Source organism: Trifolium pratense, linkage group LG7, assembly GCF_020283565.1.
Source record: "Trifolium pratense cultivar HEN17-A07 linkage group LG7, ARS_RC_1.1, whole genome shotgun sequence".
NCBI classification, from domain to species: Eukaryota; Viridiplantae; Streptophyta; class Magnoliopsida; order Fabales; family Fabaceae; genus Trifolium; species Trifolium pratense.
Window position 1 is genome coordinate 3,812,551 of NC_060065.1, and position 70,843 is coordinate 3,883,393.

A 70,843-nucleotide genomic window follows, 5' to 3' on the forward strand; every position below is an offset into this window, starting at 1 on the left:
GGGTCTTTTCAACACTAGATCGCCTTCTTGAAAACTTCTTTGTCTGACTCTAGTGTTATAACGCCTAGCGGCTCTTTGCTTTATGGCGAATTCTCTGAAATGTGCTCTCTCCCTTCTTTCCTCGATCATGTCTAGATTCTCTTCCAAAGCTCTATTGTTCTCTTCTTGCGTTATGGTTTCTCTGCGCCAACTGGGAGGATTTATCTCCACCGGGATCATTGCGTATGAACCATAAACCATTGTAAATGGCGCTTCTCCTGTTGATGATTGGGGGGTAGTGTGATACGACCAAAGAATGGGCGAGATGTGGGCTACCCATGCCTCACCTTTGCTAGCTAGCCTCCTTTTCAATCCCCTTAATATAACCTTATTCGCTGATTCTGCCTGTCCATTAGCTTGTGGGTGTTCCACCGATATGAAGGTATTTTTTATTCCCTTGCTTCGACAGAACTCCACGACTCTTTCACTGGCGAACTGAGTGCCGTTATCGGATACAATATATTTGGGCAAACCGAACCTGCAAATGATTTTCTTCCAATAAAAAATTTTGACCTGTTCCGCCGAGATACTAGATACTGGTTCTGCTTCTATCCACTTTGTGAAATAATCCACGGCGACGATGATCCATCGCGCTTGTTTATACCCAACCGGAAATGGACCAACAATATCCACCCCCCACATGAAAAAAGGCCATGGGGATAATACTGACTTCAATGGCTCCCCTGGTACGTGATGCAAATTGGCATGTCTTTGGCATTTATCGCAGTTTCTCACATACATGGCGGTATCATCATGTATATCCGGCCAGTAAAAACCTGCTCTTAATATTTTTCCTGCTAAAGCCCTTGAACCGATATGGCTGCCACACGAACCCTCATGTACTTCAGACATAATGTGTTTTGCTTCTTCATTACTAACGCATAGAAGGAGGGGGGATGCAAATCCCCTTTTGTATAGCCTATCTGATGGAACCGACTCATCTAAAGATCCTTTGCATGAGATAGGAGGTCCTATGACTAGGTCCAAGACTATGAGGATGAATCAAGCCTTACAAAGTCTAGTCATCAAGATCAAAGAAAAAGAAGATCGATATCCTTCGGAGGCTGAACCAACTTGGCTCAATTTCTTACAATTGGATGAAGATGCTTGAGCCCAACTTGAAGCCCAATTCACATCTTGAGAAGCATCATTGGACTATTTTGTGTCTAATAATATTGGACTAAATAAATAAACAATTAAGTCCAATTTTCTTTATTTTTATGGCAATTTTCATTTTTGGTATTAAGAAGGTTTTTAGATGACCTTTAGCTTCCTTCTAGCCTTTCTAAATGCTTCCTAGTGGTGCACTAAGTCATTATAGTGGCTAGTAGGAATTTATAAGCAAGTTAGTGGGAATTTTCTAAGGTCTATAATGAATGAATGATAGTGGACAATAAATCCTACTATGTAAGGATATGCTATAAATAGGACTATCATGTACTTCTCAAAGGACAACTTGAAGTTTAATATAATTTGAGAGTTTTCTTGTGAGAACTTTTCCTTTGTTCTTGAGATAAGAACTTTATAGTGTTGGTTCTACCGGCAGGTCGCGGTTAGGGTCGCACTTTATTTGATAACTTTGGTTCTACCGGCAGGTCGCGGTTAGGGTCAAGTTCCTCTATATCTTGATAACTTTGGTTCTACCGGCAGGTCGCGGTTAGGGTCAAGTTCCTCTTTTACCTGTTTTCAAGACGATCCTAAGCGGTCGCTTATCAGTTGGCATCAGAGCTTCGGCTCTTGAAATCAGGTCTCGTTTATCATTTTTTTGACTTGTTAAAAAAATAAAAATAAATCCGCTGCTGTTTATCATCTTGTGTCAAATTCTATTCTGTCAAAAAAAAAATATAAATAAATAATGTTGTTCTTACTATTCCTATATTATTGAGTCATCTTTTGTTCTATTTCTTTGAGTCAAACTTTATTTTACTAAATTGTATTTTGCCTCAAATACCAAGTTACCCACTCTTTTTGTTCCAAAAAAAAAATTGTGCAAAAAAAAAAAAAAAAAAGAAAACGGAATTAAAAAAAAAAGATATATACATATATATATTCCGTGAAAAAAAAAAAAAAAGAATCAAAAAGAAAAAAAAAAAAAAAAAAATTGAAAATTGGAGAGGAAGAGAAAAGGGTTTACGGCAAAACACAATTGGAAACAAGGTATTGATCTAATTTCTTGGTTATTCACAACCTTTGCTTTACCTTATCTTCCAAAGTCCCTGTTTTCTTGTTCTTTTCTTGATCAATCTATTTCATTTGTTTTATTCTCCATTGATTTGAACTTTTCTTCTCATCGTTGCTTGTTGGTTCAAGTACTTAAAATTATCAATTTAAAGTTATCGATTCCTGGCTGTTTCTTGTTGTGTTGAATCATCACAAAGGTTTTTTTCTCAAGAGCTCATAAGGAAAAGTTGAGTGGTAAAAGGCAAGAGTGGTGAGATTATCAGAGGGAAAAAGCCAAAACATAGAGTGAAACACGAGTGATTTTTTTTTTTTTTTTTTTCCGAGTGTAAACACGTGAGAGAGTGTTGTGTGAGGATTTATCATTATCTTTTTGCAATTCCTTCTAACCCATATCTTGCAGCAATTTAATCATGAGTGGAGTAGGAGAAGACAATGGATTTGATCTTAATTCGTTTGTGACGACTGTCACCCAACAACTCCAAGCTTTAAACGCGAGAATGGATGGCTTTCAACCCCCGAGTCGAACTAGCAGTCGAAGGCATCCAAGTTCGGAGGAAGAGGAGTATTCTGATAGAAGAAGTAATGAAAGGAGGCGAAGAGTTGATTCAAGAAGAAATAGTCATGTGGGAAGCGTTAAGATGACGATTCCTTCATTCAAAGGTAAAAACGATCCTGAACTATATCTAGAGTGGGAGAGAAAGATTGAACATGTGTTTGATTGTCATGATTATTCTGAGGAGAAAAAAATTAAGCTAGCTGTTGTTGAATTCACCGATTATGCTAGCATTTGGTGGGATCAACTTGTGACTAGTAGGAGGAGAAATGGGGAGAGGCAAATCAATACATGGAATGAGATGAAAAGTGTCATGAGGAAAAGGTTTGTACCAAGTCACTATCATAGAGATTTGTATAGAAAATTACAAACTTTAACACAAGGGTCCATGAGTGTTGAGGATTATTACAAGGAGATGGAAATAGCCATGATAAAAGCCAATATTGAAGAAGATCGTGAGGCAACTATGGCTAGGTTCATTGCGGGGTTAAAGAAAGAAATAGCTGATGTGGTGGAATTACAATACTATGTGGAGATGGAAGATTTGTTGCACAAAGCTATTCAAGTGGAAAGACAATTGAAAACTAAGAATACTTCCAAGTTTTCTTCTAGTTCTTCATGGAAATCAAATTCTCAAAATAACAAATTCGTCTTAAAGCCAAAAGAAGACGCAAGGGCCAAAAACTCATCTGCTGCACTTAAAGGTAAATTGGAAACAAGTTCATCTTCTAGGACTCGAGATATGAATTGTTACAGGTGTAAAGGAATTGGTCACTATGCTGCTGATGGTCCAAACAAAAGAGCCATGACATTGTTGGATAATGGAGATATAAAGAGTGAGGGCTCCGATGATGATGGAATGCCTTCCTTAGAGGATTGTAGTGATGTTGATGTTGCTGAACCTGTGAGTGGAGAAGTGCTTGTCACGAGGCGTGCTCTTAATATACAGCCAAAGGTAGGAGGTGATGAAGAGCAGCGTGAGCATATTTTTCATACGAGATGTCACATAAATGACAAGGTATGTAGTTTAATCATTGACAGTGGAAGTTGTACCAATGTAGCAAGCACTTTGTTGGTTGAGAAATTGAGTTTGCCCACTTTGAAACATCCGAATCCATATAGACTTCAGTGGTTGAATGATTGTGGAGACATAAAGGTGACTAAGCAAGTGATGATTTCTTTTTCCATTGGTAAATACAAGGATGAAGTTCTTTGTGATGTTGCACCTATGCATGCTGGACATTTACTTCTTGGGCGTCCATGGCAATTTGATAGGAAAGTTAACCATGATGGGTACAAGAATAGATACACCCTTGTTATGAATAATCGCATTATTGTTTTAACACCACTTCAACCTGCTGAGGCCTATGCTGATCAAATCAGAATTTCAAGAGAGTGTAAGTTGAGAGAAGAACAATTGAGCATTCAAGAAAAAGAAAAGAAAAGTGAGAGTGAAAAAAAAAGTGAAAGTGAAAAAAAGAAAAGTGAGAGCGAAAAAAAAAGTGAGAGTGAAAAAAAGAAAATTGAGAGTGAAAAAAAGAAAAATGAGGGTGAAAAAAAAATTGAGAGTGGAAAAAAGGAAGAAAATAAAAAAAAAGTGAGTGCCTTTGCCAAGAAAAGAGATGTTCAGAGTGCTTTGATATCTAGAGAGCAGCTACTTGTACTCACGTACAAGGATGTTTATTTTACTAATGATCTTAACCCTTCTTTGCCTTGTGAAGTTGTTTCATTGTTACAGGAGTTTGATGATATTTTCCCAAAAGACGTACCTGACGGGTTACCTCCATTAAGAGGTATCGAGCATCAAATTGATTTCATTCCCGGCGCTTCACTTCCAAATAGGCCAGCCTATAGATCCAGTCCTGAAGAAGCAAAGGAAATCCAAAGACAAGTTGATGAGTTCTTACAAAAGGGATTTGTGAAGGAGAGTCTCAGTCCATGTTCAGTTCCTGTGATCTTGGTTCCAAAGAAAGATGGGACATGGAGAATGTGTACTGATTGTCGAGCCATAAACAAAATTACGGTAAAGTATAGATATCCTATCCCTAGATTGGATGATATGCTTGATGAGTTGTATGGTTCATGTTTGTTTTCTAAAATAGATTTGAAAAGTGGATATTACCAAATCCGCATGAAAGAAGGTGATGAGTGGAAAACAGCGTTTAAAACTAAATATGGTTTATACGAGTGGTTAGTGATGCCATTCGGCTTAACTAATGCACCCAGCACCTTCATGAGGTTAATGAACCATGTTCTTCGTTCTTTCATTGGGAAATTTGTTGTAGTGTATTTTGATGACATTTTGATTTATAGCAAAACCTTGAGTGAACATGTTGATCATTTGCAAGCTGTTCTTAAGGTTTTGAGAGAAAATAAATTGTATGCAAATCTTAAAAAGTGTTCATTTTGTCTTGAATCTGTTGTGTTTTTGGGTTTTGTTATAAGCTCTAAGGGAGTAAGTGTGGATGAGGAGAAGGTAAAGGCAATTAGGGAATGGCCTGTTCCTAAGAATGCCGGTGAGGTAAGGAGTTTTCATGGTTTAGCAGGTTTTTATAGAAGGTTTGTAAAGGACTTTAGTTCTATTGCTGCACCTTTGACTGAATTGGTCAAAAAGAATGTTGTGTTCAAGTGGTCTGATGTGCATGAAAAAGCTTTTAATTTATTGAAAGATAGGTTGACTAATGCTCCTTTACTTTGTTTACCTAATTTTGATAAAGCATTTGAAATACAATGTGATGCTTCTGGTGTTGGAATAGGGGCTGTTTTAATGCAGGATTCTAAACCAATTGCATTCTTTAGTGAAAAGCTTAATGGAGCAGCATTGAATTATTCCACTTATGACAAAGAATTGTATGCTTTAGTGAGAGCTTTGCAAATTTGGCAACACTACTTATGGACAAGGGAATTCGTCATACACACTGACCATCAAAGCTTGAAGTTTCTAAAATCTCAAGGTAAGCTCCAAAAGAGACATGCCAAGTGGTTGGAATTCATTGAGATGTTTCCTTATGTGATCAAGTACAAGGATGGTAAGGAAAATGTAGTGGCTGATGCTTTGTCCAGAAGGTATGCACTACTTACTTCTTTGCAAACAAAGTTACTTGGTTTTGAATTTGTAAAGGACTTGTACTCTAATGATTCTGACTTTGGAAATATATGTGAGTCTTGTTCTAAACATGCATTTGGAGACTATTACATGCATGATGGTTACTTGTTTAAGAAAAATAAATTGTGTGTGCCTGTCTGTTCTTTGCGTGAAATGCTTGTTAGGGAAAGTCATGGAGGGGGGTTAATGGGACATTTTGGTGTTAAAAAGACTTTAGAAATTTTGCAGGAGCATTTTTATTGGCCTAAAATGATGCAAGATGTGCAATCTGTTTGTGTTAAGTGTGTTCCATGTAAGCAAGCTAAGTCTAAAATCATGCCTCATGGTTTGTATACACCTTTGCATGTGCCTAGCCAACCTTGGACTGATGTTTCAATGGATTTTGTGTTGGGTCTACCTCGTTCTCAAGGTGGGAAGGATAGTATATTCGTTGTTGTTGATAGGTTTAGTAAAATGGCACATTTCATTGCATGTTCTAAAACCAATGATGCAACACATATTGCTGATCTCTTCTTTAAAGAAGTAGTGCGCTTGCATGGGTTGCCAAAAACCATAGTAAGTGATAGAGATGTGAAGTTCCTAAGTCATTTTTGGAGAACCTTGTGGAATAAGCTAGGAACAAAACTCTTGTTTTCTACGGTTGCACATCCTCAAACGGATGGACAAACCGAAGTGGTAAATAGAACACTTACTGCCTTGTTGCGTTCTATCATTCAAAAGAATTTGAAAAATTGGGAGAATTGTTTGCCACATGTTGAGTTTGCTTATAATAGAACATTCCATTCTACTACTTCTTTTTCTCCTTTTGAAATTGTATATGGTTTTAATCCTATGACGCCTTTGGATATTTTACCTTTGCCTACTAACGAGTTTGTTAATTTGGATGGTAAGAAGAAGGCCGATTTTGTTAGGGAGTTACATGCTCAGGTTCGAGCCAACATTGAGAAAAAGAATGAACAATATGCAAGACAAGCAAATAAGGGGCGTGTGAAAGTTACTTTTGAACCTGGAGATTGGGTTTGGGTTCATATGAGGAAGGAACGGTTTCCAAATCAAAGAAAATCCAAATTGCAGCCAAGAGGAGATGGACCTTTCCAAGTTGTTGAAAAGATCAATGATAATGCCTACAAACTGGATCTGCCAAGTGAATATGAAAATATAAGTGCCACCTTTAATGTAGCTGACTTATCTTTGTTTGATGTAGGTAACGGATCAGATTCGAGGACGAATCCTTTTGAAGAGGGAGAGAATGATGGAACCGACTCATCTAAAGATCCTTTGCATGAGATAGGAGGTCCTATGACTAGGTCCAAGACTATGAGGATGAATCAAGCCTTACAAAGTCTAGTCATCAAGATCAAAGAAAAAGAAGATCGATATCCTTCGGAGGCTGAACCAACTTGGCTCAATTTCTTACAATTGGATGAAGATGCTTGAGCCCAACTTGAAGCCCAATTCACATCTTGAGAAGCATCATTGGACTATTTTGTGTCTAATAATATTGGACTAAATAAATAAACAATTAAGTCCAATTTTCTTTATTTTTATGGCAATTTTCGTTTTTGGTATTAAGAAGGTTTTTAGATGACCTTTAGCTTCCTTCTAGCCTTTCTAAATGCTTCCTAGTGGTGCACTAAGTCATTATAGTGGCTAGTAGGAATTTATAAGCAAGTTAGTGGGAATTTTCTAAGGTCTATAATGAATGAATGATAGTGGACAATAAATCCTACTATGTAAGGATATGCTATAAATAGGACTATCATGTACTTCTCAAAGGACAACTTGAAGTTTAATATAATTTGAGAGTTTTCTTGTGAGAACTTTTCCTTTGTTCTTGAGATAAGAACTTTATAGTGTTGGTTCTACCGGCAGGTCGCGGTTAGGGTCGCACTTTATTTGATAACTTTGGTTCTACCGGCAGGTCGCGGTTAGGGTCAAGTTCCTCTATATCTTGATAACTTTGGTTCTACCGGCAGGTCGCGGTTAGGGTCAAGTTCCTCTTTTACCTGTTTTCAAGACGATCCTAAGCGGTCGCTTATCACTATCTCCTACCATAGAATACCATGCCGCCATCTTTTTCAATTTGAACGCCTTTTCCTTTTCTTTTGGGAGTTCATCCTTTTGGAGGTATCGGATAATGGGCGATCTCCAATCTTCCTCCTCTATCACCATCATCAAATCTTCTCCGCCAATGCTGGGAGTTTTGATCGTTTCTTGGATAACGGTTCTATGGCTCCCCGGTTTTTTTGTGCTCGCCAGTTTTGATAGTAGATCTGCTCTCATGTTTTGTTCGCGAGGAACATAAACTAATTCGAACGAGTCAAAGTGTTTAGCTAGACTTTGCACTCCCTCCACGTATTTGATTAACTGTGGCTCTTTCGTTTGAAACTTTCCTGACACTTGGTTGGTTACCAGTTGGGAATCACTCATGGCTTTCAACTCCTTCACTTCCATGTCTTTTGCTAACTTCATTCCCGCTATCAAGGCTTCGTATTCAGCTTGGTTGTTGCTGGCTTTGAAGGCGAAACGTAATGATTGTTCTATCATAACGCCGTCTGGTCCTTCCAACACTACTCCGGCTCCACTTCCCCGTACGTTGGAGGCTCCGTCTACTGAGAGGGTCCAAGGCGCAGCTTTCTCAGTTGTTGGCGGGGTAGACATTTCTAATACAAAGTCGGCCAGTCTTTGCGATTTGATGGCCCCTCTGGGTGAGAAAGTGATATCAAATTCTGACAATTCGACGGACCATGCTACCATCCTTCCTGCTAGGTCTGGCTTTCTGAGGACGTTCTTGATAGGGTAATCTGTTCTAACAACTATCTTGTGGCTTTGAAAGTATTGTCTTAATTTTCTAGCTGTGACAACCACCGCAAGAGATAACCTCTCTATCCTCTGATATCTTGTTTCTGCTCCTCTAAGGGTTCTGCTTACAAAATATATAGGCTTTTCTTCGCCCTCTACTTCCTGAACTAGAGCTGAACTTAAGGCTCTATCTGAAACTGCAAGATAAAGGTAAAGGGTATTACCTGGTAATGGGCGCGTCAAGATGGGCGGCGATGCTAAGAATTCCTTTAGTTGTCTGAAGGCTTCTTCACATTCGGGCGTCCAGGAGAATCTTTCATTTTTCCTAAGAGATGCGAAGAAGTGGAAACCTTTTTCGCCCGCGCATGATAAGAATTTGGATAATGCCGCTATTCTGCCTGTCAATGTTTGGACCTCTTTCACGGATGTAGGGCTTCTCATGTCTATGATGGCTTGACATTTTTCTGGATTGGCTTCTATTCCTCTGCTGGTGAGCATGAAACCTAGGAATTTTCCTGCTTGCACCCCGAAGGAACATTTCGCTGGGTTTAACCTCATGTTATACTTTCTTACTGATCCCAGGATGTCCAAAAGATCTTCGTCATGGCGATTTTCTTCGGAAGTTTTTACTACCATGTCGTCAATGTACACCTCTAGGTTCTTTCCTATTTGCTCAGAGAAGACCCTGTCCATCAACCTTTGGTATGTTGCTCCCGCATTCTTCAACCCAAAAGGCATGACGTTGTAAAAATAATTGCAGGTATTTGACATAAAGGTTGTATGGCAGGCGTCGGTAGGGTTCATCTTTATTTGATTATACCCGGAGTAGGCGTCCATGAAGCTCAACATCTTGCACCCTGAAGCGCCATCAATCAACCTGTCTATGTTAGGCAAAGGATATGGGTCTTTAGGACATGCCTTCTTTAGATCCGTGAAATCCACGCACATTCTCCACTTTCCGTTGGCTTTTTTTACCATGACGACATTTGCCAACCACGAGGGGTATTTTATTTCTTCAATGAATCCAGCCTCCTTTAGTTTCTCTACTTCCTCCGCTATTGCAGCTCGCCTTTCCTCCCCAACCTTTCTTTTTCTTTGGGAGACTGGTTTTGTGCTGGGCGATATTGACAGTTTATGTGTTATTACCCCTTCATCTATCCCTGGCATGTCTGAGGGTTTCCACGCAAATAGATCAGCGTTATCTTTCAGGATTTTGATGATTCTTCTTCTCTCCTGGTCGGGTAACGCCGTTCCTAGACTGGTTGTCTGGTGCGGGTGATCGCCGATTTGGACTTGCTCCAGGTCTTCTATAGGGCTCACCCTTCTATCTTGAAATTCTTCCCTTGGATCCATGTCTGAATTTTCAATGATGTTTATGCCACCCGGGACTGTGGCTTGTCTTCTTTCGGATACTCTACTTGCAATGGAGGTTCTATGTCTTATCTTTAGGCTGGACTCGTAACATTTTTTGGCGAGTATCTGATCGCCTCTAACTGTTCCTACTTCTCCGTTATCGAGAGGGTATTTAATTGCTAGGTATAGGGTGGACATGGCCGCCCCTAAGGTGTTGAAAGCAGGTCTTCCTATGATAATGTTGTAGGAGGTGAACGGAGTTTTGACTACCAAATATCGCACTTTGATGGTCTTGGCGTTACTCCCCTCTCCGAAGGTAGTGAGTAATGAGGCGTAGCCCATTACGTCTACCTGTTCTCCGGAAAACCCAACTAGAGCTCCCGCGTATGGCTGCAATTACTCCTCCGCTAATTGCATGGCCTTGAAAGCTTCCCAATACATAATATCTGCTGAACTTCCTGAGTCAATCAGTACTCTCTTTACATCGCAGTTCAGGATCTGGACTTGTATTACTAAAGGGTCATCGTCATGGGGCGCTACCTCCAGGCCATCCCTTGCAGTGAATGCCAAATCCGGAACGTCGAGTGGTTGGGGTTGTCTCACGAGATATATCTTTGAGATGGCTCGACGCACATATCTTTTCCTTGCTGAGCTTGACTCACCTCCTCCTGAGAATCCCCCCGCTATTGTATTCACAGAGATCCTCTCCTTTGGAGGCTCTTTACTTGGCCCCGGAGTATCTCGTGGCTCTTGTCTGGGGATTTTTGGCACGACGACCCGGCCTTGCGCTGCATCGTCAATGAACCTCCGGAGGTGTCCGCTTTTAATCAGTTCTTCGATCAAATCTCTTAGGCGGAAGCACTTTTCCGTAGAATGACCTCTGCACCTGTGGTAGGCGCACCAGGCGTTGTCGTTGAGCCCCAAGGGGATATTGTTGGCTCTTTTTGGGGGGAGGTTTGCCAAACCACTGGCCAGAATTTCGTTTAACACGTACACTTTTGAAGCAATTAATGGCGTAAACTCTTCATCGGCAGGGTGATTCCTGAACTCTTTCCTTGGCGGTTGTTGGTAGGGCTTACCAGGGTGCCTTTGCCATGTGTTTCCTTGATGACTTCCCGTTTTTGGTCGCGGGTGTTCTGGCGCTCTAGTAGCATGGCCCACATATTCCCTCTCCTTGGCGTCTCTTTGCCTTTTCTCGGCGTTACTTTCTTCGCCCTTTATGTAACACTCCGCTCTCTTGTTTACCTCCTGCATTGATGAGGCTGGTTTTTGGGCTAAGGATTCGTTGAAATGTCCTGCTTTTAGCCCATTGTGGAAGGCCGCCACGAACATCTCCTGGTTTGGATTTGAGACTTTAATGGTGGCCTCGCTAAATCTGGCTAGAAAACTGCGCAACGATTCGCCGTGGTTTTGGCGAATGGAGAAAAGGCTAGTTGATGTGACTTTCACGTGTTTCGATCCGGCGAACTGGTGAATGAATTTTTTATGAAAATCAGCATAACTTTCTATTGAATTCCTTGGAAGGTTCATGTACCAACGTAAGGCTACATCCTTGAAGGTACCGGCTAGTAATTTACATTTCAGATGCTCCGGAGCATTGATTATGGCAGTTTGTGTTCCAATTGCCATCAGATGCTCTCGAGGGTCAGTTTTTCCGTCAAAGGTAGGAAGGTGAGGAACCTTAATTGCTTCCAAGACTTGGGTGTCCCATAAGTGTTGTGCCAGAGGCTGTACGTCCATGACGCTCTCTCCTTCCTCCTCCTCTGAAATCATTTTCGCTTTTTCTTTCTCATGTGTTCTTTCGGCTTCGATGGCCGCAATCTGGGTTTGTAAGCGCCGTATTTCTACGACAGCGGCTTGCAAGGTGTTAACGCTAGAATTATCGTTATTTCCGTGTTCTCCAGCCATGTGGAAATGTTTGACTTTTCGTCTAGTTTGTGTGTGGTAGGCTGGGATCAAATGATTTTACCGCAGCCCCACGGTGGGCGCCAAAATGTTCTGGTCAAAAAACAAAGGGGGTTGTATTATTGATTAAATGGTGTGATTACACTTGGTTCAATCCCAACAACCCTGGGAGTTTTATAAGTCAGATGATGATCCTTTGACAAATGAAAGTATGAAGTTATTTATAGACCGCTTAGTCTTCTTCTCCAAGCTAAGATTCCTTAAAATCCGGTCTTTAACGTCTTCTTCGGTGATGCAGCGTAAAAATAGGGATGGTAACCTTGGTCTCCAAGCTATGGCGGTTGAGGGAAGTTGGTTTCTTCTTTCTCAAGTCAGTCTGTTAACGCAGGGAAGGAGAAGATATTTATAATAATACAGAGTCCAACCTTCGGGCGTTGTCACATGATTGTTGATCACGCCTTGGCCATGTGTCGCCTAGTGGGTGTTTAGGGCTTGCTGGATTTGGGCCTATCATCCTTCTTATATTAATTGGGCTTGCTGGATATGTTTCTAAGCCCATTGCCCGGTCCAATAATCTAATTTTACAAAAACTGTTTTCTGTTTATTAGTTTTTAAAACTAAAAAAGCAAAATGTAACATCCCAAACTGCTTTAAGGATGACCGACTGACCCCACAAACCAACACGAGTCTTTTCAACGTGCTTTGTCCTTACTCGCACACTTTCCGGGAAACTTCCCAAAAGGTCACCCATCCAAAGACTACTCAAAGTTAAGCACGCTTAACTGTGGAGTTCTTATCGAATGAGCTACCGAAAAGAAGATGCATCTTGTTGGTATAGGTAGTACCCATCAATCCTTATAAGCCTTCCTTCCACCATGCAATCTGAAACCTGCACAACCTCAAGATCCCTCTCATTCCGATGTGATTCGTTTTTGCCTATAAGCTGCCAGGAGCCGCTAATTGTCATGTCTCATGCACCAACAACCACTCTCCGCCCTCGTCAGACCCAGGCGTTACATGCCCACCAGCTCCCGCTTGGTTCGTCCCCGAACCACATCGTACTAGGAGAGGTCTGCTCTAATACCATTTGTAACATCCCAAACTGCTTTCAGGATGACCGACTGACCCCACAAACCAACACGAGTCTTTTCAACCTCACTCGCACACTTTCCGGGAAACTTCCCAAAAGGTCACCCATCCAAAGACTACTCCAAGTTAAGCACGCTTAACTGTGGAGTTCTTATCGAATGAGCTACCGAAAAGAAGATGCATCTTGTTGGTATAGGTAGTACCCATCAATCCTTATAAGTCTTCCTTCCACCATGCAATCTGAAACCTGCACAGCTTCAGTATCCCTCTCATTCCGATGTGATTCGTTTTTGCCTAGAAGCTGCCAGGAGCCGCTAATTATCATGCCTCATGCACCGACAACCACTCTCCGCCCTCGTCAGACCCAGGCGTTACACAAAATAGGTTCAAGAAGTTTTGTTTTTCTCTTCTTAAAAATAGTTTTCTAAAACATTTTTATAAAACACATTTTTAAAACTAAAAGCTAAGATTGTTTCAAACAGACCCTTTAACTTAGTTTTTTTATGATAAACTTAGTTACTTAATTTTAGGTAAAAATTTAATTCTTTATTTTTTTTACGTCATGTCTGGTTATTTATCTATGTTTATATATGATTTTTCAAAATTTTCTTTTACTGCATAAAATATATTTATAATTGAAGAAAAAATCTATAAATAATTTAAAACTTAAAATTTATATTCAATATAAAAAAATGAGTAAAATATTACTAAGAAGAATTTAAAAACAGTAAAGTGGAAGAAGATAAAAAAATTAGAGTCATACTAAACAATGTCCAGAGCATTTGTTAAGCATACAAAAAAGAAAGATAATATTTTTTTTAGCAGAAAAATAAAAAAGATTAAATAATGAAACACTGTCCGCTAACATCAATACTAACTTTAAATCCAAGATTCTGAAGCATATACATATCAGCAAAAACTTGAAGTGCAAGACAGAAGAAAATCTCCGAGTCTTGTGATATCCGAAATCTTTAACATTCAAACGAAACCGGTAAATCTGAAGGTGCTCTCTCTTACTTTGTTGCTTGTGGGCATGTTGAAATTTCTCATGATAGTCAAAATCTTTGATCTGTTGGCGTGATAAACATCATCAATAACCTTAACATAATCTATTTTCATGTTCCTTTTCTTTGAAACCACCATTTGTTCTTAAATCACAAATTTTTGTCCTTTTGGTGTTGAGCATACATTGTTAATTGTGATGGTGGAGACATGATCAACAATCTTGTCGAGCTCAATTTGATCAATAAGATTGAGAAATTTGAAGGTACTCTCTCTTATTTTGGTATTGGTGGACATGTTGAAATTTCTCCTGATAACTGAAATCGTTGACCGTTGGTGTTATAAACATCATCATCAATAACCTTAACAAAATTCATGTCCATGTTCATGTTCCTTTTCTTTGAAACCGCCCTTTGTTTCTTTGGTGCAGGTGGACATGTTGAGATTAAAAGAAAGATAATATTAATGTTAAAAAAATAATTTTTTTTTGTCAGAAAAAAATATATTATATTTTTAAAGTATTGAATTCATAAGTTTCAAGAAAAAAATTTATAATATGCTTAGCATTAAAAAAAATAAAAATAAAAATTTAAAGACATATAATTAATGAATACATTTTGCCAATAAATTAAGAGTCTAAAATATAATTTTACCAGTAAAAAAATAAAAAAGATATTCTTCGCGTAAGCAAATAGTGTAACACTGAAACAACAAAAACCCTAATCTGCAACTGCGGCAGAACCCATAACCTATCTTCTCTTCAATCTCGTCGCAGACAACAATGGCGGATCACGATGAACAACGTCTTCAACCTCAAGACCTAGGTTACGACCCCAACTTCGTCCCCGATTCAGTCAAATCCTTCGTTGTTCATCTTTACCGTCAAATCAGAGAGAAAAATGTATACGAGATCCACCAGTTATACGAAGCTTCCTTCCAAACCCTATCGGAGCGTCATTTCAAGGACACTCCATGGCCTTCCGTCGATGCCGTCGCTCAATACGTCGATAACGACCATGTGTTCTGTCTTCTTTACCGTGAGATGTGGTTTCGCCATCTCTATGCTCGTCTCACTCCTACTCTTCGTCAGAGAATTGATTCGTGGGATAATTACTGTAGTCTCTTTCAAGTTGTTCTTCATGGTGTTGTTAATATGCAGCTTCCGAATCAGTGGCTTTGGGATATGGTTGATGAATTTGTTTATCAGTTTCAAAGCTTTTGTCAGTATCGTGCTAAAATGAAGAACAAAACTGAACAAGAAATTGCTCTCTTGAGACAATTTGATCAGGTTTATAACTGATTCATTTTTTCTATTGGGTTTGGTTGTGTTTAATTTAATTGTAATTCGTTGTGTAAGGTTGAATTTAAGTTTAATCTGTGGTTTTTTATGTATTTTATTAAACTCGGGATTTGTTTGGATTGACTTATTTGAACTTATCTATTAGCATAAGCACTTGTGAGACTGTTTGGAAGAGCTTACAACTTATGACATGTACTTGGTTGTTTTTAGCTTATATGAAACCGGTCTTTATTTTATCTTTTGTAGTAGATATAGCTTATACATAATTACTTATATGATACATGCTTATAGCTTAATGAAGCTGTTTATCCCAAAGGGTCTTGATTATGTTATGTTTTTTTGTTGTCTCAGGCTTGGAATGTTTTTGGTGTCCTGAACTTCTTGCAAGCTCTTGTTGAGAAGTCAGCTATTATTCAGATACTTGAGCAAGAGAAGGAAGGGCTTGAGCAATTCACTGCTAATGATGGCTATGATTACAATGGTGGTAGTAATGTCTTGAAGGTTTTGGGATATTTCAGTATGGTTGGTTTGCTGAGGGTTCATTGTCTCTTGGGTGATTATGATACTGGTCTTAAGTGCTTGCAACCTATTGATATTAGTCAGCCAGGTGTTTTCAACATTGTTATTGGATGCCACATTACCACCATTTATCACTATGGTTTTGCCAATCTTATGCTCCGCAGGTCATGACTTCCACTACTTAGTTGCTTACTTGTTTTGTGTATATGATGACATGTAGGTCTTAAATTAATAGCTTCATAATGTTAGTGATTCACACGTCTTTACCAATTTAAAGAAATTTACCAACTAAACACTTATTTATCATGTGGCAGCTTTGCTCTGTATGCATCGCTTGAATGATCTTCTCTATTTTAGTACTGTTAGTGTATATGTACAGGCAGAAAAGCTATTGGTAGTGTTCAATGTGGGCTATTTTGTCTTATATAGAATTCAATCTTGCAAAATGCAAGCATGGAATGAGATTTCTATCTTTGTTCTTTTTGGGGTTTTTAGGTTATGAATTACGATTGAGGTTTTAAGATTCATTAGAAATGGGCAAACTCAAGTAACTGAGTCATTTTAAGTTGTAGCATCTCAATTGTAGAATTATGTTTCACAAGATGGCGTTTTTGATGGGTGCTTTCTTTATATTTTTACATTGCCTCTGAAATGTAGCATTTTCTACAGATATGTGGAAGCAATTCGTGAATTCAACAAAATTCTCTTGTACATCTTTAAGACAAAGGTGTACCATCAGAAATCTCCACAGTATGAGCAGATATTGAAGAAGAATGAACAAATGTATGCGTTGCTGGCAATTTGCCTCTCACTCTGCCCCCAAAGCAAGCTCGTTGATGAAACTGTGAACTCTCAGTTGCGAGAGAAGTATGGTGAAAAGATGAGCAGAATGCAACGATATGATGATGAGGCTTTTGCTATGTATGATGAGCTCTTCTCATATGCATGCCCCAAGTTTATCACCCCTTCAGCGCCCAGTTTTGAGGAGCCTCTAGTAAATTACAACCAGGTATACCTTAGACTCTATCTGGGTTCTTGACCAACGACAACGAGCATTTTGAGCGAGTGCATATACCCAAAAAAAGTCAAATTCAAAGTTAACTTCAATTAACTTCAAATTTGAATTTCACAGTCCTTGCTTTCTCTTTATCTTTATTATTCAACTCCTGAATAAAGAGAAAGAGAAAATGATTAATTAACCTATAATCATTTGAGCAGTTAGTGAAAGTGAACTGTGTCAACGACTCATGTTTGCTACCTAAATCTTTATGGTGTTCTACATTTTATTACACATTTTTTCCATAGTTAAATCCTCATTTATTTGTTGAAACATTTATTGATATTCATGATCACTCTCTATTGACTCCACACGTCTTCTATATTGGTGACCTTGTTTGAGGCTTAAAAATTTTAATGATCTGAAGAGTCCCTCAAACCATCACCAATAGTTTGTTTAGATGTTCTTTTGTTACCTTCCATTTCTCCTTTTACTATATGTATTGCTAAAAGTTATTTGTTTCCCCAGGATGCCTATAGACTTCAATTGAAACTGTTCCTTTATGAAGCAAAGCAACAACAGTTGTTATCAGGTCTCAGGACCTTCTTGAAAGTATATTCAACAATCTCCCTTGCAAAACTTGCAAGTTACATGGAAGTAGATGAACCGACCTTAAGGTTGCAAGACTTCCAATTAATCTAGCATTTCGTTGGATCAATAGTTTTTCTTTTTTGCCTATAAACTATATATTTGGACACTAGTTTATTGATGCTTGTCCATTTCGATGCTTGGCAGGACTATCTTATTGACATACAAGCACAAGACCCATGCTGTTGATAGTGCTGGAAAAGTTATATCCAATGCTGATGTGAATTTCTTTATTGATGATGTAAGCTTGCTTACTATTTCCCTTTGTCTAATCTTTTTCTCTCTGAATTTTTTAAGAGTTTCTGTGCCATACTACACAAGTGTTCTTTTAAGTTGAACTTTAATTGCATTCCCTTGCTCTCAAATTCTTTGTTAAATTGATGGTCAAGAACCTCTGAGCTCAGGCACTAAAGACTGAGCCAGATTGGATCTGATTGTGCGATTATCTCTTGGTTGGTCCTATCTTGTGTTACAATTGACTTTTGTATCACTTTAAATGTATGTTTAAAAAATACGATATCGTAAAAGAATAAATGTTGGTGGTAAGTAAACTCCCAACTTTGTCAATAATTCATATTAATTTTCCTAGATTGAAGGCACAAATTAGGCTTTAGGAACTGAACTGTATAGCATGATTTATCTTGAATGATGTTTGAACGATGTTTCCATTTACTGCAGGACACAATTCATGTTGTGGAGTCCAAACCTCCCAAACGGTATGGGGATTACTTCATCCGTCAAGTTGCTCTGGTATGCCTGCGTCTCCAATGCTGTCTATGTTTTTCAGGTCTGTCGAGAATAATAATTATTTCTTATATAACCATTTTGTTCTTACATGTTTACAGCTTCAAGGGGTGATCAACGAGCTGGACACTATAAAGCTGGAGTGAGTTGATGCACTTCATACCTTTTGTCGGTTCCCCTTTTTTAATTCGCTTCGCAGGCAGAATTTTGTTAATTTTTGTTGGAGGTGGAAGGATGTAGTTAGCTTCCTACATTTTGTGTAATACTAAATACTAATTTTTCTCAAAGCTGTTTTATTTAGAGAAATAACCTACCCATTTATGTTTTCAAACGAGGGCATAAAGCTTCAGTGTTTCGACTAGTATTTTTTGTTGACGAAATCCTATGCTTCTCTTGGTCTGTTGCTTGTTTCTCTGTTCTTGATTTGTTGCTGAACCCACTGATTTCTGTTCCCATAATAGAATTTACCAGTGAGCAAGTTAATCTGCCTCTTGTGTTTTTTTTAAACTGTAATTAGCCTCTTTATTTGTACAACTCCATTCAAATATTTGAGAACGAAATCAACGTCTTTCTGCGATTTTACCTATTAGTATTAGTAATTGACACTAGTAGTCTAGTACTAGTATCTGCATCACCTTTAATACGTTTTGGTGGTTTTGCTTATTTTTTTTTAAAAATTAATACGTTTCATTTTAACGATAATTAATCAATAGTTTATAAGATTAATTTGATAAAATTGTTATTGGTTTTCTTTTATTTGTAACTATTTTCTGTGAAACCATCAAATATGGGATGAGGAATGATGTATTCGTATTTGTTCTAATAAAAAAGTGTGTATCTAAAAAATAAAAAAGTGTATATTTTTTGGGTACATGTGTGTAGATTTATTTTAATATATGAGAAAAACTGTGAGACTCAATTTGAGAAATATAATTTGGGACAATTTTGTTCCTCACTTTAAAATTTAAATAGGTGAGAACTGTCCAAGGTAGAGATTAAGTTGTTTAGTTTATTTTTGTTGGAGTTTATTTTTTAAGAAATTAAATTTGAGACTTATAATTTTTTTAGATACTATTATGATAATACCTCACTCTAAAATAAAATAAAAAAAGTTATCAGCAGTAAATCAATTTTTTTAGTTGAATAGTAACAATTAGGAATAAAATTGGCATTAGTGGAGACAATATTTTTGTAGGGGGTTGCTAATTTACTCCAACTTAAAAACATGTGGGCATGTGGGAGTAAGTTAGCAGCCCTACTCCCACTATATTTTGAACAAAAAACTCACTTATCATTACTTAAACCAACTTTTAAGTAAAAGGGTAGTTTTGTAAGTTTCATTTAATTAATTTAAAAAATAAAAATCTCACTAATTATTTTCTAGTTTTACCCAAAATTCATCAATGTTGTTTCTACTTTCTACTCCTACTCTTTTATTGTTGTCCGAAAATCTCACTAATAAGTTTGTGATTGTCCTAGCTTCACTGTAAAAAAATAAATTATTACAGTACAAGTAATAATTTTATGAACATGACGTCAATTTTTTTACTGGCCATTGTAGAACTTATTTTTTTCGAGAGAACTGGTAACAAAATTTTCATTATAACAACTAGCTAGTAGAACATTATTAAACTAAATGTCAATTATAAGTACAAAAAAGACACACAAAAGCATTGACGTAAAACTAATAAGATGTTTCTTGACTACAAAACAAAATTTAAAAAAATAGAAAATGAAAAAAGAAAAAGCAATTCGACAAAATATTGGCTAATTTTGTTTATTCATCAAAATATTTTTTGTTTTGATAAATATTTACTTCCATCTAAAAACATGTTTTTAATGTTTATAGAAAAAGCACATGTTTCCTTATTCATAAAGCAATTTTACATAACTAACCTTATAACTTAAATTGGTTTCTAAAGATAGAAGTGGATTTTTAGTAAATGTATAGTGGGAGTAGGATTGCTTACTTACTCTCACATGTTTTTAAGTGGGAGTATATTAGCAATCCCTTTTGTAGGACAATGAAATATGTTATTTATTTATTATTTTTTTTATAGGTAAATGTTATTTGTTAGTACATCATTAGAGCTAAAGGGAAGAGATAAATGTTAGTAGTAAAGGGTCCAACGTTGGACCTCTTTCTTAACTCCTTCAACGTTCCAACATTTTACTACTGGACTACACCGTTGGGGTGAGATTTCAATTAATGGTTCCGATTCTTATACTCCTCCTTAAACATGACTGCGTCTGCTCTGCATATGTGCAACCACGTACAATCAATTGTTTATCACTAGCTATTTAATCATGACCATTAATTAATATTAAATTCAATGGTCAAGATTTAGAGTAACTATTTTTTTGACAATCAGATTTTCTAAAATTATTTAGTTGAAAATATAAATATTACATGTACAAAATATATATATATATATATATATATATATATATATATATATATATATATATATATATATATATATATATATATATATATATATATATATATATATATATTATTCGACAATCTCACTCAAATTCTTTAGACTTTTCATTCTCAATTACTCCTACTTCTACAATACAAACTTCTTTTGCCGTCACATTTGTACACAGTTAAGTTATTTTCTTTTCACCACAACCTAGCAACCTACCATCGTTATCGTTAATATATACATAATAATACATACACAACTTTTTAATTGATTGGCTAACAATTGTTTAGAGTAATTTTTTTTTTTCAACAATTGATTGGCTATTGTGCTATTTGTTCATATATGTATTACTCAATAGCTCAACGTGAATTCTTTTTTCTTACGTCTTTTTTTACTCCTTGGTCCTTTTTTTTTTTTTTTGACATTAAGAAATTTTCATATTACTCCTTGGTCCTTTTTATTGTTTATTGATTGACTATTTTCTTGATTCATTTACTTTATGTTTGTTGTTGTTGTGTAAATTGTATATGTCTTTGATTTTCATCACCGGTATCCGGTCCACAAAATGCTTAATATAATTCGGGGATCGGTTCTATCTTACGTAGTTACGGCCCTTCCGACCACCTAAATTGGATATGTCATAATGTAGAACTGATTTATGAAGACTAATCTTAGTCTATAAATTTTCTCAAACATTGATTACAGGTCCGGGTCCGTTTGGTTGAGCGAGCGAAAAGAAAGAAGAATTTTTTTATTTTTTTTTTCGCTCAACCAAACGAATCCGAATTCAAGTTATTAAACTCAAAGAGTATTGTGCATGATGCAAATTTTCCATCGACATTCTAGTAAAGTTGAAGAGAGTAGAAAGAAAGAACCTCACCCCAAGGCAAAAATGCGATAAGATATAACTAGGACTAGCCGACTAAAATAGTAGTCCATGCTTCCTGACACGTGACGGCAGGAAAGGGTCTCAATCAACCACAATCACAACCAAACAAATTGAATAGTCATATATAAATAGTACTCGTTTCCAACAGCATAAAGTTCATACATTATATTTTTCTACATTTTAAGTACTACTACTTTATAAATTTAATTTAATTTAACCAAAAACAAAACCAAGGAAATACATATATACAGCATGCGCCCACCGATTATTCTCGAATCTACCACCACCTTTTCATCATCTTCTTCTTCTTCTTCTTCTTCTTCATATTCTTCTTGTGATCGCAGGTTAAACACACTCGCAAGACACCTTATCGACGTTAACGATCAAAATCAAATGGCTTCTCAGAATATTTCTCCTTCTCCAACCGCTTCTTCCAATTCCGTCTTCGCTCATCTCACTCGTGCTCCTGAAGATCCTATCCTAGGGGTAACTAACTATTCACTATTCAGATCACTAGCTATTTGTTTTATATTCCATTTTCAGATCGCAGCAATTTATTTATGCTTTTTCATTTTCTCCGCTATTTCGATTTCATTAGGATCGTGATCATAACCGCACAACTTTAATTAGACAAATCATGCGCAATTTATTACTATTTCATTTCAATTAGTTTTTTTATTTATTTTATATTATGCAAATTTATCTGTTCTTGTTTTAATTTGATTGCATTTAGGCATGTATTTCAAAGTGGCACGGTTCTGATGCTGATGGATTGATATGTTACGTATTAGAATTGTTTTCTTGTGTTGTGACTTGTGATGAAGATTAAGCAATTTTGATAGTGACTTGATTTTAATTTTATATCAAAACTCTCTTGTGTGTTTGAAAAATAGGTAACTGTTGCTTACAACAAAGATCCAAGCCCAATTAAGCTCAACTTGGGTGTTGGTGCTTACCGAACTGAGGTTAGGTTCCTATTTCTCTGTTTGCACTAATACTATACTACGTTATACACAATTACATAATCTATTTACAATATATGAAGTACCAACACAGATACGACACGGCGACTAATACATAGTACTAATTTGAAAAGAAAAAAAAGTAATTGAATGTAAATCACATGTATCAGTGTCGGTGCTACGAAGAAAACAAAAAAGTAATCACATGTAAATCACATGTCAAATTTAACAACCATTCTATCTGAAATGCTGATGCTACGAAGTGTCGGTGCTATATAGTACATAATCATATTTTACATAATTTGGCACTGAAAATGTAATTGAACGAACGATGAGTTGATGGACAGTGAAAGCCATTAATTAAAGTTTCAAGACAAGCTTTGAAATTATACATATTCGTTGTGACTTGTGAGTTTTACTAATACTATAGCATGTGCTACTTACCAGGAAGGTAAACCCCTTGTGTTGGATGTAGTGAGGCGAGTTGAACAACAACTGTTGAACGACGTGTTAGTACCTGACTCACTACTTTATTTTTGTTCATTTCTAAGGAGAAATTTTTATTCAATTTTTATACGAAGTTCTGTTCTGCATTGTTTTTAGGTCACGCAACAAGGAATATATTCCAATTGTTGGGCTCGCTGATTTTAACAAATTGAGTGCTAAGCTTATTTTTGGTGCTGACAGGTTAATAATTCAAACCCGATGTTATTATATCAAGTTTTCTTCTTTATATATTCTTACCAGTCAGTTCCTAACTGTTCTTTTGCTAACTTTTTTGAATATAGCCCTGCAATTCAAGAGAACAGGGTTACCACTGTTCAAGGCTTATCTGGTACTGGTTCACTAAGAGTTGGAGGAGAATTTTTGGCTAAACACTACCACCAAGTAAAGCACCCCGTCCTAATATTTTTTTTCTCCCATCTATATTTTTGGCTTATATTGTTGTATATCGATGGGCTTACCTTGTTTGGTTGCCTTGATCTTGTCAGAGGATTATATACTTGCCACAACCTACTTGGGGAAATCATCCAAAGATTTTCACCTTGGCAGGTTTAACTGTCAAAACATATCGCTACTATGCTCCAGCAACACGAGGGCTTGACTTTGAAGGTTAGAATTCTATCAACCTGTAAAAAGTTTATTCCTTACTTTTCAATTTGTATTAATCTTCACGCATGTCAAAATATGCATCATGAACTCATGATCAATATTCAATAACATAATTTGATTTCATTTTATGTTATTTCCCCCCTCCTTGTTCCTTACAGGACTTCTAGAGGATCTTGGTTCTGCCCCATCTGGATCTGTTGTTTTGCTGCATGCATGCGCACATAACCCTACTGGTGTTGATCCAACACTTGAACAATGGGAGCAGATTAGGCAGCTGATAAGATCAAAATCTTTGTTACCCTTCTTTGACAGTGCTTATCAGGCAAGAATATTTGCATTCAGCCAACATCTGCTTTTTGCTTGCTACAATTGTGTGGACATAATCTACAAATATTTACTTCAAATTCACAAATCCAACCACTTGAAATCTCTCCGAGTCCTGAAGCTTCCCATTTATTGGCATAATCCATAGTGGATATATGTCCACACAATTTTAGATTTCTACCATGTCTCAAATTCCCATTCTTTTATAAAAACTCTATTAAGCTATATCTATTTTTCTTCAGGGTTTTGCCAGTGGAAGTCTGGATGCAGATGCACAGCCTATTCGTTTGTTTGTTGCTGATGGTGGTGAATTGCTGGCAGCCCAGAGTTATGCAAAGAACATGGGTCTTTATGGTGAACGTGTTGGTGCCTTGAGCATTGTAAGCATTTTAAAACATTAAATAGAGACAATTTTATGGGTTTCATCAGAAGTGATTAGTGAGCCGTGCTTGTATTTCATCCTATGCCATATGTTTTTTTCCATGATTAAGAATTTCAATATTACTATCTTTTTAGCGCAGATGACGTGATCCATAAATTTATATTTTTTATATAAAAAGATTCGCCAAAAGTTACTTCTTTTGTGAGTTTCCCTGATATTTTTTTTTCTACAATAAATTCCCCCAGGTCAGCAAGTCAGCTGATGTTGCAAGCTTGGTTGAGAGCCAACTGAAACTTGTGATTAGGCCCATGTACTCAAGTCCTCCCATTCATGGTGCATCCATTGTGGCTGCCATTCTCAAGGATAGGTAGTGTCAGCCAACATTCTGCTGCTTTCCTTAGGACGTGGAAATATGGATTTGTTGTTGGCTATCATTTTGTTCTTTTCGACTGCTTTTCTCTTACCGGTTCTGCTCCTCTTTCAGGGATTTGTTCAATGACTGGACTATTGAGTTGAAGGCAATGGCTGATCGCATTATCAGTATGCGCCAACAACTTTTCGATGCTTTACGTGCTAGAGGTTGGCCTCTACATAATATCTTTTACAATTTCTTTGGCTTGTCCTTGAGGATGGCTCTTTATCATTGTTGTTGACTAGTATGCAAGAAGTTATTGTTTCTTTGCTCATTATTCCTTATCTTAGCCTATCTTCTCCTGCTCGAGTCTTTCAAGGATTTTGTATCCACGAACATTTATTGTAGTTGTACTTATTTCTCCTTTAATTGAACAGGTACACCAGGTGATTGGAGTCACATTATCAAGCAGATTGGAATGTTTACTTTCACAGGATTGAATTCTGAGCAAGTTTCTTTCATGACTAAAGAGTATCATATATACTTGACATCTGATGGGTAAGACCATTTTATCTCTGACTTATTCCATGAGCTCAGACGAGTGTGTGAACAAGGCACTTGTTTACAGTGCCCGTTGTCCAATTTCTTTTTGCTGTAAACTAAAACTTAAATTTCAAAGTGCAACATTCTGGTGGTACATCTTAGAATCCATTTTTCTAAAAAATCAAGTCATCATACATATATGTTTGTGTTTTCTGCATTCTGGTTGTATGTTTATTAAGAATTTGTTTTTTATTACTAAGACTGGTTTTCGAAATCCAAGATAAATACTTGTAAAGGAACTCTTGAGCCAGACATATTTGAAAGTGTGTACTGTTTGCTGGTATAGGATTATTTACTTTTTAGTTTGAATTACATTACATTATTTTGTTTTTGACCTGTGATTGTGTAACATCTTTCTTAAGGACTGTGAGATGATGCTTTCTCAATAACTATTTGTTTCTGATTTCTGTTGTTGTTGTTGTCAATCTCTGCCTACAGCATGGATTAATATTTCGGATAACCCTTGTGTGTAATCAATCATTTATGCCTGAATTCCATATGACTCAACATGCACTGTTTATTGTGCAGGAGGATTAGCATGGCTGGTTTGAGCACCAAAACAGTCTCTCATCTGGCGGATGCAATACACGCAGCTGTAACCCGAGTTGCCTAAATTTTACCGATTGTTTTGGACTCGTTCCCTGTTGGTGGATATTTTTGTGGAATAATTGTGTCATCACAATGAAACCGTTATTTATATTTTAGACAATTACATCAGATGTTTTCAACTTAATTTAAAGTTTTAAATAAGTCTTTTACTATTATCTTTTACGTGTTATAGTACTCTTTATTTTCATTTTTATTTTGAGCAGCAAAATGTAGTGTATTATATGAACAAAGTTGAAAAAGAATACAAGTACTATCCCATACACAATGGAGGAAGTACAAGTAGTACTCAAAACCAAAACGTATTCCCAACCCAAAGTTAAATACAATCACTTAAAAATACAATATATTGGATCCACAAGCCATTAATAAAATAAGCATGAAGTTCCATAATTTCTCTTCATAATCCACTCCCAAGACCTTTTAATTCCTTCTACCGATTCCTCTATCGTTTTATGACTACTAGAAAATATAAGATCATTTTTGCTAACCAAATTGACCACATTACCGAATGCCATACCAAAACCACACCTTTCTTGGCTTTTCGATTACCATGTCCAGCAATGAAATTTTGCAACAAAGATGTCAAATCCCTGGTCGAGATTCCGAACCACAAAAATACTTTGCACCAAACAGGATAAATGACAATGCATGAATAGATGTATCTCTGTCTTTGAATGCTCAAAACATAATGAGCATGGTGGTTCTGGTTCCGCTGCTATACAGAACACTATTCTACGTGATAAATTCATCCTTGTTGGCATGGCAATCAAAGATGAAGCAATTGTAAAGAAAGGATAATCACTTCGGACGGAGCATAGCTTTCCCATATAACACCAAATATTTTTGTTGCAACCCGATCCAGAGAACAGGGAGACACAAAATCACTTAAGAACACATACAAAATTCATAGGAAAATTAACTGTTTTAGCTTTTAGCTCCTGAAAAAGTGTCTCTCTCCCAACACAGAGTTAATCAACTTCTCCATACCAACCAAGCTTATATATCTATTCTTCTACGAGTTCAACCTTTTCTTCAATGTGTCTATCACCGGTTTCCAAGTTTGTTGTTGTCTTGCCCCAATCAGTAACCCAATGTATATAAAAGGTAAATTGCCCCACCTTGCAATGTAGAAACCTAAAAATAAAAATATCAAAAATTCGCCGTTGCCGGGGATCGAACCCAGGTCACCCGCGTGACAGGCGGGAATACTTACCACTATACTACAACAACCCAATTGATTATATTACTCTTTATGTTTGATGTGAGAATTACACCAACTTTTTGACAAATCCAAAAGGTACCCCCCATTGGAAACAAATACAATTGAGTACCAAATCGATAGTTTCTTGAATAAACATTGGTACTTATATATTATTGAGGAATCCATTTATAATGATGTAGAGTTATTGTGAGATCCATTTAATTTTTTTTAAGAGGTATGGGATTAGAGAAATTGAGTGCCTATTAAGTACTTTTATTGAACAATTATAATAAATCTTGGTGAAACCTCTTAGGTTTCATCCATAATGATTTTTAGTTTAACGATATTTTGAAATTTTCAAAAATTAAATCTTGTTTAAGTTTTGTGATCTGAGGTTTACAAATACAAATTAAAAAAATATTCATCACTCCTGTATATAAATATTCAATTACATCATATCATCATATATATAAATAGAAGACAAAATAATGTGCATGTGTTCTTACTTTAGAACAAAATGATATTTTCCACTCACCATTTCTTTGTTTCCTTTCTCACTTCAATCTGGCACCAAACGAGAGAGCATCTCGTTTGCTGTCTTTCCTCTTTAAGTTTTCTTTTCTACATTACCAAACAGACCCTTTCTACATTCCCAACAGACCCAGAGAATTTTTTTGTTGTTACAGTTACAAATTCAAGTCTTGTCACTTATAAGCTAAACAACAAAGTAATAGTAATCTAAGAAATAAAAGGCAATTTATATGTATAAATAAATTATACTTAAACAGCAATACAGCTGAGGCATTAGCCATAACAAGCAGCTATCTATCTACAGCCCTTCAACAAATACGAAGAAGGACTTGAAATGCTTATAGCTGAGGATTTTCCCTTGTCATCCTTGTCTGAAGTTTCACATTCGCTGAAGTCAAGCATGCGTCGCTCGACCTGTGGAAACAAAACAAATAAATCTCTTAATGCTATTAGCTATGTAATAGACAAAAATTTAGGGGGAAAAAAAGGAGTAAACTATTCTCAATCTAACTAGTTAGGCCTTGACTTATCACTTTTTTTCCTATTTAAAAATAACCGAGGGACTAACTTGATGGATTAGAAACCATATCATATTTCTATATTGAAATTTTGTAAAAAAAAAAAAAAAAAAGGAAAAGAAGCCTTGATAAGTCCAGTTTTACCAAAACATTTGAAGTTGACGGATAATGGTTCGCATGTTGATTATGAGGATCGTTATTTCCCTGGTCGCTTCCAGATGGATCTTTTGTTAATGCCATAGGAGGTTCATTTTCCAAGACTTCTAGAGCATTGGCATATTGAGCTGCAGTGTGTTCTTCAATCTGTTTCAACCATCCGAGTGCATCATAGCTTTTATCGCCCGGGCTAAAGAAACATCCATAGTCCTGTAAACATGCCCATTTTTTAAAATGAGAAGAAAAATTCTAATGCTTCAGAGCAACAGTAATCAACTCAACATAATATACAGTACCTCAATTGTAATTTCAGTATCAATCCTGGGGCTGGACATAAAAGTGCTGATGAACAAGGGGGATTTCCATGCTGAAGGTGATTCAAAGCTTTTCCTAAAAGGTGTTCCGCCAAAACTGAAAACAAACAAGAAGTTACTCAAAAAATGTACATAACAATTAAAGAATATAATCAACTTAAAGAATATTACATGCAATTTGTTTCAAAACTATCATCGTTTCCAGTTTGATCGTCCATATTCTCTCCTGGGCCTGATGATGAACAGATGGATTGTACACAAGTAACAGAAACTGAGAGTCTTTCGTGCTCCTTTAATCGAACACAAGGAGAATTAAGTCTTGAGACTGGTTTTTTATGACTTCTCGCACTTAAGCTTAGAACTATGTCGGATTTCAAACCAATTTGATTGGGAGAATACAGCGAGGGATCGTTCATATCACGTTCAACCAAAACTCTAGAAGGCTGTTGCACCTGACCAATAAAAATAATAAGTTAATACTTACAAATTCTGGACTGCAACCAATTACGAGAGAATAATAACATTTTGGAGGTCCGTGAGAAGTTAGCATGCATCTACAACTATAATAGTCTTAGAGACTAACTTGACACCATCTTGCAAAGGCAAGGACCATGGTGGTTTACTCGAATAGTAAAGGTAGTGCTTACAATTTCAGCAGCAGTATCAATATCATTCTTCATCTTAGAATCGGCATCAAGAGGAGGCTGCTCAATCTTCTCCTGAGAGTTACGTTTCTCCCCCACCTTAAAAGCTGGTCCACAATTTTCTTTATCATCTTCAATACCTTGAGTCTCACTGTCATCAAACATGACATCCAAACGGGAAAAGTTTGTGATCAAAGTTGATGTCATGTCAATCTCATGCTTTTTCTCCATTCTTCTATCTGACAGTGGAGTTAAAAGGTCTCTGTTTCGTTTCTTTTTCTTCATTATGGATGGTGTACTAGTGAAAGTTTTAGCGGCACTTGATAACAAAGCATTTGGACTATCAATGCGAGAAGGTGAGTCCCACAATCTTAAAGGAGTAAGACAGTTCATAGAAGACATCATAAACTGGCGGATACCCAATGGACTAAACTCTTGCTGCATATCCCCGGATTGTACAAGATCACAGCTCAGGAAAGGTATATCCAAGCTTGGAAAACGAGGTGGTTCATAACATAAAGTTCCTCCCGTTTCCTCCTGTTGGAGATGCACATTTGGCTTTTCATCAGTTGGATAGCAAGTTTGCATAGTATCTGACCCACAGCCAGAACTATTTCCAGGGACCAATTTTAAGTTATCATCTTTTACAACATCTTCTATCCTATTATTATCATTGGCATAAACCAAGCCATCATGTTCTCTCGAGACATACTTTTGATCCTCAGAGCCTACCAACTGATTGGCTTCAGCAGTATACATCATCCTATCACCAGATGGTAAAGATGACTGACAAAGAGATGAAGTGCGTCCAGACAAGTCAACGTTATTTACTCCTCCAGAGGAAAAGCATTCATCACTCATTGCCTCTGAAAATAGGAATCTGCAACAATCATCATCAGTTATCGACATATTTTGTTCTCCTTTAGCATCATTGTCCATAGATGAAGACTGATATTCATATGGAACAATTATCATGTTATGACTTTCACTACGAGCTAAAGTATCATTTTGGAACTGTGATGGTTCCTGCCCAATGTCATGCGAGGAAATATTGGGCAAAGCATGTAAATTAAATTGGCAATCCACGTTTGCAGAGGAGCTTCCAGGTTCGTTTGAATATTTCTGCTCAAATGATTCTTGGCGAGTAATATCATCCAAAGACATGTAATATATCTCTGAACATGATGCTTGATTAGATTCTTCATTTGATCTGTACTCCTCCCTATTTTGTATAACAACAATACTCAACTCGCTGCCAGATGGAAAGTGACCAGCATTAGCTGATTCCTGGCTACACTGTGAAACTTCCTCACCTTCAGTCATCGCAGGACCATTATCATCTACACTATACTGCAACCTAGCAGAGGATGACGCAATAGGTTGATGCAGATTTCCAACAAGAGGTACATTTTGAAACTGAGCAAGCAAGCCCGATGCCAAGTAAGAGTCCAATTTTTTTTTGACAGAACTATTCCAGTGGTTCTTTATAGCATTGTCTGTCCTGTTTCCACGGCAGCACAAGAAAAATCACAACTGTAAATGCTTACGGATAAAAAGAAGTAAAAAATGAATCCAAACTTCAAGAGGAAAACCAGCATGTTCTGATGGTGTGATATTACCTTGTATATCTTTTTTTCTACCATACCCCAGTACTATAGGGTATCCAGATCTCTAATTACAACTTATATAAGAAATTGTGACTACATAATGAAGTTTAAGCATGGTTGCATGCCACTTTTCAACCTTCTCTCATATCTAAATAAAATAGGAATTTAATGTGTATTTACCTTCCAGGCAAAAACTTCGATAATTCTGCCCATCTATTCCCATAAATATTATGAGCATGTATTAGAGCCAACTCTTCTTCCTGTGTCCATGCTTCCTTGTTTATAGAAGGATTAAGGTGATTATGCCACCTAATAATTATTAAATAATTATTAGTGAGAATTCGCTACTACCACCCCACCAAATTACATGGGGCAATAAGGAAAAGAGTCAGAATAAATACATTGTACTCTTGTTTAATTGTTTTCAGCTATGAAATATGTTAACCATACATACATTAATTAGTAGAAATCCAGTAACCATACCTTTCTCGACATTGCTTACCGATACGTCCGGGTAAATGCTGTGCTATAGTAGACCACTTTTTAGGCCCATATTTGTTTACCAAATCAATAATTGCTTCATCTTCCTGTTTGCATTCAGATTGATAGGTAAGTAAATAACAGATATAAACAGAAAATGGATAGAATAGAATATCACATCAGAACCAACACAAAATTGTTAAGTATATGATTGACCCAGACAAGAAACGATAAGTAGATTCGTTAAGAAAACTGATAAGTAGATATTACCTCTTTAGACCAAGGACCTTTGATAAGTTCTGGATTTAAGACTTTTTGCCACCTATGCAGGCATTGTACATCTGTTCTATCCGGGAAAGACTCGGCTACAAACACATTGGACAATCATAACAAGTCAGAAACAAAATATTGCATGGGTGTAAAGAATATAAAAAATTATAAATCGGCTTTACAACAAAGACATAGATAGATTCCCCAACAAACACAGGTCCTTCTTCCCATTTTAAATCTCCTCAAATATGTTTGTAAAGGTCCAATTACAGAAATTCATAATTTAATGAAACATCCGACACAACCAATGCTCACTAAAGACCTACACTGGCTATACGTGTACTACATGCTAAATTAAATTATGATGAGCAACACATGCACTCCATGCGACCAAAATATTACCTATTTTTTTCCAATTCTTTCCTTGAAAATGCTCAACAGCCTTCCTCAAAACTTCATCCTACAAAAACAGAATTCATATATTTCACTGATCATATAATACTTTTTTACATCTGAAGAAATTCAAAGAAAAGTAAAGTCAAAATTTCTAAAGGCACGTAATAAAAACTCACCTCCTCAGCCGTCCATTGTCCTTTAGTGGAGCGCCTTGTAGGGCCAGTAGTCCTACTGCAAATACACACTTTATTGTAAGATAAAACTCATTTCACAGCTTCTTATACATAATGACTTATTATGGATTGCTCATTTCCCAAAAAAATCTATCAAATTCATCATAAATTTGATGTCTTTTGCCTTTTCCATATAAATTTTTCACAATGTTCAAATTTTGTTCGTTGGCTTCTCAATCTCATTATAGTAGCAAAGTTACCAACATTGATTAACCGTGTATAGTGACTTTGATGAATGTTTGAAGGCTAAAGTGGATACAGGGGAATGGTGCATCATGTATTTGAGTTTAGTTGAACAAATGAAATCAGCAGTAATGTGGTATATAAATATAAGTGTCACATGTTCTCCAAATCATCTGATATATTGTTACCACACTTCAGCAGACCTCTTTTCAACTATATCTTAAAAAGATATTAGGATGTTCATAATCACATTAACTTGGTTTTCTGTTCTTAGTAGAAGATGCATCTGTTCAACGTTCTGTCAACATTTTTTCATTTAAAAGTTCAAAAAGTTATAAAATGTGTTTTCTTAACTAATCACTTAATCAGTTAAAAGATCTACCGCGTCAATTGTGATAAAGGGTAGATCTTTAGAAATAACAATTTCAAAAGAAAGCATTTCAAACAATTTCATTCCCAAAATTTGAATAAATCATTTCATTCCCAAAAGAAAGCAAATAACAATTTCAAACATAAACATCTAAATTGTTAAGGGGAAACAATATTGACATTACTTCGAAAAGGGCTATTTATCGGAAATGAAATCAACAAATACATGTAGTAAAAGAAAAGATGATTTTAAGAGAATTACCCATGTAACGGCCTAATTTTGTGTACAGTATCGGATGAAGCAGGAAGTTTCCTCTCACTTCCCATAGTAAACCTAAATTCAAACTAGACTGCAATTATCTTCGCAGTTTGTCCTCCAAATCATTCTAATCCCTAATCTACACTTATGAAATTTCAACCCAAAATTCCTGCAAAAAAAACAAACAAATCAACATAAATTGAATTCAAATTTCAAAATTAATTAATCACTCACATTAATTTTAGTTTCTTCAATTCAAACAACAGTTAATTTTCAAAAAAATAGGGAAATGTAAACTTGATCCTTTTTCAAAATCAAAAGTAAAAATAAAAAGCTAAGGAATTCACATTCAAATTAAAGTAATTTGAAAACTGAGAATTCAAGGGACATTTAAATTTGTAGAAAACAGGATCGGAATTAAGAAAACAGGAATATCAGATCGGCGAATAAACATAAACATAGAAATGTTGAAGAGATCATTAAAATGCGAGCATTTACTTACGAGATTGAGCTTTGAGAAATGATGCTATTATCGAAAATTGAAAGTGTGTAAAAATGCAGATCCAAACGGAAAGATATTGAAGAAAGATCTAAAAGTTCACAGCAACAGAGATTTCGAAGATTTTGAAGAAGAAGAGATTTATTTTTGAATTGAGAGAGTGTGTCTGGGTTACGGAAACGGCTCTCTCTATATTCAAAAATAAAGAGGCGGACTCATCAATACAAATAATTGCTTCTTCTTTTTTTTTTCACAATTTTTTTCTCACTTTTCTGTTTTTGACGAAAAGCCACAAACAATATTATTGACTGAGTATTTTTAAATCTTTGAAAAATGGACGGTCATGATTAGAAACGTTGGAGTGAAGGTTCACATTCTACACATTGGTTTTCATATTTTTCAAAACTACAACGGACATTTTTTTATTTGAAATAATAAATTTCAATTTTTTTCTAGGTAGATCTACTTTTCTTTTTGGAATATACTCCAACTTTTTTTTTAAAACTTTTTTTGTTTTTTTTTCATCTCTGGTTCCTAGGGGAAGGGGCCCTAGTAGTCCTAAGTTCGGGGCGAGTTTTGACATCAAGTGGTTCCAGTCTCATCCCAAATGCAGTTGTGGAGATCGAACCGTGGTCTTCTCTACCAAGTCTAGCGCTAATCACCATTGAACCAACTAATATTTGGTATTTTATTGATAAATATTGATCTCTACTTTTTCTTTCTCTTTTTTTTTGTCAATGCATGTGTTAAATTACATTAATTACTAAACTTCTTTTTCCTGCTAATTAGCTAATTATTTCCTGTTTTATTTTCAAATTTTACCCGGAAACAATATATACAACTGCATCATCTTTTTTTTGCTCAAGATAAAATTAAACGTGCAATGTGTAAAAATTTGTTAAATAACAATATATTTTTTCCATTGTAAAAAAAAAAAAAACAATATATTTTTTTCCGTCAAAGAAAAATATTTTAAAGAAAAAATCACTATCAAGATAAGAAATTCCTAATAATAAAAGCGTTTTTTTTTAAAAAGGTTTCAATCGAACATAAAAATCAGGATTTGAATTCAATTAACGGCACCATATTTAATTTATTTAATGCAACTAATAACTCGATTAATTGACTAAGATTGACAATAGATCATCTATCTATATCTATAGTATCTATAGTAAAAAGATTATCAATGGATGTAAAAAAAGGAAACACATTTATCAATAAATCCTTAGATATAAATTAAACCCCAATTTTAATAAAAAAAAACCTACTACAACCATTAGATGCAATACATGGCTCAAATAATTTTATATATAGGATCGCACTATTGCAATTTGGTTTGAAAAAAAAAATGTTACCTCAAATGTCTCCGGCGATTCGACATAACCATCCTCGTCAACTAAGTCAGTTTATTATTAGCTGATATTTTAGGTGTTGCTCGTCCTTGAACCTAATTAGATGTTTTCCGCCACATGGAAATGTATTCCGCCAAGTAGCACATTGCTCCCATAATTAGTGTTTCTTTTATTGAATCTTCATATAATTTCAGAGGAATTATCGAATCTTCATATAATTTCAAAGGAAACTAGCACCCACAATGTACTTTTCTCAACAAAAAAAAGTAACTTATGAGTGTTGCTAACGAATGCTCCTCAGACACTCTTTAAACATTTTATTTAAAGAAATTTTTTATTCAAAAAATTAGACACTACAATTTCTTATGCGTTGACTTTACGCATTCACATAAAAATTGTATAAAAACACTTACTATTTAAGGTCTTCCATTTGAATTCTAATGTGCCTCACAACCCGAAAGAATTCCGAGGGGAGGGGTCATTTCGTTTCTGAATCTAGAATGAATAGTTTTAAAAAGTGCCCTTGTTAGCATTTGCCTTAACTCGTAATCTATTCATTTGAGAATTGTTCTGTCAACAAGGGGAGAATCTTGCTACTATATTTCTCTCTCGTACCAAAAAAAAAATTACTAATTTTTTTTTTTTCGCTACCAGTTTAATCTGATTCAGGGAACAATTCTGACATCAAATGGTTCCAGCCTCCTTCCGATCGCAGTTGCGGGGGATCGAACCGTGGTCCTCCCTACCAAGTTCAGCATCAATCACCACTGAACCAACTATTAACTACCGATTGGTAAAAAAAAAATTACTAATTTCGATTGCTACTTACCTACCTTCATATGAAAAAATATTATAAGAAACCTCACTAAGATTCAAAACCGTAAAACCATACTAGTGTAGTAAATAGGATCACGTTTGATCTTTGAAGTGTAAACACGTCCCTAACAATTGCCATCATCATCATGTCTGGCTTGTAACATCATCAAGAGTGGTTTTTCAACTTCCTGATGATATGTGCAAACCAACAAAATACCTTCACGCTGTTAGCGCATACAGAGCATAGCAGCAAATAATGCAGTGAATGTACGCTTAGGTAGTTAGGTTTCTAATCTTACACCACAAGGCCTCTCCCTATTTTATTCCACCATTAGTCTCGTGATATCAAAAATAAAAAAGCTTCTCTGCCAGTACCATGAATACTACAAAATGCCCTAATAATTTCTCGCACAGTTCACAATTTCCAATAAACAATTTAAAACCCGACAAGCCTAACAAAGACTTGTGAAATTATAGCAAGAAACATCAGTTTTTGACTCGACTGTGAGAACAATAAAGTAAAAACCATCGTCACAAGGTACGAAACACCAATCATTGCATTCAACCTTCCCTATTCTTTCTTTTCTTTATCCCTAAATCACATTTGGGTACACACCACTTGGTTTCCTTAACCAAGACAATGTACAGTTTCAGATTCCAGTTGGGTTATTTAATCACGGCAGCAGGATGACCACCACTCATCTGTCTATAAGCCAATAATCAATCTTACATGAAATCCTCCTCCACTTCCTGGAATGATTTGCTTCCTGATGCAATATCTTTGTTGGATGTCATTTTTTCTGCAACCATCAAACCCTTGTAGCTCCTAAGCTCTGATTGTTTCTCCTTTTCGAGTCTTTCCATTTCCTCACGGCGTTTCTGCACACAAAAACAAGTGGTTTGATTCTAACAATTGAACTAGATCAAGAAGACACTAAGATGTTACACAACAAAGAAGATATTTCATTTAGTAGGCAAAAGAAGACACTATGAACCTTAGGCTGGATCCTCAAATTCTTTTTTGAAGTTCACAAACATAACATCCTAAAGGACAACAAGATGCAAAGTGTCTCAAAGAACTCAAGCAGTGTATTAGGACAGAGGAAAATGTAAATTATATTTTAGACTATTTTAGACAACTATGCCCCTGAAGAGAATGCAACATGGCAGTTAAAAAGAAGCTTCTGAACACAAACATGTGATTTTCTTCTAGCAATTGTTTTAAAAAAAACAATTGAACTAGATCAAGAAGACACTAAGATGTTACACCACAAAGAAGATGTTTCATATTTAGCAGGCAAAGAAGACACCATGAACCTTAGGCTGGATCCTCGAATTCTTAACAAAGTTCACAAACATAACATTAAAGGACAACAAGATGCAAAGTGACTCAAAAAACTCTAGCATTGCACTAGGACAGAGGAAAAGATAAATTATATTTTAGACAATTATTCCCCTGAAGAGAATGCAACATGGCAGTTAAAAAGACTGCAGTAAAAATACAAACAATCATTCACCAATTCGTTTTGAAGCGCAACCATTGGCCAAGCTCTAGTAACAGAGTTTGTACAATGTGTTATGAGTATGACTATGATTTGTAAAATTGTTTAAACACATCCACTGATATAAAACTCGCTTCAAATTAATCACTTTCTAGTAATTTCTATTCATTTGTTTCAGCTTTTGGGAATAACCAGCATACAAAACAAACCTGGAATCGTAAAAAATTATATGTAGGAATATAAACAAAAACAGTAGTTTTTGCTTTGTATAAAACCCCTCTAAAATAATTACTGGCCTAGGTAATCTAATGTAAAAATCACTGGCCTAGGCATTTTTTGGAAACAATGAAAAAGTAAAAAAAAAATGTTTTCATTATTTTAAAAAAAAAAAAAAACTAGCATTTCATCTTTTTTTTTTTTTACTAACAACTAGCATTTCATCTTCTATCCATCACATTGTTCATTTTAAAAGTATCACATCTACTCATTACCAACAAGTTAAAAAATAAAAACAAAAACTATTTTCGCAAAGTAAATGGAGCTTAAATTATACTAGTAAAGTTTGATCTGTTCTGCATAATTTGTGGTACTTAAATACTTTGATTATTCATGAATTTGAAAGAAAGAAGAAATGCTCACTTTTTCTCTCAGTTGATGTTTTCTCTCAGCTCTTTCAGCTGCATTCACTGCTTCTCGCTCAGCTGCAGCACACATGTCCATGTACATATCAAAATCAGATGAGTCAAATCAAATTGGGAAGCACATTGTACATTAGTACACAGTTGCCTCCTAGCCCATAAAATTTTGATCATAAATATTAAATATTAAAAAGAAACTATAAAGGCAAGGCAAACTTACCTTTCAAATCAGGTTTTCTTTCCACCTTCGTCTTGTTTAGCCTGTTAACAATCTCATTTATCTTCTTCTCAACTCTCACTGTTCGCACCTGAAACACACAAAAACCAGATAATGATAGTCTAAAGATGGAAGCTCAATCATTCATCCATCCACGAACCCACTGCAGAAAAGGGCAAGGCACAAAAAACTGGAAAACGAAATGGCAAATGGTTCAAGTGCAAAAACACACCATTTTTGAGCTGTGAAAACCAACTTGACCAACGTCCATCGAAGCAGTTTTCTTTAAATTGGACCAGGGAGTGTAAACAACGTCAACGTTGTTTACTTTATTCCCTGCCATGGATAAAAAAAAGGATAATCACTAACAGCACAAACTTAAGATTTGGAAGGAAATGCATATAGTAGTAAAGTGCTAATAATTAGATTTATGTATATTGAAACCTAGTATGAGAACTAGGGCCTAGGCCTAGTTTGAATTAGCTTCTAGTTTATAACAACTTCTAAACTAAAATGAATTTATAGATCTTCACCTAAGAAAATTTTGTTATAAGCTTAAAAAGTGTTTAGCTAAAAGTTAACTGAGAAGGCTTTTTAAACGAATTATGATAGAAAAGCTAATTTCAACTTATTCAAGAATCAATTGTTGAAAAAATTGTTAAGTTATGTCTAGTGAAAAAGTTTATCCAAACAATCTTAGTCTTTCTGAGAAAACTTCAATGAGAGCAAGGTGAAGCACTGCATCTACACTTGAAAGGATACATAAATTTGGCTCTTACATCAACTAAACTGATAAACAAATGGAATAATTAATCATGATATTTTACCCTGAATTGAATTTGCTTTGACAAGTTGAGCACAGTCTTCCAATAACCCTTCACTCATGTCATCAATAGTCTGACCTCTGTGCAGCCTGACATAAACATGGGCTGAAGACATCTTATCAACATGGAACCTACAAAAACCAGATTTAATCATTAATTAAAGAAACTCCCAAAAAGCAAAATAACAACAACATAAATAATACTAACAATAATCCAGCTATATAACAAGCATAAAACCTAATTAGAATATAATTCAAACAGTTTTAAACAACAATGAGATTAATAAATTTATTTCAGGTGGCTTGTATTATCCTCGTTAACAATTCTTGATAAACTTAACTATGAGCAACAAAAGAATAACCATATTAACAATTCAAATCCCAATATCCTGATTTCTAAACGATTTTCCAAGAAATGAATAATTTTGAATCTTGAAATGATAAAGCAAGCAGACTAAGGTCATACACGTATTTGTTGATTGAAGATGCATAGAATTTGTGAAAACGAAGACGAAATTGATGAAATTAGCGAATAGGAGAAGAAATTAGGGTTTACCAGATATCTTCGATAAAACCATATTTGATGAGTTCCTCGTTCTCGAACTTGTCAAGACCCATGAAGATGGTGTAATCGCCAGCTTCAGGGCGAGCTTTGAAGTAGAAAACCATTGAGATTGCTTAGGTTTGACGCACACAGACGCAGAAGTTAGGGTTGTGAGTTTGGGCGTTGAATTCCAATTTGGGGAATTGATATCCGAATCGCTGCATAAAACATAATCAACGCGCAACTTTCTGTTTCGTCTTTTTTCGAATGTCAAACACGCTTTATTGCTTTGGGATCTTTTTATAAATACCTTATTTTCTTGGCAACTTTTTACATTATTACATTTTTAAAAAATTAGTTTTTTTACTACGACGAATCTAGGGATGACAAAAAAACCCAAACCCGAGAGACCCACCCGAACCATAACCCAAGTCAACGGGTGAAACCCGATTTGACTGGATTTGGGTTCGGGTGACACCCGATAATATGGGTGTGGGTTTGGTATCAGTCAAACTCACACCCGAAACCCATACACCCACCCGAAATATTTTATAATTATCTAATTACCCCCATAGTCTCCCTCAATTTCCTTAAAAGACCTTAAATTTTAGTTGTAATTTAATTTCTTGAAAGTCTATGTTGTAATTTCTTGAAAGTCTATGTTTGAATTTTCTTGAAAGACCTTAATTTTAGTTGTAATTTAATTCAAAAAATCTATGTTGGAATTTAATTTCTTAAATTTGCAAATTATTTTTAAATGTGCTGCGGGTTTGGATTTGGGTGAAAAAACCCGAACCCAATGGGTGTGGGCGTGGGTGTTGTTTTGCCACCCGAACAACCTTTGGGTTTGGGTTTGGGTTTGGGTTTGGGTGATGATTTCGGGTGTGGGTTTGGTAATTGTCAAACCCGCACCCGTGGGCGCCCGTTGCCATCCCTAGACGAATCGTTCAGGAGAATCAAAGTTTTCTGGTGGAAACAACTATTGGCTAGACTTTACTTACCTCACGGTCAAACTCTAGATTACCGGAGTCCTTCTTTTAGGAACATGCACTAAGACTGACAATGAACTGAGACAATTTGAATGTAATTTGAAACTCGATAATTAACTTCTTTAACTTGGTTTATGAACCAAATGAGATGATCTTAAGCTAGAATCAAACTTTTTTGTTTTATGAGTTGTCTTAGATATATTGGAGTTCGTAGTTAAAAGTTTTTTATGTTTGAGATATCTTTATTTCTATATGAGTTACAATTGTTCATGAACTTTAAAGAGTCGAACTCGAGCTAAAAAAAATGTTCGCCTCGAACTTGAGTTAAGTTTTGAACGAAATCAATTTTTCGGAGAAGGATTCAAGCCTCAAGCTCAATCTTTAAATAAAAAGCTTGAATTCTTCTTTTAATCATAAAAAGAGAAGGATTCAAGCCTCAAGCTCAATTCATACCATTATCTAAGTTTGGGACTCTTACAAAATCAATCCATGACTTGATAATAAAAAAATATACACACATTCAAACAGGAAATGAAATAATCTATCTTTGCCACCTTAGCTCTTGACAATAAAAAAATATACACATACATAATGTAACCACAAGAAAATAATCTTCACAAATGTCCTATGACCCGTACTTGCAGATATTCTCAAATCCCATATATTCATGATTCACAATCTTGTTCACCATATTTGAAATGCCAACTCCACCTAACAAAATCAATCAAAACCTCTAAGAATTCATAACCATATATCATAATGCATATGCTGCCTCAAGTAAGTTTTGAGATAAGTATATATAATTGACCAACCAAAAGGAAAATTGATATACCAAGATTGCACTGATAAATATTATGCTAGCAAGAATAAAGATGATGATAGATGCTCTCCCAAATAGTTTGAGTATTTTGCTCAGAAAATGTTGTCCAACCAAAGCAGCTATAAAAGACACCAGAAGGAAGTAAAGAGCTGCATGTCACATTTCAACAAACACATTGGTTAATTAGAAGCAATTCATCACAATAGAGAGCAAAAGTAAGCTACAATTCTCGTAAACACGAACCATAAGGAATCGGAAATCGTTTCAACATGTAGTATTCCACAACACACATAGATGCGGAGAATGTCATGATGAATGTGGTCGTGGCACTTGATACCTGCGCGCACGATATTTAATCCAATTGCAAATCACGCTAATAAATTGTTTGATGATCAGGATAAGAGAAACAAAATTTATAATACGACAATTTGAAACGTACTTGAGGAGGGACTTCCATCTCGAGAAAAAGTGGAGCCAACATGAATCCGCCTCCTAGGCCCAACAATCCACCGAGTATGCCGGCCAACAAGGCAATAGCAGAATAGATGAATAGTTGGATAACTGTATATTCTTTCCCTTGATCACCTATGGAAGCTAATGTTGTTTTCCCTGTAGATAATGCAGTTGCCTCATATGCAGTTACCCCAACTGAGATTGGAATCTACATATATAACATCATGTAAACAAAATTCGGATATTTTTGTAACTTATAACAGATATTCAAATATAAATTCACAAAAGTTGAGTGATAATAGGCTGAATTACTACCTGTAATAAGTTCAGTACCCAATATGCTGTTGAACATGTAGATGTGTAGTTTTGCTATCAAAAGGAGATATTGTTGGTCTCGGATGAATTGCATATTATAAACTATTAAGATTATGTACTAGTAATAGTATTAAATTAAATTGTTATATATGTAAGAGCAAACCTTGGCAATCTGTATTGCAATGAATGAAACCCAAACAAATGCTAGAAGTCCAAACTTCTTCCAGTCCACATTTTCAATTATAGTCACCTACAAATTAACATATTATTATATGTATAACTCTTAGAATTTAGAGTTTGATCTAACTCAATTCTATAAAAACGGCTGATAAACTAGTGAGGATTGCCTCTTACTTATAAACACACATTCAGCCGATGTGAGACTTATTTAACACACCCCCTCGCGCCCAACACTATTGGGCTTGGTGCGCGGATATAAATGGTGGATGGCCTAATCAGAAACTTGATAGCAGGCGGCCCAGCTGATCGTGGAGAGGCTCTGATACCATCTTAGAATTGAGAGTTGGGCATAACTCAACCCTACAAAACCGGCTTGTAAAGTGAGGATGACCTCTTACTTATAAACACACATTCAGCCGTGGGACTTCTTTAACAATAATAATATATTATTATGCATTCGAGGTATTACTTCAGTGATAATAGTTTCACCTTATAATCGTAAAAGACAGAGTCGAAATCCCTCATAGACAATCGTAAAATGCACATTAACATCACTTTAATTAATAATAATCCTTTACTTCCTCCAATTTTACAAAAATCAACCCTCCTAACCATAATGGCTTTGTGTACGTACCTCTTTTTCAGTGGCACCATTTGGTCCAGTTGGAAGAGGTTTGTATTCTGTTTCAGCTCCAGAACCTAACCAAAAGAAAATTGTATACACTATAACATCAGAAAAAATGGTCAAGGAAAACTTCATTTAATGAATGGTTTCTGAACTCACCAAGTGATTCTTCTCTCCTGGCAGCCTCCTAGAATGAATGAATGAATGAAGACAGGTTCAGACAGTAGTAAAAAATTGTAGTGTTCATTAGTTCCATAATAATTGTGCAAAGTGGAAAATTATAATTTGGGAGTGATGCACAAAATATTAATAGTAGGGTACAATTAGAAGAAAAAACACCAGTCATGGCGTCCGACCCAGCAATTTCGACATTTCTGCCGGTTGAGCTAAAATTTAAGGACACTATAGTTTTCAATATGAAGTGAAAACATTATTTATTCTACATGAGAAAAATAAATAAAAAATACCTTTTTCATTATGGTTTCCTTATTCCATGTCTCAACCCCTCTAAAGAATGCTTTAGTTGATATGCCTGCAGAAAAGAAAAAAATTGAGAGGAGCAACAAAAAAAACTAGAATGGCTAACTTAAAAAGACAGTTGAATTATTAATGGTTACCTAAGAAAAGAACAATAAGCAATATAGTGACAAGCCAATTAGGAAATATAACGTTGCAGATCACTCCAATGCTGATTCCAAGCATGAGCATAGGTTGAATTAGAAGTGCCAAGTCATAGTCAATGATTGGCATATTTAAGGTAGGATGTTTCATTTTAAGGTTGTAGTAAGCTGTTGCCACAGATACACCCATCACCATGCCTGAAAACATAAACAGAACTCCCCATAAAAACTAGTAAGAAGCTGCAAATGTTTTAACTTTAACATACACTAGTAATTTAGTAGTTTTTAAGCTGCATTTAAAACTTATATCACTACAACATAATCTGGTTCGGGGGTTAGTTCTGACACCAAGTTGTTCCAACCCCCTCCTGATCGCAGTTGTGCGGGATCAAACCTCATTTTAATTTTAGTTTATGTTTATAATTTGTTTGAGGAAATATTCTTTTTATTTATCTAAAATATCATGTATGTCAAAAGAGGTATGTGATTTGAGTAATCACTAGCCATTTGTTTAACACATGTCTTACATTTGGAGATAGCCGTTGATGATTTAGGATCAAATCCAATAACGAGACTAATCATAGAAACAAATATGCCACCACCACCAATACCACCAACACTTCCAAACGCAGCTCCACAAAAACCAATAAAACTACCCAAAACTATTTGCCACCCAAATTCCATTTTCTGCATATATAATAAGTAACCAAAAACAAGTAAGATAAGGTAACTTAAGTCATTGCTTTAGGCATAAAAAAGTACACTACATTTTTTAGAAGCCTTAAAGGCCTAAAAAAAATAAAACACTTTAGTAGTAATGTTTAGGAGAATACTAAACATGTAAAGAAAACTCAAATTTTTTCTTTGGATTTAAATTTAAGTTCAAGACAAAACAAAAATTAAAATACAACATGTACAAAATTGTGAAGGTTACCGGCCACACGTGTTGATAACCAGATCCATCTGATAGCCATAAGAAATTGACAGCTTGTGTGAGAAAACTGTGTTCATTCTTCTGAGTAGTAGTAGTAGTAGTAGTAGTAACGTTAAAACTTGGCAATTGTAATTTCACAAGCCTTCTTTCAGCAGATACAATCACAAAACAACCAAACAACAATAACATCCATAAAATGGATCTTATTTTCATATCACCCATTGCCATACATGAGTAGTGAATTACAATACACAATAACTTGCTTTGCAAGGAATAGCAGAGTGAAAGAGGAAGAGATTGATCTTTCTTCTTGGTTTCAATATTCAGAGTCACATTTAGTACTCAGCTAGTTACGCATATTTATTTATTAATTAACAGAAAGGCAACATAGTTGAGCTTCATTTTATTTTATTTTATCCATAGTTGAGATTCTTAGTATTATTCAGGGGAATTTCTTTTGAGGACGTGACAAGGGATCTTTAAAACCCGTTTACTTATTATTTTTTTTAATAAAATAATCCCGTTTGACTTTATTTTGATTACATAAGCCTCATTTAGATCGTTGCTTATTTTTTTCTTTTCACATTAATTTTAGGCACAGTTGATATATAAAAAAAATTGGGGTCAGTGTTTTCTGATTCTCAATGTTTTATTTTCCTTTTTCTCAATGTTTTATACTAACCAATCAAATATATTCTTAGTGCATATAAAATAGTTAACTCAGTCCCCGTGAGCTATGCTCGGTTGGTTGCATGAAATATTCAGGAATCGGGGTTAAAACTCTAATATTCCTACTTATTTACCTTAAAAGTGAAATTTTACTTAGGGCATGGTTGTTTTTTCTTTTTGTTGGACAAAAGGGCATGACTGATTGTTGTGTTTCATAAAACATGAAACATTGTTTCTGGACCATCATGCTCAACTCTCCTTGTTAAGCGATAAGGAAAAAAAATGTACCTGTAATGATACTAAGAATGGATTGAAACAACTACTATTTTATTTAAGTATTGAGAGAAAATTTCAACCTTCAAATGTAGCTTTCATTCTCAGTGTTCAAGGAGGATGTCTTGGTTCTTAACTAGGTTTTTGTAGCTTGTATCTGTTGTGCAAGTTGTCCCTGTGGCAGTTATTTCGTTCTCAGCTAGCGCAGATAGTCAGGATTTGGTAGATTCATAAGTCAGGAGCAATTCGGAAACTTATGGCTGTATTTGAATTTGCTTTTATCTTATGCTTTATCCCGATAATGGGTAGCTGTCTACTGTATTTATCCTGATATTCATTCAATGATGTGAAAGTACACATGAGTTCAACAAATGTGCATTTGATCCGCGCAAATTATTCAAAAAGACGCGTTTTCACGCACAAAATTTGATGATTTTTTCAAATGTATTTCGGATGGATATTAGAGGTGGGAAAAATAGCATCGTACAAACCAGATTATTGTCAAATTTTCATTGAATGATAGTACAATAAGATTCAGATCACATAAATCTTACAATTTAAATGACTTGAACAGGGTGCATAAATATAAATTTCTAAGTTTCCTACAGAATCACTCCATGACTTGGCAATAATAAAAAATGACACCTTTTAACAGGATAAGAAATAATCTCTATCATGGCCACCTTAGCTCATGGCCTAACTTTGATAATATAAACACTAGAAAATAATTTTCACAAATGTTCTATGACCCATACTTGCAGATATTCTCAAATCCCATATATTCATGACTGGCAATCTTGTGCACCATATTTGAAATGCCAACGCCACCTAACAAAATCAGTGAAGAAAAAAAAGTCTTAGAATTGATAAGCATACATATATTGATATAATGTTTGTGTGCAATGTAACACAATCAGGCATATATGAATCGTTCGATTAAGATCAGATAGTCCAAGTTTGAAATCTAGACAGTCTATCTTAATCGAAAAAAACTTAAATTTCGACAGTTTGATTTTGATCGTTTAAGTCCAAATGTGGCTGACTTCGTGCAATTACGAGATTGTGAATGCACGTCCGAAAAATGACTATGCTGACTATGCTTACCCAGTGAGATTGCACTGATAAATATTGTGCCTGCTAGAATAAAGATGATGAGAGATGCTCTTCCAAATAGGATGATCAGCTTTCGCACAATATGTTGTCCAACCAGGGCTGCGATAGTAGCCACCAGGCTTAAGTAAAGAGCTGTGTGACACATTTAAACAAAGACATTGGTCAGAAGCAATCCATCATACTAGAAAGTAGAAAGTAAGCTAGAAGTTTTTGCGGCACAAACCATAAGGAACCGGAAATCGTTTTAGCAAGTAGTATTCCACAACAGACATAGACGAGGAGAATGTCATGGCGAACGTGGCTGTGGCACTCGACACCTGCACATACAAGACATCACATCCAATTAGGAATCGCCCTCACAGACTGTTTAATGATCGATAATACTGCAATTTGAAACTCACTTGAGGAGGGACACCGAGCTCAAGAAAAAGCGGACCCATAACGAATCCACCTCCTAGTCCAAGCAATCCACCGACTACACCAGCTATCACGCCAAAGACACAATAGATGATTAGCTGCCCAACTGTAAATTCTTTCCCTTGATCACCGGTGGAAGCTATTACTCTTTTCCCTGTGAACAATGCAGTTGCCTCATATCCAGTTACCCCAACTGCGATTGGAATCTACATATATAACATAAAAAACATATTCAAATATTCTTTTCAAATATTTTTGTGACATTAAAATATAAATTTGCAAAAATTGAGTGATGATAGGACTAAATTATCACCTGTAAAAAGTTCAATACCCAATATCCTGTTGAACATGTAGTTGTGTAATTTTCCTGTCAATAAGAGATTATTCTCAAGTTAGAATGAATTGGATGTTATAAACTGTTATTATATATTAACTGTAATGAAAGAACCAACCTTTACGATCTGTAGTACAAGGAATGAAATCCAAACAAATGCTAGTAGCCCAAATTCCTTCCAGTACACATTTTCGATTATAGACACCTGCAAATTATCGAATTATTACATCAATAAGACGTCAATTTAGTGATATGAGATTGTCCATACTCCATATAATCTGAAGCGATGAAGTTCAAATCCCCTAAAGGACGGTTGTAAAATGATCATCAGTGTCATTTTGATTAATACAATGGCTTCATGTACCTTGGTGTCGTCCTTTTGAGTGGCCTCATTTGGTCCAGTTGGAAGAGCTTTGTATTCTCCGGAACCTAACCAAAAGGAAATTGTATACACTCTAACATCAGAAAGAAAGAAAAAAAAAACAGAACAGCTATATTTTGTATTGGTAAATGTTAATCAACAGTTTTTAAACTCACCATTTGATTCTTGTCTCCTAACAGCCTCCTAGAATGAATCAAGAAAGATTCAAACAGTTAGAAATAAAATTTTCTAACATCTATCACTAAATAATTAACAAAAAATAACATTTATTTGTTTACAATGGTAACAAATTAGTATTTTTTTTTTCAACAATATATGCAGTGATAACATTATACTGCATGAAGAGTATGAAAAATAAAATGAGACCTTTTTCATTATGGTTTCCTTATTCCAAGTCTCAAGCCCTTTAAAGAATGCTTTTGTTGATGTGCCTGTAGAAGAGTACAAAAAAATAGTTAGAGAGGAGCAACAAAAGAAAAACAGAATTACCTAACTGAAAAAGACAGTTGAATTAAGGACGGGATCGAGTGCAGTCAAATGCAGTCATGCAGTCATGCAGTCAGTCATCAATGGTTGTCTGACCAAGATGAGACGGTTCTGATTTACGTAATGTTTAGGCTGTCCAATTTTAATTGGACGACCGAGAATGTGGTGACTGCATGACTGCACAGAAAAACAACTGCATCGAATCCATTTCGGTTGAATTAATGGTTACCTAAGAAAAGAACAATAAGCAATATAGTGACCATCCAATCAGGAAATACAACATTGAAGACCACTCCAATACTGATACCAAGCATGAGCATAGGTTGAATGAGAAGTGCTAAATCATAGTCAATGATTGGCATATCCAAGGTAGGATGTCTTAGTTTAAGGTTGTAGTAAACAGTTGATACAGCTGCACCCATTATCATACCTGGAAGAAAAAAAACGCCCCATAAACTCCGTTATAACTTCAACAAAATGCACTTAATTACTGTCGGTGTAAAGTTTTTTTTACACATTGTCAGGACTTGGACCCTAGACCTCAAACTCCTTTAACTTTTATCTCAACCAGTTGAGCTACTCATCTCACCCATATAAACACAGTTAATTACTGCATTGCTCTAAAAGATAAACATATAATACAAAATGATAAATTAATTACTGATACCAACATTAGGTATGGAGTTATAAGCATTTAATTAAGCACTTGTTATCTTTTGGTCGTTGGTGATTGAAATAATTATGTGAAAGTAACGGGAGTGGAGTGGGAATTAAATTATAAATGTTGGTACCATAGGGGGTTGTATATATGAATGAGTCCATTAATACTAACATTTGGAAATAGCAGTAGATGATTTTGGATCAAAGCCAATAATAAGACTAAGCATAGGTACGAATATGCCACCCCCACCAACACCACCAACACTTCCAAATGCAGCTCCACAAAATCCAATAAAAGTACCCAACACAATTCTCCACCCAAATTCCATTTCCTGCATAAAAAAAACTCCATATAAAAAACAAACACTTTTGTTCTTCTTTTCACAAGAAAAAAACACTCAAAGTTGCACCAATTGAATATTCTTACTTTTTTCTCAAAATATGTTACTCCTTATTAAAATAATTTTTATAGTTTCACTTTCGCACCCACATGTTAATATATAATTTTAACGGATAATATTTTTAACTATGTATTAGTGAAAAGAATAAACTATTTTATCAATAGAAATTATAAAAAATTATATTTTAAATATAATTAGAGTAGATTATATAAATACTAAATAGTACACATAGTTTCACATTTATTTTGCCACAAATAAAGTAATCAAATAAAAAAAATGGAGAAATTTATACAAAAAGATAAAACGAAACACATCCATATAATTCAAAAAATATAAAAAAGTCAACGAAACTATTCTATGATTTATCCCTCCTATCCAACCAAGACAAGAGTACTCTCCAACCAAAAGCAAGGTCAACATGTCTTTTTTTGGTAAAGTAATATAGGGGCAAAAAATTTCACCTATAATTGGAGTTCGAATTTCAACTTTTATATTCAACTCGTATACTTTATATAATATTACAATATTTCTATTAACTGAAGTAAGAAAATAAGTTTAAGCTTTTTTATATTAAAAAAAAAAGTTTAAGCTTTTTTTTTTTACCGTAAGCTGGTATCACATTAATTATTAATTATTATTATTTTTGACAATATTAATAATATTATATTGAATTACCTGATTTTTCACAAACTGTAATTTTTACAAAACAACAATAATTTAGTGCAATTTTTGGTTACAAACATGTACTTCATCTAAAAAAAACAACACAACACAACACAATTTTATTTTATTTTTCATTGGAATCAAATTGAACTTTCATCAAAAAACAAAGATAAACACAAAATCGAAGAGAAAAGTGAAATCTTACCGGCCACACGTGTTGATAACCGGATCCATCTGAATTCCATAAGAAATGAACAGCTTTTGTGAGAAAAAAACTGTGTTCTTCATCATTCTTCTCAATAGCAGTAGTAGTAACATTAAAACTTGGTACTTGTAATTTCACAATTCTTCTTTCACCAGACACAACAATCACAAAAAAACCAAACATAAACAATAACATGGATCTCATTTTCATATCACCCATCTTAACAGAACAACCAAGGTGGCGTGGCGTGTTCTGTTTTTGTTTAGGCACAAAATTCGGACGAACAGGTCCAACTGAATTGGTTGTTGTTGTTGAAAATAAAAATTAAAATTTTGTCCAGAAAATAAATGATCAAAGCTCTATAAAATTAATTTGTTCACTTTCGCGTGAAGTGATAAGAAACAATTGAGTAAAAAGGATGATGATGATGATAGGTACTGATCAGAATCAAATAGATAGATGTAATTAACAAAATGATTTGGTTTTTGCAGAGAATATAAAGAGATGGATGGATCTCTTTCTCCGTGTGTGATATACTAGTATTATTACTCGGCTTAGTACTTAAGCTTATTTATTGATTGAAATTGAATATATTGCTATTTTTTTTTTGTCAATATATGTCAAAATTTTTATTAATTCAAAAATAACATAATTGAGATTTTTTCTTCTTTGGTTGAAATTTCATGATTCTTATTAGTGTTCCTTTTTATAATAATAACACTTTAGGAAAAAAAAAAATTCGTCATTTGTATAAGAAATTTTGACCAATTTTCAATTGTTCTAAATGTTTAATTTCACTTATGCTCTTACTTATTATGGGAGAGAATATTAAAAATTAAGTTCGTTGAATTAAGAGTAATTAAATAAGTGTATACATGGAAATAAATTTAAATTTATATAAGTATTAAATGAAAATAATTATTTACAATGTGTTTCCTTGTTATGTGTAATTTTTATAGTATTTTTTATAAAAATGACCATAGTGAATATTAACTGTATTATTTTAAATTTTTTGTGATATAGGATTCTGAATTTAGCGTATTTACTACTACTACTATCGTTATAAAATTAGTGAGAAAGTTTCACTATTTATTTATTTATTTGGATTAATTTATTTTTGAACTTATGTAAAACGGGTATACAAATAAATAAGTTTTATATATTATTTATAAACTTGTTAAAATATTTTATAAAATAATAAATTTTGAACATATAATTTTTATCAGAAAAATTTTATAAATTAATATACAAAAATTATTTATTTGCATGAAATATTTTTTATAAATTTAAAAATAAGTTAATTCAGACAAATTTTATGTACATTATTCGCATAAAATGCTATGCCTAAGTTTTTTTTATCAATATATAAAATATCAATTTTTTATAATATTTAATAATAAATAATTAATTTTTTTTTACGAAATAAATAATTAAATATATTAATAATCAAAGTTTTAAATTGAAAAAAATGTGTGAAGTGATAAGGCATTTGGTTGAATTTTGAATTGAATTTTGAATATTCTTATTTTTTTGTTTTGTTTACTATGAGTTGTGAATCCAACCATAACTTACTATACTTGAAAATTCTTGTTTTTGTTTAAGAGAAACAGTAACCCGTCGCTGAATCTGACGTGGAAAAATTGAAACGCATTCCTTCTTATCGTTAAAGTACAGTGTTTTGTTTTGTTACCCCTCTCCCTCTTCATCTTCATTTTCTGTCAGATTCTTCTGTATCTAATTTTTGTTTTTTATAAGCTCTGTATCTTGATTATATGTTGATTATTATGTTGGTACAAGTCACGTGTAATTAAATCAAGTTATTTTCATTAATTAATATTACGATTAGACCAAATATGATGTAGCCAGTGAAGCGACGGTGCCACTCGTAGGTTTTTTTTTTTTTTTTTTTTAAATCTAGAATTTCTTGTCTACTATCCAAACATTTTATTACTAGATCAAACTTAGTGGCTTTGTCATTAATAAGCTTCAGTTGCATCCGTTAGACCTTAATATTATTATGCATCAATAATATTATTTGGAAAATGTTGTGATGTATTCTAAGGATATATGTTAAGGAGATAAATATGAAAATATAAACATGCACGGAACATTCACTTTTATTTGATATTTAAGTTTGTCATTATATTACGGTAGAAAATTTATTTAGAATAAAATATTTGAAATTTTTTTATATAATATTGTTAAAATATAAGTGAAACTATTGTGTTATTTTTTGTAAAACTTATTAAATCAATAAATTTGATTATAATTATCATCGATAAATTATCCAATTTTTCATGTATCCGTCACAAATAATAGTCTCGTGTATATTTTTAAATAAAAAATTAGAAATTTGATTAGGAATATTTAGGATATAATCAAGTAAATTTTATAGTAATTAACTTTATTTTATTATTTTGTCAAAAAAACTTTATTGTATTATTATTATTAATAGTTAATAGTATTTTTTTTTTATGAAAAATATTGTTTATGTTTCTATTTCTATATTCTTAATTTTATGCATATTCATCTTATTTTTTTTATAATTTTTATTGACTATTTTATTCTCTTTTTCCTTTTAATAGATTATTGAGTTGATCGTATTAATCTATTTTTTTGCGATTTTTATGAATATAGATTTTTTTTGTTTTGTTCCAATCTATAATCTGTTTTGTTTCTAATTTTAAGCATATCATCTTCCTTTTTTTTTAATTTATCTTATATTCTTCCTATATTTTTTTTGTAGTGAAATTACAATGAAGTACATAAAACTTGCAACGCGGTTAAAAGTAATAATGATAAATTAGTAATTTTGGTGGTAATCGATTTTAATATAGAGGTGTGTTATATAAACACAAAAAAGTTGGACAAAAATACAACATCATATTTTCTCCACTTACAACACGGATATCGAGGCGTGCAACAAATATTAATAAAAAAAGCAAAAAATGTAGTTTTGTTGTATTTTTGTTAAAAAAATTGTGTTTAAATAACAATTTCCATTAATATATTATAGTAGTAGATGTAAAGATAGTAGTTTTGAAAAAAATGACTAAATGTGATTAAATTAATTGACATTTTTTTGTATTCACTAGCCCAAACCAGATTTTAAAGAAGTTTGATGGTTGCCTCCTCTTGCGAACTAGTTAAAATGCAATATTGATGGTGCATCAAATGGAAACTCAGGTAATGCCTCTTGTGGAGGTATTTTTAGGAATCATTCTGCAAAGTTTGTTTTTGGTTTTGCTGAACCTCTAGGTATTACCACTTCCTACTTTGCTGAACTTTGTGGAGCAATGAGGGCTTTTGAAATTGCTTCTCAAAATAATTGACACAATATCTTGATTGAAACTGACTCCACTTTTGTTGTTTCAGCTTTTCAAAATCCTGATAAACCAGTTTTTTTGTCTCTAAGAAACAGATGGAAAAATGTTCTTCACTTGGCAAAATCCATGAATTTCATTGTCACTCACATCTTTAGAGAAGGGAATCAAGTGGCAGATCTTACGCTAACCATGGTCTTACTTTAATTTCGATAGCATATTGGCAAGAAGCTCCTTTGTTTATTAGGGACTGTTTTGATAAAAACATGTTAGGTATACCTTGTTTTAGATTATGCTATTGTTAATGGAGTTTTGGTTTGGTTCCCGCCGTGTAATTTGTTTTTTCCAGTTTGCTTGCTTAATATATTTTCGGATGGAGTCCATTTTAACTCCACCTTTTTTGGTTTTAAAAAAAAAAAAACTACAAAATTATGTTGATTTTTGGAGGAAGTACTTTTGAGTTTTGACTGCACTTAGTTTACATTTTCTTCTTTTTAATTTTAAAACCATTCAATCATATATACATAATACTGTACATGTACTATGTGGTTGGATTTTTTTTTCTTCAAGTCTATGATACAGTACATTTCCGATCATAATCATCTCTCCCTTTCACAGTCACAGCCAGTGGTATTTGTGAGAGGTGAGTGTAGGAACAATAATAAATATAGGGACAGCTTGTGTCTGAACATGAGAGACTATATGAAAAATAAATTGCAATAAATCCTTATCCATATAGTAACAAATCCTTATCCATATGGTAGTAGTAGATATTATACTTGGCATAATAGTTGGAAAATGTTAATCAATGGTCCCGGGCAATGATTAAACATATTAAAAAAAAATTATATCTTAAAAGTTGTGCATTCAATATTTTAAAAGTGTAAAAATTGTGTTACCAACATTAACTTCATCTTTTATTTTATATTTTGATATGTTTAACAAGTGTCTGGAACAATGTTTAGCATATGACTCATATAAGTTATCATTAATTCCCCATTTTAATTTTGAAGACAAATGTAGTATTAGCAAGTAGCAACAACCTATAGGTCGATCTAACGTGGAAAATTTTGAAACGTTTTCCTTCTTATCGTTGAAGTACGGTCTTTCTTTAGCCACCATATTTTATTCTTAATGGAGGCTTTTTTTTCATTCTTCCCTAAAGACTTCTTGTTATGTACGGCTTTGAACATATATGGTATATATGAAAATCGCAATTGATCAAAATTCAAAAATATATTTATATGGTATGTATGAAAATCCCAATTGATAAAAATATATATATTAAACGCTCTATCATCAAATTAAAAAAAAAAAAAAACACATATTTTTTTTGGTACATGGGCTAAAAAAAAAAAAAAAAAGAAAAAACTACATACGAGGGACAAGAGTCCTCAGACGATCGTGTCTAAGAGTGAGATTTAAGTCCTCAGGAAGAGAGTTCCACAACTTCCATTTGATGTCATTGCTAGAGCCCAATTTTGCAAGAAAATCAGCACTTGCATTTCTTTCTCTTAGAGTGTGACAAATCTTAACTTCTCAATCTAAGTTCAACAAGTCTAAGATAGTAGCAATAACGGAAACATGCCAATGGTGTTTGTTTAAAGGTTTAGTAATAGATTTAACTACATATTTGTTCTCTTACGTTTATTTTAGGTTTCAATTTGGTCTCTTACGTTTAAAAAGTATCAATTTAGTCAATTACGTTTATTTTAGGTTTCAGGATAGTCTTTTCCGTTAGTTTTCTCACTAACACCGTTTGAACAGTACACGTGTCAGCGTGTCCAAGTGCCACATGTCAGTCCACAAATGCAAATTGGCTGTCACATGTGACAAAATTGACGGAAAGGACTAACTTGAAACATAAAATTAACGTAAGGGACCAAATTGATACTTTTTAAACGTAAGGGACCAAATTGAAACCTAAAATAAATGTAAGGGACCAAATATATAATTAAGCCTTATTAATACGATCAATTACTCCCTTAGAATCAGAATAGCAAATAACAAAAGTGCAGCCTGAATCTTTTGCAAGACGCAAACCTTGGTAGATAGCCAAGATTTATGCATAAGTGTTATTAGACATTCCTGAGAAGCTATTAAACCCGATAACCCAGCTGTGGTCGCCCCTACGGGATCAGACCACTAGTACCAGCTCGACCAGAAAAAACATTGCAGCTGCCATCAACATTTAGCACAAAACAATTTTCTCTCGAAGGATGCCAAGTTACTAATCTAATAGCTTCATACCCGATAGCAAAAAAAAAATGCATATGAAAATCTCTTTCTAGTAAAAAAAATATAATAAAAAAATCTAACAATAGACAGCTACTTTATCTAATCATTAGATAAACCATTTTTATTAAGATAAATTGTTCAGTAATTTTTTAGACATAATTAATATAAAAAATAATATAATATTAAATTTTATTTAAAAAAACCAAACTATATAAATTGGATATAATTTATTTTTTTTAAAGTCAAAGGGTTGATAAGCTGGATGATATGAAGACCAGCGAGATAAGGAACCGAGGCATGAAATGAACCAACTTTTCTTTGTCATTAAATACTTATCTGCATACGCAAATAATTGTATTTGAAAATGGTCCCCATCAAAATAATTGAGTATGGACTAAGGTAAATTTTTATTCGTATTTTCTTAATTAGTGTAAAATTACCACAAAAAAAAAAACAATTATTGTGATATGTATTTTTTTTCATAACATCACTATGGTTTTTTTAAAAAAAATAAAAATAAAAACTGAGAGTATATTTGAGTTGTTTTCGTTCAGATTCGAATCTCCAGCTGCATGTGGGGATATTCTTTCTATTTTCTTGACCCCGATGGGATATTCATTTTCTTTTATGGCCATGTGGGGATATTCATGAAAATATAGTGAATGAAAAATACATTATTGGAAAATAAAATAAAATATATATACATTATTGGAGTACGTAGATAGATATAATTAATGACAAAGTTGTTGCTATCTGTAATAAATAAATGTGCATAAAATAATACTATGCGATGGCGATTCATGACTGACCTCGTGGATCATATTGCCACCTTCTTGAAATTGTTCATTTTGAATTTTTTTATTTTTTTTTCTTGAAGAAACATTTTGAAATTATTAGGTGCAGTTATCTTTAAAAAAAATATTATTGTAAAAAAAAGTTATTTTTTTTAAATAATTAGTAATTCCTCCGTATCTCTTATTACTAGTACCACGTATGAGAAAAGTTATTGAAGTAATAAATTTGTTTGAAATATACGTGAGTATTATAGTATTAAATTAGTATAACTTTTTATATTAAATGTATTTGAATTTTCATAATAAATATATCTAAAAATTGATAGAGAATTTTATATTTAAAGACAAAAAAAAAATTATAAAAGGATCATATAATTAAATACGAACAGAGCACTTAATAATAATATTTATTTATTATTCTAAAAAATATGGTGACAATGAGTGTGTGTCTTCTGTTGATATTTAACAAATAAATGATTAATTTTGCCTATATTATAATGATGATTAATGAAGTTAAAAATTTTGTACCATGATTTAGGGTCATATATAGATTCATCCTTGAGGACAACAATGGACATTGACTACTGTATATTTAGGACAAAATTTGAACCCACAAATTACAAATCTCTGTGGCTAAGAGACCCTTATCGTAACATTGAGACCCAACAACAGTGATGATAATTAACTAGGTGACAGATAACCACGATGTAAAGATGGATGATTGTTGCGACGACCAACCCCTACGACGCTTTAGTGGCAAGGCACACTTACTGAAAAATGGCCAATAGCAGTGGCCGACGTCGGCGATGAAAGGTTGAACATACAGGTTGAAAACATCTTATAAGAATGTGGAGACACATTTACTGAAAAATGAGATTTTAAAAGCAACCCCACTAAGCTACCGCAATGGTGCTTTTTGTGTGTAAGTGCAAATAATACTTTGACCATTTTAATTTTTTAATTAGAAAAGCAGCCTTAAGTGGTGTGGAATATTTGCACGTTAAGTTACCATTCGTGTGTTTTTTGCAAAAAAACTCTCGCACCATATAGCATAGTTGTTGATTTATTTATCAAAAAAATAGTAGAAATATGACGGTCAAAATATTTTTTTGTAACTCTTTCGATATATTAAACAACTGATAAGACTTAAAAAATTTGTTAGCAATAAAAATTATAAAGATAGGACTTAAAAATTAAATGGAAAGTGAGTTTTTCGCAAATGACTTTAGTTGTTTTTTTAAAAAAAAGATAGAAAACCAATTATAAATAAATTAATTTGACTATTTAATTGAGATGCCAATTATGAAGTTGTGCTATGGATCTTGAGAAATAGGGGGAAAATTTGCATATTACTAGGATTGACCGGAGCTAGCTCTTATATCTTTTCGGAGGGAAACACTTGTGCGGATAGACTTGCTAATTATGAACATTCTATTCTAGATTTTACTTGGTGGAATTCTTTGCCACAAATTTTCAAGGGAGATTTTATTAATGATAAATTAGTTGTTATCGTTTTGCCTAGTTTCAATTATGTTTTATGGGATCAGGCCTAGTCCCTCTCTTTGGTAAATTTTTTTTTTCTATGTTATATTATTATGAGTTATAGGTCCGAGATAGAAAGGTTAAAGGGTGCCAACATAGTTGGATGTTATCTTATTTCTTAAAATCTAGATACTCTTAACTTATTAAAAAAAAAAAACTATTTAATTGATACATCATTGTTCTGGTAAAAAACAAGGGGGTTTGTATTATTGATCAAATGGTGTGATTACACTCAGTTCAATCCCAACAACCCTGGGAGTTTTATAAGTCAGAATTCGATCTTTTTTACAAATGAGAGTATGGAGCTATTTATAGAGCTTCCAGTCTTCTTCTCCAAGCAAGGGTTCCTAAAAATCCGGTCCTTAACATCTTCTTCGGTGGTGTGGCGTGAAAATAGGGATGAGAATCTTGGTCTCCAAGCTATGGCAGTTGCGAGAAGTTTAATTCTTCCTTCTTAAGTTAGCGGTTGATGCAAGGAAGGAGAAGATATTTTCAGTAACGCAGAATCCAATCCTTTTTTGGCGTTGTCTTAGAATTGATGGTCGCGCCCTAGCTTCTAATCGCCTGTCTTGTGTTTTACCTGCTTTGGGCTTATCATCCTTTTTACTCTAATTGGGCTTATTGGATATTTTCTTAAGCCCATTGCCCAGTCCACAGCCCCCCAAGCACGAAGTCCAAAGGAGTGAAGTGCTTGAGTTTGATTCGAATTTTCCCTCTAAAATTTGTAGCGCGGGAACGGTTTCATCACGTTTTTCCCCACTTTCTGATGCACGATCTCACTCTCCTATACCGTATCTATCAACCATTTCTCCATTTACTGATGACACGATCAGATATTTTCTCTATAAAATGGATCACTCGACGATAGGATCCGCTCATCACCTTTTCGCCTGCTTACCTAACAGTTTTCTTTCTTACAGTATGTCTCCCAAAAATCCTCCCTTTGAATGTGGTCAATCCCCTGCTTCCCCCGTCATCAAGCGGCTCCGCCGTATGTTGACCCTGAGTACGGAGGACTTAATGGATGATTTTGGTGAATTCTCGGAATTTGTCAAAGAGCTTAATGACTATTGCTGGAGGCTGTCCAAGGAAGAGAAGCGTTTTCTAGACAGTGTGCTGCGTCTAGAGAAGGAGTTAAAGGATAGTGCATCCTTTGTGATTGCTGTGGAGAATGTCAAAGAATGCCACGCCGAAGTTGTCGAAGCTGTCGACAGTCAGATAGAGATCACGAAAGAAACCATGGGTGTGCAGGAGGAGATCTTAGGGATATGCTTCAACGAGGAGCGGAGAGTGGACGATCGTTTGGCGCTGCTGAACAAGGAGATGAAGCCGCTTGTGAAGAGAAAAAGGGCTCTTCAAGGCGAAATCAGGGACGATGTCACTAAGCTGATTTCTAGGCGTCACTCCCTAGTGGACCTATTGGACAAGCAGAACGAGCTGAGGGAGGATTTGAAGCCTATTGAAGAGAACATGGTGAAGGCGAAAAGGGTGAAACGAGCGTTGGAGGAGATGCATCGTATCGCCGTCGCCGATGCCAGTGAATTGGGGGGTTCCACCATGCCATGAAGTTCCTGCTCGCCAACTTTTTCCTTTACGCTTTTTTCTTTGCATGTTTGTAATTTCCTTTTGCATTTAGGACATTCCTTGTTTGTTCTTCATACCTTTTGCTTTCGTTGTATTTCCCTTAAGTAATTTGAATTTCAATCTTTCCTTTTCCGTTATACGCTGTTTTCTATTTCTGCTAGTATCGCCCTCCTCTAAAATCTCCATTAACTTAAATGGGTCAAACATTGACTTTTTGGAAAGATAAAAATAACGGTTCTCAAGACAGTCAAACCAAGGTAGTTGCGACCGTCCAAGCATTAATTACGACCGTTAATAACGATGTTAGGGTTGGGCAAGATTGGCTATAAATATCAACTGTTATTCTCATCAACTTATTTTGAATCTTTCTCATGGAAAATAACAATGCGAAAAAACCTGTTGTCCGAAGTACTCCGCCTCAGCGGGGGAAGAAAAGAGTTGAGGTTTCAACCTCTAACTCCACTCGCTCCCGAAGGTCTAAGGATGTCAAAAAGGTGGAGGTTATCGTTCTTTCCTCGGATACCTCCGATTCTGGTAGTGGTGATGAGGACTACGTTTCGTTTCTGGAGACCTATGTTCCTCCTGAGCTTCGTGCTTCCTCATCCAGTGAAGAAGGGGGGTCCCGGGTCACCGTGGAATCCAAGATGACTTTCCCTGAGCCTGTGCAAAAGGATTCGGAGTCTGATTGATAGGATTTTAGGATTTCTCCATGTAACCTTGGTTTCTCCTCGTTGTACTTTCCATTTTCTGCTAATAATAAAGATTTTTCTTTCTTGCTTTGAGTAGAATGCATTATTTTATGTCTTGTCTTTCCTTGATTTTTGGCTTTTTCTCGTTTGGCGTTGTTCTGGATATCTTTGTCGCGCCCCTAAGGCGAATCAAACTTTAAAGAATGGCGCCACTCTCCCCGCCTGTAGGCGTCGTGTTTAGTTATCTGACGATAAATCTTCTAAGGTTTATTCTCGAGATACGCGCTTTGACACGTATTTAATCCGACGACGCGTGCGTTACCTCTTGCTTCAACTTCTGGACTTCGAACAACCGAAAAGGTTTTTCTCTTTAAATAGTACCTCTGTTTCCTTCCCTTTGCTTGTTTCTTCTCGCACATCCGTACTCTTTTTCGCATATCCTTCTTCGATTCTCCAGCAAGCCTTTGTTCAACGCTACGTGTTAGGACGCTCCCAGCTTTGTCAATTTCTTTGAGGTATTCTTTCTTTTATACCTTGTTCCTTTTCGCCGATTTGGCCTGTTTTGCGTAGGAACCCTAGTTTTCTGATTTAGGTTTAGGAAGATGGTTATTTTGAGAGAGTTAGACGATAATGAGGGGAGGGTTCCTATTTCTGCTCCTAGTTATCTCGAATGGGCGCAACAAGTTCGCGCCCATTATACTAGGGCTAATGGTGTACTTAATAGCCGAGGATTTTATTCGGAATTATGGGGTTTTGATGTTGGGAGTAGTAGTAGTGATAGTGATAGTGATAGTAGTAGTGTTGATAGTGGTAATGACAGTGATTGCGTCATAATCTCCCCTTCCTCTTTCACAGGAAAGCGGAAGAATCCTTGTCGAGATCTGGTTGTTGCTGGTTATACTCCCGTCACCATGGAAGTTTCTTCAAAGTATACCAACACGGAAATGGTGAGGAGCTTTAGGAAAGCCGTCAAGCTTTCAGACCCCTCTCATGAAGACCTTATTATAACCGAACCCGTCAGAGAGGACGAGTTTGTATTTTCCAAGAATGACAACCCGCCGCATTATTTCTATCTTTATACCGGCGTAATACAACCCCTTAACATTTGGTTACCTTTTACTGCCTTTGAGGCGGAGATATTGAAGGTTCTTAACGTCGCCCCCACCCAACTCCATCCTAATAGTTGGGCCTTTATCAAAGCCTATGAGGTAATGTGTTCTGGCTTCGAATTGGAGCCTTCAATTGGCGTTTTTTTCTCTTTCTACCACATAAAGAACTTGAAGCCGCAAACTTTGGTCTCTCTTAGCAGTCAACCTAACCGTCGCCTTCTGAGTCTATACGCTTCCAACTTCAAGAACTTTAAGGATTCTTTCTTTCGAGTTCGTAGTGCTGAGAAATTTTCTGACTTGATGTATGATGAGGTTGATGATCCTCTATTCCCTTTCTACTGGACTGATAACCCTAGGCTTATCAAGGGTGCTATCTTTGAGGCCTTAAGCGATTTTGAGCAAGATACCGTCAACTTCCTTGACTCCTATGCCCTTATGGATACCGCCGATATCCTTAGGTGTGAGGGTAATAGTGAAGCCCTGACAGAGTATTTACGTAAGTAGCGCATTTGGTATTTTTCTACTTCTGTTTAATGTTGATCTCGCCTCATTATTAACTCTTGTGTTTTTTTTTTTTTTGTCTCTTTTTACTTTTGCAGAGAGGATGAGGACTATTTCTAATGAGGAGAGGCTGGCATTCTTGGCTAAGGCTCGCCAGCAAAAGGCCAATCCTGTTGTCGCCGTGACTGATCCACTGAAAAAGCTGCAAGTGGAGGAAGCTGCTATGAAGGAAGGGCGGAGCAAGAAGAAGCATGAGGGGCGTATCCGTGTCGAGATCCCGGGAAAGACGGCCTCTGGAGTAGAGGAGACTGAGGGTGTTGCTCCTCCTCCTCCCAAAAAGCAAAAAGTTGAGAAGATTACTCAGAAGGCTGGGGGCGCTGACAAGGGCAAAGGTGCGGCTTCCAGTTCTTCTCAGCCTCCTTCTCAAGACGCTGAAACCGCTGCGCCTCTTTCCTGGAGCTCCTTCGATCCTCTGGAGTTTATTGAGAGAGGGGTAACCATGGTGGGTGACATGACTCGCTTCACCAACACTTCGACGGAAGACCTAAGGAAGAAGGCCTTAGAGTATGAAGTCAAGGGTACTCTTCTTAACTATCTACTGACAAACCGCCAAGAGCAAGAGGTTCTAGAGGCGAGGCAAAAAGTGAAGATGGTTGATGATAACCTCGCTGATATTGAGAAGAGGTATTCTGAGACCAAGGCGAAGCTGGAGGGTGACATTAAAAAGTTGAAGGAAGAGAAGGAGGGCGAGACAGAGAGGCTGAAGAAAGAGTATGAGGAAAAACTGTCCAAAGTTAAAGAAAGCTATGCCGCTTCGGAGGCCAAACTCAAAGAGAATGCTGCTGCCCAGGCTGAGAAACTCTCCAAGCTATCCGAGGAGAAGGATGAAGCGGTACAGTCTGTAGGGACCTTAGCTGATGAGAAAGCTAGATTGGAGAGTGATGTCACAGAGCTTCAGCTCTATGCCGCCAACCAATATGACGAGGGCTTTTCTTTTGCTATAGAACAGGTTAAGCTTCTTTTTCCGGATCTCGATGCTAAGCGCCTCGGCGAAGCTGATGCAATGAATCAAATTGTTGACGGCAAGCTCGTTCCCTATGTTCCTCCTCAGTGAATGATCTTTTTGTAATGATTTTGTTTCTGCCCTTCTGTGGCTTTTTGTAATTATTTTGTATGCCCTTTTTGTGGCTTTGAACAATTTACCCCTTGGCTGGGTCCTTTATAAATTTCTTTATTTGCCTGATTTCTTCTCTTCATAACTTTATGAATTTGCATTACGTTGAGAGGTAACGCCTTTTGTCGTTCTTGCTTAGGAAACTTTATCCTTGCACCTGCGACATCTTCGATTTTCTATAATAATTGTAAATTGATACAGATAACTTTATACCTGTTGTTTTTTTGGTGGTTGCAAATGATTTGGCGTTGCGATGAATCGCCTTGCTTTGGTTATGTATAAGCTTTTTCTGGCGGCGTCAATAATCTCGCCTTTCTTCACTGTATCTTTTTCTGACGTACCCAACTCGTAAGACTTACAGGTAACGCCAAGGCTTTGCAACCTTTTTATTTTTCTTTTTCTGACGTACCCAACTCGTAAGACTTACAGGTAACGCCAAGGCTTTTCAACCTTGTTTAATTTTTCTTTTTCCGACGTACCCAACTCGTAAGACTTACAGGTAACGCCGAGGCACTGTAACCCTTGTTTAATAATTTTTTTTTTCTGACGTACCCAACTCGTAAGACTTACAGGTAACGCCAAGGCTTTGCAACCTTTTTATTTTTCTTTTTCTGACGTACCCAACTCGTAAGACTTACAGGTAACGCCAAGGCTTTTCAACCTTGTTTAATTTTTCTTTTTCCGACGTACCCAACTCGTAAGACTTACAGGTAACGCCGAGGCACTGTAACCCTTGTTTAATAATTTTTTTTCTTCTGACGTACCCAACTCGTAAGACTTACAGGTAACGCCAAGGCTTTGCAACCTTTTTATTTTTCTTTTTCTGACGTACCCAACTCGTAAGCCTTACAGGTAACGCCAAGGCTTTTCAACCTTGTTTAATTTTTCTTTTTCCGACGTACCCAACTCGTAAGACTTACAGGTAACGCCGAGGCACTGTAACCCTTGTTTAATAATTTTTATTTATTTTTTTTTCTGACGTACCCAACTCGTAGGTGACGCCAAGGCACTGTAACCCTTGTTTTTGGTTCAGCGCTCATATCTGAGTTGATCTTTAAATAAAGATTCAGAGCTCAAGTTTGAGATAACCATTTTTGTTGGTTCAGAGCCCGTAACTTAATCAGGTTGACCTTTATTGACGCAAATATTTTGGGATATGCAGGAAGATATAAACTACTAGAATTTTGAAATTCAATGAGCCTCGATAAAAACCCCCGTTGAAACAGGGGAAAAGAGTGTCTCATTGTTTTTTATTCATTTATGAAAATGGTTCTTATACATTATTTAAAAATATTGCTAAAAGAAGAGAATGGTTTTACTTATTCTTCCGCCGATAAAGTGATGCTCCGTGATTAGCTATAGTAGAACTTTAGGTTTGCTACGTTCCATGTCCTTGGGAGGATTTTTCCTTCCATGGTCTCTAGGCGATATGCTCCTCCTTCGAAAGCTTCTTGCACCCGAAAGGGGCCTTCCCAGTTTGCTGCGAACTTTCCTCCTTTATCCTTTCCCATAGGTCTTTTCAGCACCAGGTCGCCTTCTTGAAAACTCCTTTGTTTGACTCTCGTATTATAACGCCTAGCGGCTCTTTGCTTTATGGCGAATTCCTTGAAATGCGCTCTTTCTCTTCTTTCCTCGATCATGTCTAGGTTCTCTTCCAGAGCTCTGTCGTTCTCTTCCTGAGTCGTGGTTTCTCTGCGCCAACTAGGAGGATTTATTTCCACCGGGATCATCGCGTCCGAACCATAGACCATTGTAAATGGCGCTTCTCCTGTCGAGGATTGGGGAGTGGTGTGATACGACCAGAGGATGGGTGAGATGTGGGCTACCCAAGCTTCGCCTTTACTATCTAGCCTTCTTTTTAAGGCTCTTAGTATCACCTTATTTGCTGACTCTGCTTGTCCGTTAGCTTGTGGATGCTCCACTGATATAAAGGTGTTTTTTATTCCTTTGCTTTGACAGAATTCAACGACCTTTTCGCTGGCGAACTGTGTACCGTTGTCGGATACGATGTATTTGGGCAATCCAAATCTGCAGATGATTTTCTTCCAATAAAAGATTTTTACCTGTTCCGCCGAGATGCTGGATACCGGCTCTGCTTCAATCCATTTTGTAAAGTAGTCTACGGCGACGATGATCCATCGCGCTTGTTTATAGCCAACCGGAAATGGACCAACGATATCTACACCCCACATGAAAAAGGGCCAAGGGGATAACACCGACTTCAGTGGCTCCCCCGGAACGTGATGCAGGTTGGCGTGTCTTTGGCATTTGTCACAGTTTCTTACATACATGGCGGTATCATCATGTATATCTGGCCAATAAAATCCTGCTCTCAATATCTTTCCTGCTAATGCTCTTGAACCGATATGACTACCACATGATCCTTCGTGTACTTCATTCATGATGCGCTTGGCTTCTTCAGTACTGACGCATAAAAGGAGGGGGGACGCGAATCCTCTCTTATATAGCTTATCCCCTACCATTGAATACCATGCCGCCATTTTCCTCAATTTAAAAGCCTTTTCCCTTTCTTTCGGGAGCTCATCCTTTTGGAGGTACCGGATAATGGGCGATCTCCAGTCTTCTTCTTCTATTACCATCATTACCTCTTCCCCGTTGATGCTGGGAGTTTTTATGGTTTCTTGGATAACGGTTCTATGGCTTCCTGGTTTTTTGGTGCTCGCCAACTTTGACAATAGATCTGCTCTCATGTTTTGTTCGCGGGGAACGTAAACTAGTTCGAACGAATCAAAATGCTTAGCTAGGTTTTGCACCTTCTCCACGTATTTGATTAACTGCGGCTCTTTCGTTTGAAACTTCCCTGATACTTGGTTGGTTACCAGCTGGGAATCACTCATGGCCTTTAGCTCTTTTACCTCCATATCGCTTGCCAACTTCATTCCTGCTATCAAAGCCTCGTATTCCGCTTGGTTGTTGCTAGCTTTGAAGGCGAAACGTAGTGATTGTTCTATCATCACGCCATCCGGTCCTTCCAGTACTATTCCGGCTCCACTTCCTCGCACATTGGAGGCCCCGTCAACTGAGAGTGTCCAAAACGCCGTTTTCTCTGTTGTTGGCGGAGTAGACATCTCCAATACAAAATCAGCTAGTCTTTGTGACTTAATGGCCCCTCTAGGTGAGAAGGTGATGTCAAATTCCGATAATTCTACGGACCACGCCACCATCCTTCCTGCCAAGTCTGGCTTTCGGAGGACGTTCTTGATAGGGTAATCTGTTTTAACAACTACCTGGTGGCTTTGAAAATACTGCCTTAACTTTCTGGCTGTGACAACTACCGCGAGAGATAACCTCTCTATTCTTTGATACCTTGTTTCAGCTCCCCTTAAGGTTCTACTTACAAAATATATAGGTTTTTCTTCGCCTTCTATTTCTTGAACTAGAGCTGAACTCAAAGCTCTATCCGAAACTGCGAGATATAGGTAAAGGGTGTTACCTGGTAATGGGCGTGTTAAGATGGGCGGTGATGCCAGGAACTCTTTTAGTTGTTTGAAGGCTTCTTCGCATTCTGGCGTCCAGGAAAACCTCTCATTTTTCCTCAGAGATGCGAAGAAGTGGAAACCCTTTTCTCCCGCACATGATAGGAATCTGGATAGTGCGGCTATTCTGCCTGTCAAGGTCTGTACTTCTTTCACGGATGTAGGGCTCCTCATGTCTATGATGGCTTGGCATTTCTCGGGGTTAGCCTCTATTCCTCTGCTGGTGAGCATAAACCCTAAGAATTTTCCGGCTTGTACCCCAAAAGAACACTTTGCTGGGTTTAGTCTCATGTTGTACTTTCTTACTGATCCCATGATGTCCAACAGATCATCATCATGGCGACTTCCCTCGGAAGTTTTTACTACCATGTCGTCGATATATACCTCTAAATTCTTCCCTATTTGCTCAGCAAAAACCCTGTCCATCAGCCTTTGGTATGTTGCTCCCGCATTCTTCAGTCCAAAAGGCATAACGTTGTAAAAATAGTTGCAGGTATTCGACATAAAGGCTGTATGGCAGGCGTCTGAGGGGTTCATCTTTATTTGATTGTATCCGGAGTAGGCGTCCATAAAACTCAGCATCTTACACCCCGAGGCGCCATCAATTAACCTGTCTATGTTAGGTAGGGGATATGGATCTTTGGGACACGCCTTGTTTAAGTCTGTGAAGTCCACGCACATTCTCCACTTCCCGTTGGCCTTTTTCACCATGACGACATTTGCCAACCATGAGGGATATTTTATTTCTTCGATGAATCCTGCTTCCTTTAGTTTCCCTACTTCCTCTGCTATAGCGACTCGCCTTTCTTCTCCCACCTTCCTTTTTCTTTGGGAAACTGGTTTTGTGCTGGGTGATATTGAGAGTTTATGTGTTATCACCCCTTCGTCAATCCCTGGCATATCTGAAGGTTTCCATGCGAATAGGTCAGCGTTATCCTTCAAGATTTTGATGATTCGTCTCCTCTCCTCGCTGGGCAACGCTGTTCCCAAGCTAGTTGTCTGGTGAGGGTAATCGCCAATTTGAACCTGCTCCAGGTCTTCTATAGGGCTTACCCTTTGATCTTGGAATTCCTCCCTTGGATCCATATCTGCGCTCTCTATCATGTTTATGCCGCCTGGAATTGCGGCTTGTCTTCTTTCGAATTTCCCGCTTGCGCTGGAAGTTCGGTGTCGTATTTTTAAGCTGGACTTGTAGCACTTCTTGGCGAGAATCTGATCGCCCCGTACTGTTCCTACTCCCCCATTCTCGAGGGGGTATTTTATTGCTAGGTATAAAGTGGACATGGCCGCCCCTAATGCGTTAAAGGCGGGTCTTCCTATAATAATATTATAGGAGGTAAAAGGAGTTTTAACTACCAGATATCGCACTTTGATAGTTTTGGCGTTGCTGCCTTCTCCAAACGTGGTAAGAAGGGAGGCGTAACCCATTACGTCCACTTGTTCGCCAGAGAACCCAACCAGGGTTCCGGAGTATGGTTGCAATTGCTCTTCTGCTAATTGCATGGCCTTGAAAGCTTCCCAGTACATAATGTCCGCTGAACTCCCCGAATCTATCAATACTCTTTTTACATCACAGTTCAAAATTTGGACTTGTATCACTAAGGGATCATCGTCATGGGGTGCTACCTCCAAACCATCCTTTGCTGTGAATGCCAAATCCGGTACGTCTAATGGCTGAGGTTGACTTATGAGGTATATCTCCGAGATGGCTCGGCGTACATACCTTTTCCTTGCTGAGCTTGATTCGCCCCCGCCTGAGAATCCCCCCGCTATTGTATTCACGGAGATTCTCCCCTTGGGAGGCTCTCTGTTTGGCCCAGGAGGGTCTCGTGGCTCCTGCCGGGGAACTTTTGGCACGACAACCCGCCCTTGGGCGGCGTCGTCAATGAATTTTCGAAGGTGTCCGCTTTTTATTAGTTCTTCGATTAAATCCCTTAAGCGGAAGCATTTTTCTGTGGAGTGACCTCTACACCTGTGATATGCGCACCAGGCGTTATCGTCCAGCCCCATGGGGATGTTACTGGTTCTCCTTGGGGGGAGGTTTGCCAAACCGGTGGCCAGAATCTCATTTAAGACGTAAACCTTTGAGGCGTTTAATGGCGTGAGGTCTTCATTGGCGGGATGATTCCTGAATTCTCTTCTGAGCGGTTGGCGGTAGGGCTTCCCATGATGCCTTTGCCATGGGTCTCCTTGGTGGCCCCCTGATTTTGGTCGTGGGTGCTCGGGCGCTCTAGCGGCACGGCCCACGTATTCCTTCTCCTTAACGTCTCTTTGCCTTTTCTCGGCGTTACTTTCTTCGCCCTTAATATAACACTCCGCCCTCTTGTTCACCTCTTGCATCGACGAGGCTGGCTTTTGGGCTAAGGACTCATTGAAATGTCCCGCTCTTAGCCCATTGTGGAAGGCTGCCACGAACATCTCCTGATTTGGATTTGAGACTTTGATGGTGGCTTCGCTAAATCTGGCGAGGAAGTTACGCAATGACTCGCCATGGTTTTGGCGGATGGAGAAAAGACTGGTTGATGTGACTTTAATGTGTTTCGATCCAGCGAACTGGTGAATAAATTTTTTATGAAAGTCAGCATAACTCTCAATTGAGTTTCTTGGAAGGTTCATGTACCAACGCAGGGCGACATCCTTGAAGGTGCCGGCCAGTAATTTACACTTTAGATGTTCCGGAGCATTGATTATGGCAGTTTGTGTCCCAATTGCCATCAGGTGCTCCCTTGGATCCGTCTTTCCGTCGAAGGTAGGAAGGTGAGGAACCTTGATTGTTTCCACCACTTGGGCATCCCACAAGTGTTGTGCTAAGGGTTGTACGTCCATGACGCCCTCTCCCTCCTCCTCCTCCAAAATCAATTTCGCTCTTTCTTTCTCATTAGTTCTTTCGGCTTCGATGGCCGCAATCTGAGTTTGTAAGCGCCGAATCTCTACGACGGCGGCTTGCAGGGTGTTAACGTTAGAGTTGTCATGGTTTTCGTGTTCTCCAGCCATGTGAAGATGTTTGATTTTTCGTCTAGTTGCTGTGATAGGCTGGGATCAAATGATTTTACCGCAGCCCCACGGTGGGCGCCAAAATGTTCTGGTAAAAAACAAGGGGGTTTGTATTATTGATCAAATGGTGTGATTACACTCAGTTCAATCCCAACAACCCTGGGAGTTTTATAAGTCAGAATTCGATCTTTTTTACAAATGAGAGTATGGAGCTATTTATAGAGCTTCCAGTCTTCTTCTCCAAGCAAGGGTTCCTAAAAATCCGGTCCTTAACATCTTCTTCGGTGGTGTGGCGTGAAAATAGGGATGAGAATCTTGGTCTCCAAGCTATGGCAGTTGCGAGAAGTTTAATTCTTCCTTCTTAAGTTAGCGGTTGATGCAAGGAAGGAGAAGATATTTTCAGTAACGCAGAATCCAATCCTTTTTTGGCGTTGTCTTAGAATTGATGGTCGCGCCCTAGCTTCTAATCGCCTGTCTTGTGTTTTACCTGCTTTGGGCTTATCATCCTTTTTACTCTAATTGGGCTTATTGGATATTTTCTTAAGCCCATTGCCCAGTCCAATCATCAAACTCACCTTTTTTTTTGGTCTAGTCAAACTCACATGTTTTATCAGCTATTGTCAATTATTAGTTTTTTTATATTGCTTTAATTTACATTTTATATAATTAAAATTATTGTGAGTTTTTTTTTCTTATGTATTAAATTTAATATATTAACTTTTTTTTTCGGCGGTGCTTATCATGTCATCTAAATTTGTGTTGTTGGTATCAATGAGAGATGAAAGGTAATGAAAGGAAACCATTAGTATTATTATCATTCATAACATGTGCGTTTTTTATAATATTTGGATTTGGATAGATACCTTAAAGCAATGAAAGGCAACCATTACTTTGAATTTGTCAATTCACCTCATTTTTTTATTATGATGACGTGAATAACTGATAATTTTTATTAAATAATTGTGTAAAAATATTTTACACGTGCATCTTTGTTAAACTTATTTTTATTTCTTTGTTCAAACAGGTAAAATATGTCATTTAGTAAATTATTGCTATATGAACTATACTTTTGCTACATATATAACAACAGTATTTACATGGGCAATATCCTAAATCAAAAGAATTTAGGTACACACAAATAAATACTTTATTTAATTATTTAAATGCGACCTGACCAACTATTAAAAAACATGACATTGTCCCACCAAATTACCAATAATTTCATTAATAACCATTTATAAAAGAATACTTTAATTATTAATATATTTATAAGATTAGTATTTGTTGGTTTGATTATCAATCTAAGTAGTCAACACTAGGTTAACGTAGTAGATAGTTAGATCTTTTGGTTGCACTAACTATGACTTGGATACAAATTTGAAATTACTAGTAGTATTTTGTAG

The 70,843-nt window shown here is 35.9% G+C and overlaps 6 protein-coding genes across 7 annotated transcripts; 2 read left to right on the forward strand and 4 right to left on the reverse strand.

Annotated features, from left to right (window-relative positions):
* Positions 1–14,660: 14,660 nt before the first annotated feature.
* On the forward strand, positions 14,661–18,648 carry LOC123899377 (eukaryotic translation initiation factor 3 subunit L-like). Its single transcript, XM_045950487.1, has 7 exons — positions 14,661–15,318; positions 15,682–16,013; positions 16,519–16,858; positions 17,375–17,523; positions 17,642–17,735; positions 18,173–18,244; positions 18,340–18,648. The coding sequence occupies exons 1-7, from the start codon at positions 14,812–14,814 to the stop codon at positions 18,382–18,384; spliced, it is 1,539 nt and encodes a 512-aa protein (XP_045806443.1). The 5' UTR covers positions 14,661–14,811; the 3' UTR covers positions 18,385–18,648.
* Positions 18,649–21,715: 3,067 nt separating this feature from the next.
* LOC123899378 (aspartate aminotransferase 1) lies at positions 21,716–26,059 on the forward strand. The gene is made up of 12 exons (XM_045950488.1): positions 21,716–22,045; positions 22,453–22,524; positions 22,969–23,030; positions 23,125–23,208; positions 23,310–23,409; positions 23,514–23,634; positions 23,793–23,956; positions 24,201–24,338; positions 24,586–24,707; positions 24,825–24,919; positions 25,130–25,250; positions 25,824–26,059. Exons 1-12 carry the CDS (start codon positions 21,812–21,814, stop codon positions 25,906–25,908), a joined length of 1,398 nt encoding a protein of 465 aa, XP_045806444.1. The 5' UTR covers positions 21,716–21,811; the 3' UTR covers positions 25,909–26,059.
* Positions 26,060–27,508: 1,449 nt separating this feature from the next.
* On the reverse strand, positions 27,509–33,834 carry LOC123897341 (transcription factor MYB3R-1-like). Its single transcript, XM_045947942.1, has 12 exons — positions 33,568–33,834; positions 33,069–33,234; positions 32,198–32,252; positions 32,028–32,085; positions 31,626–31,720; positions 31,359–31,462; positions 31,056–31,184; positions 29,272–30,769; positions 28,796–29,076; positions 28,607–28,721; positions 28,299–28,520; positions 27,509–28,050 (listed from the first exon to the last, which is right to left on the reverse strand). The coding sequence occupies exons 2-12, from the start codon at positions 33,131–33,133 to the stop codon at positions 27,931–27,933; spliced, it is 2,742 nt and encodes a 913-aa protein (XP_045803898.1). The 5' UTR covers positions 33,134–33,234; positions 33,568–33,834; the 3' UTR covers positions 27,509–27,930.
* Positions 33,835–36,077: 2,243 nt separating this feature from the next.
* Positions 36,078–39,734, reverse strand: LOC123897342 (coiled-coil domain-containing protein 25). Its single transcript, XM_045947943.1, has 6 exons — positions 39,469–39,734; positions 38,917–39,044; positions 38,322–38,425; positions 38,093–38,180; positions 37,874–37,935; positions 36,078–36,611 (listed from the first exon to the last, which is right to left on the reverse strand). Exons 1-6 carry the CDS (start codon positions 39,579–39,581, stop codon positions 36,459–36,461), a joined length of 648 nt encoding a protein of 215 aa, XP_045803899.1. The 5' UTR covers positions 39,582–39,734; the 3' UTR covers positions 36,078–36,458.
* A 1,183-nt stretch (positions 39,735–40,917) lies between these two features.
* Positions 40,918–44,744, reverse strand: LOC123898213 (sulfite exporter TauE/SafE family protein 3-like). Of its 2 annotated transcripts, XM_045949113.1 has the most exons (12): positions 44,393–44,742; positions 43,986–44,145; positions 43,456–43,656; positions 43,306–43,370; positions 42,998–43,025; positions 42,848–42,912; positions 42,197–42,283; positions 42,034–42,087; positions 41,705–41,926; positions 41,509–41,602; positions 41,278–41,414; positions 40,918–41,156 (listed from the first exon to the last, which is right to left on the reverse strand). In XM_045949113.1, the coding sequence occupies exons 1-12, from the start codon at positions 44,618–44,620 to the stop codon at positions 41,130–41,132; spliced, it is 1,368 nt and encodes a 455-aa protein (XP_045805069.1). In that variant the 5' UTR covers positions 44,621–44,742; the 3' UTR covers positions 40,918–41,129. The 2 variants fall into 2 exon arrangements, with proteins under 2 accessions (XP_045805069.1, XP_045805070.1); XM_045949114.1 differs by lacking the exon at positions 42,034–42,087 and having other exon boundaries at positions 44,393–44,744.
* A 1,071-nt stretch (positions 44,745–45,815) lies between these two features.
* On the reverse strand, positions 45,816–50,705 carry LOC123898802 (sulfite exporter TauE/SafE family protein 3-like). The gene is made up of 12 exons (XM_045949817.1): positions 49,996–50,705; positions 48,899–49,058; positions 48,296–48,496; positions 47,947–48,011; positions 47,736–47,763; positions 47,563–47,627; positions 47,317–47,403; positions 47,178–47,231; positions 46,849–47,070; positions 46,671–46,764; positions 46,439–46,579; positions 45,816–46,162 (listed from the first exon to the last, which is right to left on the reverse strand). Exons 1-12 carry the CDS (start codon positions 50,212–50,214, stop codon positions 46,077–46,079), a joined length of 1,422 nt encoding a protein of 473 aa, XP_045805773.1. The 5' UTR covers positions 50,215–50,705; the 3' UTR covers positions 45,816–46,076.
* Positions 50,706–70,843: the final 20,138 nt, after the last annotated feature.

Coding starts and splice junctions, on each gene's coding strand:
- LOC123897341 (XM_045947942.1), bottom strand. CDS start 33,133: ATGGGAAGTGAGAGGAAACTTCCTGCTTCATCCGATACTGTACACAAA. Junction 31,185..31,358: donor GGTAAGCAATGTCGAGAAAG/GTATGGTTACTG, acceptor AATAATTATTAG/GTGGCATAATCACCTTAATC. Junction 28,051..28,298: donor CGTCAACTTCAAATGTTTTG/GTAAAACTGGAC, acceptor TTGTTTCCACAG/GTCGAGCGACGCATGCTTGA.
- LOC123899378 (XM_045950488.1), top strand. CDS start 21,812: ATGCGCCCACCGATTATTCTCGAATCTACCACCACCTTTTCATCATCT. Junction 23,031..23,124: donor CAACAACTGTTGAACGACGT/GTTAGTACCTGA, acceptor CATTGTTTTTAG/GTCACGCAACAAGGAATATA. Junction 23,957..24,200: donor TCTTTGACAGTGCTTATCAG/GCAAGAATATTT, acceptor ATTTTTCTTCAG/GGTTTTGCCAGTGGAAGTCT.
- LOC123898213 (XM_045949113.1), bottom strand. CDS start 44,620: ATGGCAATGGGTGATATGAAAATAAGATCCATTTTATGGATGTTATTG. Junction 43,026..43,305: donor AGGAAACCATAATGAAAAAG/GTATTTTTTATT, acceptor CATTCATTCTAG/GAGGCTGCCAGGAGAGAAGA. Junction 41,415..41,508: donor ACGATTTCCGATTCCTTATG/GTTCGTGTTTAC, acceptor TGTGACATGCAG/CTCTTTACTTCCTTCTGGTG.
- LOC123899377 (XM_045950487.1), top strand. CDS start 14,812: ATGGCGGATCACGATGAACAACGTCTTCAACCTCAAGACCTAGGTTAC. Junction 17,524..17,641: donor GTAGATGAACCGACCTTAAG/GTTGCAAGACTT, acceptor GATGCTTGGCAG/GACTATCTTATTGACATACA. Junction 17,736..18,172: donor TGAATTTCTTTATTGATGAT/GTAAGCTTGCTT, acceptor CATTTACTGCAG/GACACAATTCATGTTGTGGA.
- LOC123898802 (XM_045949817.1), bottom strand. CDS start 50,214: ATGGGTGATATGAAAATGAGATCCATGTTATTGTTTATGTTTGGTTTT. Junction 48,012..48,295: donor GCTTATTGTTCTTTTCTTAG/GTAACCATTAAT, acceptor ACTCTTCTACAG/GCACATCAACAAAAGCATTC. Junction 47,071..47,177: donor GGGTATTGAACTTTTTACAG/GTGATAATTTAG, acceptor TTATATATGTAG/ATTCCAATCGCAGTTGGGGT.
- LOC123897342 (XM_045947943.1), bottom strand. CDS start 39,581: ATGGTTTTCTACTTCAAAGCTCGCCCTGAAGCTGGCGATTACACCATC. Junction 39,045..39,468: donor GGTTTTATCGAAGATATCTG/GTAAACCCTAAT, acceptor TGGTTTTTGTAG/GTTCCATGTTGATAAGATGT. Junction 36,612..37,873: donor AACATCAACTGAGAGAAAAA/GTGAGCATTTCT, acceptor TTTTGTGTGCAG/AAACGCCGTGAGGAAATGGA.